General features: G+C 40.3%; 1 protein-coding gene and 1 pseudogene across 1 annotated transcript; both read left to right on the top strand.

Moving 5' to 3' along the window:
• The first annotated feature begins 20,140 nt into the window (after positions 1-20,140).
• Positions 20,141-20,897, top strand: LOC122668592 (annotated as a pseudogene).
• Positions 20,898-35,017: 14,120 nt separating this feature from the next.
• Positions 35,018-66,969, top strand: LOC122670029 (U1 small nuclear ribonucleoprotein A). Its single transcript, XM_043866969.1, has 5 exons — positions 35,018-35,173; positions 35,443-35,615; positions 35,881-35,974; positions 42,343-42,437; positions 66,672-66,969. Exons 1-5 carry the CDS (start codon positions 35,089-35,091, stop codon positions 66,963-66,965), a joined length of 741 nt encoding a protein of 246 aa, XP_043722904.1. The 5' UTR covers positions 35,018-35,088; the 3' UTR covers positions 66,966-66,969.
• The last annotated feature ends 3,185 nt before the right edge of the window (positions 66,970-70,154 follow it).

The following is a 70,154-nucleotide window of genomic DNA, read 5'->3' as shown; positions in this document are numbered from 1 at the left end:
GACAATAATAATTCATCTTATCAACGATTTTTTTCTTCTTCTTTTCATTCCTTCCAAACATAGTTTTAGAGGGCCAAAACTACTCATTCCCACTTAGAACAAGGGCCTCTTTGGTAAGTGGGGAATTTTTGCCCCATGAACATTTGGCAACCTTTTGAGCATCTTGGTTAACAAAGTTTGGGATAATTAAGAATTAGCATGACATAAATTGTATTAGCAAAGCATCTACGGTCCGCCTATACTAACCTTGTTTAAAGGGTCAATCATGTTGCTTCTCTTTGGCAGATGCTTCAGAAATTGATGAGTGACAAGGACCAACCAATGTGGATCTATGATAATAAGTTACTTGGCGACAAAGATACATGTACCCAATTCCATTTAGTTGAGGTAAGGTAGGGTCTAAAATTTTTAAATCGAGATCTAGATTGGTCTATAAGTATGACTATCAATAGACCAAGATTCAAGGTTTTGGTTTCGGACATGGTTTCAGACTTTCAGTCAGGCCCGAAATTGAAATGTGTCATTCAAAACTAAAATTTCAGCCAAAACTTTTTTTTTTGTAGTTTCGATGTTGGGTTTCGGAGGCCATATGGCCAAATTAGGTCATGAACCTTGTAAGACAACCTATTTTAGGCCTTTTAAACATAATAGAAACCTTAGATTTTTTAAAATCACACTCAAAATGGTAGTTTGACTTCAGATCCTAGGTTGGTAATCTACGTTGTATATATATACTAATATGGTTTATTCCACACAATTTTTAGTATTATAACACATATAATTCAAGTAAAACAACCTATATAACCATTAGGAATGAAAAACCATCAAATTATAAACCATTTCAAAAATCATACATTTAACGTTGTTTATTACAAATAATTAAATATATCAGAGTCAACAATACAAGCAACAAGTCACCCCTATGCACATCCTAGTGTCCTAGACTCCTAGTATTGAAACAAGTGCCAGATTGGATCAAATCCACTAGCAAGTTGTTGTTGCCAAACCAAATTAGCCTCTGATTGCATCACATAAAGTTAGCCATATTATAGTATAGCGGATGAACCACTCGAAGTCATCCACAAAAGCCGTATAAATCAAATCATTAACAGTTGAAGGTTCCCTAACCTAGGGTATAGATTTATGAACTGTGCAAAACTTGAGCAAGAGCCTCTTCTACTGGATGGTACCTAAGGAACTAGAGTTGACATGCATGGCTAGGATCCGGGAACCAAGGATGTCTCTAGTGCATGACTGACCCTCGTACTGAGAGACCGAGGGTAATGATGATGAAGAACTAACATGCCTAAACTGACCATACCCAGTATAGTGAATATAGTCTGAACTGATGCTCTCCATGTTATATCCATATGATGATGCGCGCCGCTGCTCCCCATACATACCACTCTCCTCCATACTCATGCCTCCGAGAGTGTTAGTCAAGCTCCTGACTTGATGTCTATTGACTCCATGCAATCATCCTCCTCTTTAGGTGGTGGTATGAATTGGCGACGCAACCCCTATAGGCCCTGCACATGTGGAGGCTCGTGCATCGTGGCCCTCATCCTTTGTGGCATGAGTAAACTGAGTCTTGCCTATGAAGCGTACCAGCTCCAGCTCCAGTTGGTATACCCACCTCTCATGCATCCCCCTTCACCCCTATCACCACCATCACTGGAATGCGACCACTCGGGGTCATTCTCATCATCCCGCCAGCCTGAGACTCGAAAGGTCAAGGTGTCTGTGAATGCACACGACCCCTCATGAGACATCATATACTCGTCTACAAGACTATCCATCTGACTAGCTATCTTAGGATTGGGCCCTACCCCCAACCTTATCTATGACAGGGCTACCTCAATCCCTTCACCCACTGGTATAGAGGATCTTCCTTATTTTTTGAGTCAGGCTGGAAAATATTGTCAAACTCGATTAGATCGTTATTACCCTCCATGCCTTGGCGTATGTGTTACAGCTTCAAACTCATCTTGTAATTGCACATACACCAACTACCCTAGTCTCTTTTTAACCCAATATTCTACCTTTTGGAGTGGATCATTGAGAATATACTCTAATTATGCTCGCATCTAGAGGAAGAACAAGTCTGAGAAAGCACTTTAATTATTACCTTTCTTGAGTTAGGTGAGTCTTTCCTATAGAGCACCCACCAGTCAGCTGCATCATAGGTATAGGAATTCAATAGAGATAAGACAACGAATAATAAAGTGGATCGACCATTGTCTTTGGATTCTCTAGTAGGCATTGCGGCTACACGATGAAACTCTCAGAAACTTGAAGTTCTTTATGTATACTCATTTCAAAGTTCAAACATGCCTTGCATTAGTACACAATAGAATAATTACATTCTTTATAAATTTTTAAATTAGTGACTACCAAGTCTCACCTAATTGTTGCACTTTGCCTATATATCAGCATTAGATTTCAACTTCGCCACCACATTTTTTGCTTATCCTAATAGTGATTCATCAATCCCAAGTGATGCTTGTAGTGATATTTGGATTGAGATAGTATGTTGATAATTACATAAATAACTTCTCAATGCTTATGAATATGTAAATGGAATATAAATTAACTTAAGTATATTTCACTAAGTATATAAAACTCACCAGCTCTATGCAATAGATGCATCAAGTACTTCTCCCATATGTCCTCAATGATTTTAAGGTACACCTTCCCAACACGAGGTATTGCAACTCTCATGTGTTCTTTCATTAGCTCCATAGTAGCATACATGTGTGGCAAGGTAGGCTTCTTCCTTCTTCTCTAAGTTTACCATCCTCAATACCCTTACTACTGGGTCCAATATAAGAAGGATCTTCTTCAAGTCCTATTGGAACTGGTCACTAGAGATGGTCGCATGTGCTGCCTTACCCCCTGTCGAACCCAACTCCCTCCAACTAAACCACTCCTCACTAGCAAACATGGACCTCGGGCCAACCTTCTTCAGCTGAAAGCTATGCAATGCAATGTAATTGGTGGCAAATTGAGTAATTCTAGGCCTCACCAAATCCCCCTCACACTTCTCCCACAATAACTGTAAAGAAAAACTATGGTTATAGATAAATGTGATCACTTGTCTTGCTCGTTTGACCATACCCGCTACCAGGGATCTCTTCCCCATATCCTTAAGTATGAGATCAATGCAATGAACTACACATAGTGTCTAAAAGAGGTGGATCCTACTGTTGGGCATGCTCATCAATCTCTCCCCTACCTTCTTAAAGTTACTTCTGTTGTCCATCACCACTTAGACAATGTTCTATAGCTCTACCTCCTCCATAAATTTCTTCAACAACTTGTATATATACATTACATTCTTTTTCTCCTTGGATGCATCCACTAACTTTAGGAAGACAGTCTTCCTATCACAATAGACCGTGAAGTTGATGGACTGTTTAGTGGGTCCAGCACAACCATCACACATCACAGCAACTTTATAGGTCTCCCATACCAACTTTAGTGTGTCAATCTACTCATCTAACTCCTTTTTTTTTCTAGGACAAATAGACATTAATTAATTCCCATGGAGTGGGGCCCTCCACTCTTGGGTCAACCCTCCTTGTTGTGTCAATAATGGCTTGGTAGTATGTTCTGGTCAACATTAACTAGGATGTTATGGTAGAATAAAAACTTAGAAATGATATCACCAATTTTCACTTTCATTTACCCCAAAGTTGCTTTATAGTTTTCTATCCACTATCTTGTTGCTTGTATACTAAAGGATCCTTTTGAAGAACCTCAATGAGATAATCATTTAGGGGTAGGATGCCCTCACACTCTATGATCTCCTAAAAGGCGAATCCTAGTACCTCTACTTCTTTCTTCTCTCCCCTATAGGTATTGCATAGGATCCAGCTGCTTAGAGCCAAAGCCACCTCTGCTCCTTTTCCCATCTCTACAACCCTAAGCCTCTTTGTCTGATTTAAGAGCTAGCTCTCTGCCCTAGTTTCCTGGAATATGTAGGATTAAGCGTTTGTCAATCCCCCAAAAGACACCATGTGAGGGAAGGTGTAACTTTAATTCCTTATTGCACACCAGTCAGTGCGCATCGCTCCCTCACCCGAGCCGGGATCTGGGCAGGGCATTTTGAGTCACTCCCAACAATCCCCCCCACCCAAATGCACCCCCAATAACAGAGCACCCATGGCACCGGAGAGACTAGAACTCGCGACCACCTGCTCTGATACCAATTATAACGGCATACCGGATTAGGATTCAGTATGCCGGATCAGCTGATTTTGCTGAAAATGGCTAAGTCCATGTTTGGACAAGTGTGGGGCCATTAGCTTAGGTTAGGTCCATGTAAAAACACCTCCTAGGGTCACTCTACATGTATGCATGCGTGAGTATGTGCATTACAAATGGACTTAAACTTTAACTACATCTTAATACAAAAAACATTGAACACATGCGTATAAAAACTCTTGTATTTGAGATGCTTGATCATGGTCTTTGAACATAGTCCTTCTCTCAGTCTTTTTCTTCACACCATACTTTGATACTTTGTCTAGGTTCAATAATGTTGTGAAAGCTCCCCCTTACTTGATTCTTATTTCTTTTAAGGTTTCTATACAGTGAAACACAAGTTAGTTCAACTAACTTATTTGTTATCATCAAAACCATATAAGGTGATGTGTGGATTTTACCCCAACAGAACAGTGTTACACCCGCACCCCAAATATACCCAAATACCCCAGGTCAATTTAGACCTTACCTAAAGGGCAATGCCACGATGGCACTGGCCAACACCTGTAACCTCAGACTTAAAATATTATAATAAAAATCCCCTTGAAGTCTTGGAAGTGTGGGCCAAAGCCCCATAATTTTCTTTGAAGTTTGGGCCCTGACAGTAGCACCGAAGTTACGATCGGATCCACTGCTGGTGAATCCGATCGATAATCCGCATGTGCTGTCATCTGCCTTTTTGGTTTATTTTTCTGTGGAACCCACATTCCCATGTCCCAGACACCATACTTAGACCCTTGGACTAAATGGACCCTCATCCTTACTATTAAATTATTAATTGGGCCATGAAAGTGGGCCCACAAGACTTAACTTAAAGAATTAATGAGTTTTATGTTTAACTCCAAACCAAACAAAGCCTAAGGACTAATAGGTCTTTTGAGACTTAAGGCTAACCCAAACATACCCTAACTATTTGTACCTAAGAACCTTAGTCAAACTAGCCCTAAGGCCCAACTTAAGTTAAAATAGATTTTGGGATTTAAGGACCTAGGCAAACAGGCCCTAAGGCCCATTTTAGTTATTTATGGGTATGAGCTCTTTTGCTCATTCCCATTTCTCCCTATTGCTGAAACCGTAGAAGAGAGAAAGAAAGGAAGAAGAAGAAGAAGAAAAGGGAAGGGAGAAGAGAGGCAGTTGCTGTCCTCTCCTCCTACACTTCATCCCCTCCCTCCCCTCTTTCTGTCCGGGGAAGGAAAGAAGAAAAGGAAAGGAAAGAAAGGAAGAAGGAGAAGAAGAAAAGAAAAGGAAAGGAAGAAGAAGAAGAAGGAGAGAAAGAAAAGAAGGTGAAAGGGGGCTCACCTAGCCCTAGGTTTTGGTTCTCCATTGGAGGTGAGCACTGTTAGTAAAAATGCGTTTAAAACTCCGTTTTAAACACGTTCTCATTTTTTACCGTTTTGAACACGTTTAGCATATGGTAAAAAATGGCAAACGGCAAGCATTCTCGTAAAGACCTTAGACTTAACTGACCATATCTCTCTCTCTCGAACTTTGATCTGCTTGATTCTTTTACCGACGTAAAGATGACTCGAAGGGCTATATTTTTCATGATATCACTTTCAACTCAAAGTCAATGCATGGATACCGGAATTAAAAGCATGTATTTGAAATAAAAATTCCTCAATTTATATGAGAATAGTGACGTTTTTTTGGTTCCATTTTTTGGAAATAGAAACGTTTAAAACCCGTACCGTCCGTTTTTCATTTTTTATCGTCCTCTGTTTTTTTTACCATTTTATTTGACCGTCCGTTTGTAATTTTTTATCGTTTGAAACCCGTACCGTAAAACTCCGTTTTATTACCGTTCCCTTTTTTGCTAACTATGGAGGTGAGTGATTTCCTTCTCTCCCTCTCCATTTCTCTAATTTCTAGTTTAGGTTTTGAATTTTGAAGCTTGCTTGGGTTCCACTTGGGACCCAATGCTCTTGTGTTGGAGCTTGTTCTTAGTCCCTATGGGTGTCATTGCACACCCTTAATCCTCCCAATAGTGTGCCATTCAACCCAAGCCATGAAAACCTACTTTTTTTCCTAAAATCCCAAATTTGAGTTGAGGATTTGGACATAGACCATAGATGGCTTAATGTGTTGTGCCATTAGGGAATTTGGGACCCTAATGAACCCTGGAAGTCATCCCTACAAGCCCTTAAAGCCATTGGGGGCATTGGGGATCAATTTGGGTGAAGTTCGGACTTGAAAAACCCATTCCTACTGCGAGCAGGCTAAGGATCGGACTCACCATAGTGCATCCTCCTGTGGATCCGCCCCCTCGGGTGTGCCTCGGGTGTGTCTCAGGGTTCAACCGGATGCACGGGTGGACTCACACAAACAGAATCCGTTCGTAGATCCGCCCGCAGTATACGGCATGACCACTATTCAGTATTTTATCATATCGACGCAATTCAAGTTGCGTTGTAAAATAGACTCAAAGGGATACATTTTCTATGAAGAAACCGTGAACCCAATCCAAATAAAAGACCCTCAAAAGTGGGCCCAAACCCAGCTGATATATTTTGATAGCAACTTAGGAACATGACTTTAATCTGGTGACCTCGCCTACATTGTGGCTGCTTGTCTAAGACTTAGTAAACCTTATTGGGGATTAATTACTACATAAAGTTCCCCCTAAATATATTAGTTAATTAACCTATCGGGGTGCCAAGGTCTACCCTTGATGCCCTCGAAACCCCTTGCTGTCCTAAGGGACTTGAGACCTCAACCTAGAAATGGAAAAATCCTAAGGAGAGACCAATCTATGGGATCTCCCAAGACCAATCAATGATATGAGACATTATGCCATTAGGAAGGTTTAGGACACCCTCCCCTAGTCCATGAGGCTGTTAGATCTCAAGAAGAAGGCTGGGAGTCAGACTGACTTAAAGATTTTATGTTTAGACTTACTTGTATAACACTTGGGGCTCCTCTTGGGACCCATCCATACTTTCTAACTTTATGTTGCACGTACCCCTAGGCTACCTAATCAGAGCGGGAGAGCATATATCAAGGCAATTCATACCAAACACATTGGACGATATCCGAATTATTGTGAGTGGGTTCTGGGTGATTTTATTGGGTTTGAATATTATAATATGCAAATCTTAAGCATGCTATTATATAAATATAAACATTGTGCGCATTGCATCTTTTATCTCATATATGAACTGTTATGAATGTGATAGTATGTTCACCATTATATTGGGCTACGGTGCCGGGTGCGCCGGTACCGGAACCCCACTTTATTTAATTATGAAAACGGTTATTTGTCATCCTGATCTGTATGTGCCGTGCCATACTGGTACCCGGGTACTAGATGGAATGGGACATTGATGCACCCGGAATACCTCTCGGGATGATAGGATTTGCACGTAGTGTACCTGCGGCTAGGATGCTTGTTCCCTTATGCTACGACCCTTGCCAACAGGGATTTACGTGTTGGATAGTCTGAGCACCTGTGGTCTGTGGAGGTGGGAGAGTCCAGGACAGGGGTAGTGATGACTATTAGGGTCTGCCATTGGTTGGTCATGATGGCTTCTACCGGCTTAGGTCCGCTCGTGATAATTGAGGATTCACTGGGGCGATAGGATATGTGACCCTCAGTGTCTCCCGGGTTATCACAGTAGCATATACTTAACCGATAGAATCTGTGTGCTAGGTGAAAAATAAATCTAACATTGGCATGCATCATTCTGCTTAATATTGATTGTGTGATGTATGTGCATTTTCCTTTGCTCTCTCACTAGCTAGTATAGCTAACCCCGTTGCGCAACCCCTTTTTAGTTGATATGCAGGAGGTACCACTCTTGATGAGCACCGTTGGATGCTAATCAAGTGGAGCCGGTGACTGTGACTTGGATGTAGATGTACACCCAAGATTGGTGCCCTTGGGGTAATTATTTATTATTTAAATTTTTATCTTCATTCTACAATCATGTATAAACTGTATGTTTATTTATACGGAGAGTAGTGAATGGTTACAGATATTGAAACTATACTATGTGTTATCATTAGAGAACTGATGCTCTGTAATTTCATATGATTTAATTTAATTCCGCTTCCGCTATCTCTGTATTTGAAACGGTTTATTCCATTTGGTACGTTCCTTTCTGTTGTCAAAAGGTGATGACAAGGTGGAATGTGGCTCGGGACACTGTATCTGTGATCTTGGTAGTTGTTGGGATGACACGTGTTGTCCCAGTCACCCCCTATTGTGGTAAAATATCTTACATCAGGATGGGAGCATGACAGAGTAGTATCAGAATAATGATGCTCTGCACGGACCACAGTCCAGTGTAACCTCTTGATTTACTCTCCACAATTAGGTTCTAAATTAAAAGTCTCAAGAACATAAATGATTGTGTGTGGACATAGAAAGAAGACTGATTGGAGTGAAAACAAAAACATAGAAGGTTAATAAGCAACATGGAATCAGTAGTTGAAACTTAGGCTGTGAAGTAATAGTTATGCAATTGGTTGTTGGGGTTTAAATAGGCAATAGACAGGTTTAAATGTACGCTATAATTCATAGACAATACTGAATTAAACATAACCAACCACAATAATCCACAATGATCTAAACAAGGGAGAATTAAGCAAACACATAGATATATATATATATATATATATATATATATATATATATATATATATATAACTAATTACAAATTTCCACTTGTTCTAAATCCTTCCTAAAGGCAACTAAGTCCTTCACAACTCAACATATGATTCCATCCTATCAAATCAAATTATGCAAATCCAATCATCAAATTGTTCCAAACTCCTGTTGGGCATGATTATGCCCATTCCAATCTAAAACACAAGATTTCACCTGTTCCAACTCAAACATCTGATTCTATCTGTCCAAGATCAGGGCATACAAATCCACCATAATTAAAATGTTCTCAAAAGTTTCCAAACCAACTAATCAAAAGAAAAGAAAGAAAAAGGAAGGAAAAAAAAATGCAAGGAAAATAAAAAGAAAATAGTTTCAACATCCACAAATATCCATCATAAGACAAGAAACCAAAAAGAACTGATCCGAGATAACTTCAAATTTGTTAAGAGAAAGCTGGGCTAGTCGTCTGCACCACCGCCATCACCGCGACCAAGAAAGGTGTTGATGTCATCTACCCCTCTCTCAATACCCTCTAAGCGCCAAGTCTGGTCGGAGAGTTGCTTCTTGACCTCATCGAAGCCATCCACCACTAGCAGGTTCAGCCGCCTGATGGCCATCAGAATGTCACTACCTCCCCCTAGTGCACCTGAAGATCCTGCTCTAAATGGCCCAGAGCCCATGAACTCCACATCATCATCGCTGTCATCCTCCTCATTTCTGGCCCCTCTACCATCCTCGTACTGAACTTGCTCCCCTGCATTGTCATAATCTTAATACAGATTCATCTTCTGTAGTGCTAAGATTGGCCCCGAATACGCTTGGACGTGCCTATCCTTGGCCTTGTTCGACCCTGAGTACCACTCGAGAGTGTGAGATGGAGATTTCGGTCTCAGCCCTGAGCAATCCTTGGGAGAGCGGCTTGGATCTTGCCTGTGCCTGAGTACCACTTAGGAGTATCACATGGAGATCTCGGCATCGGCCCTGAGCATCCTCATGAGAGTTGATTCTTAAATCTTGCCTGACCCCGAGTACTGCTTAAGTTTGTTAGATGGAGATTTCGGTATTGGCCCTGAGTGTACCTCAGGAGAGCTGATTCTTAAATCTTACCTGACCTTGAGCATCACTTAATTGAGTCGATCGAGTTTGAGCATCGGCCCCATGCGTCCCTTTGGGAGTGCTATTCTTGGAACTCATTAGTGATCGTATTGGAAGTACTGGGAGTGGTCCTGAGTGCTCTAGAGTGAGCCTATGGCACCCGTGTCACTTGGGAGTGTCATTCCTAGGACTTGTCAGTAACCCTACCGGAATGCTGGGAATGACTTGGTATATGGACCTAGTCCATGGACCTTGTCCTATAGGATCCCAAATGTACGCCTAAATTTCAGAGGGAACTTGGAAAGGACCTTAAACAAACTTCGCTTCTCATCTGGATGTAAATACTTATCTGGGTGACTGCCTGGAGGGTAGTATACCCTCTCATCATCTGAGGATGTATCCAGGAGAATCCCCAACTCTACTGCAGTGAAACCTATGGTAACTCCCTTCACATAGGAAGTCAACTTGAACTCCTCGTCTCCCTCTTTGACCAATACCAGGTTTGAACAGAATTCTCTAACCAAGGTGGGGTAATAGAGCTCTAGTTGGACTAGCATGCCATTCCACTTCAACCTATCAAATCTGGCACCTACCTTTTAATCCAAAAGCTCCTCCACTATTACATCTCTCTCTATAAGAATCTTCTTGTTGAATTGGTGCTCTTGAGAAATTCCCTCATCTTTTTCCGAGGTGAATCGATGCACATTGTAGGTAGTAGGGATGGAAGGCATAATAGATAGGTCCCTCTTTCTTTTGGGACCCATGACCAGTTACCTACACACAAGGCACCAACCAGAGAAAGATAATGAATGTAAGCCAAATTGGGTTAATGATGCATAATTGACAAATAGATTTAAAGAAGTAAAATGCCTAGATGATGCGGAGATCATTGGTGAAAAGAGTGATCAATGAGAAATAGAACATGGATATCATTAGAGATGTGTTTGAGGTAAAGGAAAAGAGACAAGATTGATATGCAAATGAAATCCATGTGAAACTCCTAATGCTTGGGTGTGAAGGGATGAGAACAATGTGAATTGACTACTTTACATCCGAAACAATGCCAAACAAGCAAGTGATTGAATAAGATACCCCAACAAGAAACAAGGAATGATTTATTTGAGGAAAAGGGGATAGACAACAAGAATTATGCAAGTAATCCCATAATATAAGAAATGTGCTTGAGAATACATCAAGAGAGTGAGTTGTTTGAATAAAATGAGAATGTACTTGAGGACTATCAAAGGAAAGGAATATGAAGAGACACAAGTAAAACCCTACAAATGAAAGAAGAAGACAATGGGAAAGTGAGATAAGGAGAGAACCTTACCTTTGGAAAGTAAGAGATTGATCTTAGGGCTTGAGAATGCAAGGGAACCACCCAAGGGAGTGCAAGAAGCCTAAAACGGAAGTCCCTGTAAAGCCTTTCTCCCCTACGGTTGTGTCCTTTCCCTTGGAGCCAAAAATGAGTTTTGAAACTCGTGGCTCTGTTTTGTTGAAATTCTGCGAACGGACGAACGAATAGATCCACTTATCGTGACTCCGCTCAGCATAAAACTTGAGAAGTTAACTTTTATAGTTGAGCAGGTTAATGAATGGATCCCCTCTCATGAGTTCGTCCGTAGATTCGTTCGATTTATTTTCTCTCGGCCTTTGAGTTCTCTGAGAATGGATGAACGAATGAATTCGCGTTCCGCATCCTTCCATTAGTCCGCTCTCCCTATTTTGCAGTGGAGCCACGAATGGACCCAGAGCACTGATTTCGTCTGTGAGTCCGCTCGATTTATTTTAGGCTTTTAAGCCTAGATTTTGAGACCTTTTGACCACACCTATGTATGATGATTTTATGCCTATACCCTAGATTGGACACCCCTTTTGCTTGGCTCATGCATAATTATTGCTTGCCTTGAATGTAAATTGTGGTGTCTACATTCTTAGGCCTACATTGACTGGGCCAGCCAATAAGAAATGGCAGGCATTAGTGTACGCTGTGACTCCCCTCCTATGCGAGAGAAGGAGAACTACCTTTGAGGATGAAAATCCTTAGACCCCATTAGTGAGTGAATCGGGAGTGATTTTTTAGGAAACCCTGAACCTATGTGGTATAGAAACCCTTATTGGGGTACATAGGATCCAACTCGTAGCCAGACGAGGAGATGAGATCAAAGGCTGATTTGGAATAACTTAGCCTGAGTGATCAATAAAGACCACGTGAGTGTGAAGGTCATTTATGACACCTCACGGACTAGCAATGAACTCTATTTGTACTTTACTTGGTTCATCCAAACCTTGTTTAGACTCATAGAGGAAATCCTAAGTTGTGAAGTGACACCCAAAATGACTTAGTATACCATGCCTAGAGCTAACCTGCCCTTGTGGATGTACTTAAGTGGCAAATATCTGCCCATAGGGATATGAATGTAATTATTAAACTTATACCTATGATTTTTGTGATAATAAAAATATAAATATATCCCTTGAACCCTTGTGTGTGGCTAGATTAGTTCTTCTGAGCCACAAGTGTGACATTGGTTTGACCTTATCATGGTAGCTAGTTTAAGCCCCAACCCTGGTCAACCAAACCCTAAGTTAATAGTTAATGAGTTTAATAATGAACAAATAGGTTAGTTATGGGACCTACTTAAAGAAATTGACTTGAACCTGGATTGGTAAAGGTTGCTTGGCTCTCAAAAGAGGACCAATATGGACTTTTCCCTGTGAGATGACTATATAGTAGGCTTGCTAGGTTATGAAAGCTGAAAACTGAAGGATGTAACAAGACCTTCTCCAACGACAGATATGAATGGAGTAATGGGTCACCAAATGCATTTCCACCGTACTAGAAGTGAACAATAGGAGATTCTATCAAGATTCTAAATCATTCTAAAGTTGGGTTAGGTAATGAGATAACCTGAAGTTAAAGCATTTAGAATATGAACCCTATGTTGGGGACTGGATAGATTCAGTCCTGTAACCCAAGAATGACCAGAGTAGTGAAGGTCAGAATGGTATCACCTGATCTGGAAGATCTAGGGAACTTTCTGTTCCTGATAGCTTAGTTTAGTGTGTAAAGCCTGATGTGACCTACTGGTATATTATGATCATCAGCCCTAAACCCAATGGAGCCTAGGGTTATTATGAACCACACCCCCTGTGGTAATGTGGCCCTAAAAGGAAAAGGAATTGTAGAACTTGACCTGTTGCGTCAAATAGGCCCTGCCTTATCTTGACCCGACCTTTGACTTAGTCCAAGTAGTGGGTAATAAGAGATGTTGTTATTCAACAAGCTCGCACCCTTGAGATCGGGTTGCCTCAAATTTCGAGGACAAAATTTATAATAAGGTTGGGGGGATATTACACCTGCACCCCAAATATACCCAAATACCCCGGGTCAATTTAGACCTTACCTAAAGGGCAATGCCACGGTGGCACTGGCCAACACCTGTAACCTCAGACTTAAAATATTATAATAAGAATACCCTCGAAGTCTTGGAAGTGTGGGCCAAAGCCCCATAATTTTTCTTGAACTTTGGACCCTGACAGCAGCACCGGAGTCCCGACCGGATCCACTGTTGGTGAATCCGATCGATAGTCCGCCCGTGCTGTCATCTACCTTTTTAGATTATTTTCCTGTGGGACCCACATTCCCGTATCCCAGACACCATACTTAGAGTCTTGGACTAAATGGACCCTCACCCTTACTATTAAATTATTAATTGGGCCATGAAAGTGGGCCCACAAGACTTAACTTAAAGAATTAATGAGTTTTATATTTAACTCAAAACCAAACAAAGCCTAAGGACTAATAGGTCTTTTGAGACTTATGGCTAAACCAAACATAACTTAACTATTTGGACCTAAGAACCTTAGCCAAACTAGCCCTAAGGCCCAACTTAAGTTAAAATAGATTTTGGGATTTAAGGACCTAGGCAAACAGGCCCTAAGGCCCATTTTAGTTATTTATAGGTATGAGCTCTTTAGCTCATTCCCATTTCTCCCTATTGTTGAAACTGTAGAAGAAGAAGAAGATGAAGAAGAAGAAGAAGAAGAAGAAGAGAAGGGAAGGGAGAAGAGAGGAAGCTGTTGTCCTCTCCTCCTACACGTCATCCCCTCCCTCCCCTCTTGCTGTCTGGAAAAGGAAAGAAAAGAAGAAGGAGAAGAAGAAAAGAAAAGGAAAGGAAGAAGAAGAAGAAGGAGAGGAAGAAAAGAAGGTGAAAGGGGGCTCACCTAGCCCTAGGTTTTGGTTCTCCATTGGAGGTGAGTGATTTCCATCTCTCCCTCTCCATTTCTCTAATTTCTAGTTTAGGTTTTGGATTTTGGAGTTTGGGTTTGGCTTGGGTTCAACTTGGGACCCAATGCTCTTGTGTTGGAGCTTGTTCTTACTCCCTTTTGGTGTCATTGCACACCCTTAATCCTCCCAATGGTGTGTCATTCAACCCAAGCCATGAAAACCTAGTTTTTTTTTTCCCCAAAAACCCAAATTTGGGTTGAGGATTTGAACATAGACCATAGATGGCTGAATGTATTGTTCCATTAGGGTATTCGGGACCCTAATGAACCTTGGAAGTCATCCCTACAAGCCCTTGAAGCCATTGGGGGCATTGGGGATCAATTTAGGTGAAGTTCGGACTTGAAAAACCCATTCCTGCTGCGAGCGGACTAAGGGCCAGACTCACCATTGTGCATCCTCCCATGAATCCGCCCCCTCGGGTGTGTCTCGGGTGTGTCTCAGGGTTTGACCGGATGCACGGGCGAACTCACACAAACAGAATCCGTTTGTGGATTCGCCCGCAGTATACGGCATGACTACTGTTTAGTATTTTGGCCATAACTTTGTCTATACATATCGTATCGATACGATTCAAGTTGCGTTGTAAAATAGACTCAAAGGGGTACATTTTCTATGAAAGAACCGTGAACCCAATCCAAATAAAAGATCCTAAAAAGTGGGCCCAAACCCAGTTGATATATTTTGACAGCAACTTAGGAACATGACTTTAATTCGATGACCTCGCCCACATTGTGGCTGCTTGTGTAAGACTTAGTAAACCTTATTAGAGGTTAATTACTACCTAAAGTGCCCCCTAAATGTATTAATTAATTGACCTATCGGGGTGCCAAGGTCTACCCTTGATACCTTCGAAACCCCTTGCTGTCCTAAGGGAGTTGAGACCTCAACCTAGAAATGAAAAAATCCTAAGGAGAGACCAATCTATAGGATCTCCCAAGACCAATGAATGATATGAGACATTATGCCATTGGGAAGGTTTAGGACACCCTCCCCTAGCCCATGAGACTGTTAGATCTCAAGAAGAAGGCTGGGAGTCAGATTGACTTAAAGATTTTATGTTTAGAATTACTTGTCTATAACACTTGGGGCTCCTCTTGGGACCCATCCATACTTTCTAACTTTATGTTTCACGTACCCCTAGGCTACCTAACCAGAGCGAGAGAGCATATATCAAGGCAGTTCATACCAAACACATCGAACGACATCCGAATTATTGTGAGTGGGTTCTGGGTGATTTTGTTGGGTTTGAATATTATAATATGCAAATCTTAAGCATGATATTATATAAATATAAGCATTGTGCGCATTGCATCTTTTATCTCATATGTGAGTTGTTATGAATGTGATAGTATGCTCACCATTGTATCGGACTACGATGTCGGGTGCGCCGGTATCGGAACCTCACTTTATTTAATTATGAAAACTGTTATATGCCATCCTGATCTGTATGTGTCGTGCCATGCTGGTACCCGGGTACTAGATGGAATGAGACGTTGATGCACCCGGAATACCTCTCGGGATGATAGGATTTGCATGTACTATACCTACGGCTAGGATGCTTGTTCCCTTATGCTACGACCCTTCCCAACAGGGGTTTATGTGTTGGATAGTCTGAACACCTGTGGTCTGTGGAGGTGGGAGAGGCTAGGACAGGGGTAGTGATGACTATCAGGGTGTGCCACTGGATGGTCATGATGGCCGGATTCTACCAGCATAGGTCCCTTCGTGCTAATTGAGGATTCATTGGGGCGATAGTATAAGTGTCCCTCAGTGTCTCCTGAGTTATCACAGTAGTATATACTTTACCGAAAGAATCTGTGTGCTAGGTGGAAAATGAATCTAACATTGGCATGCATCATTCTGCTTGATATTGATTGTGTGATGTACGTGCATTCCCCTTTGCTCTCTCTTTAGCTAGTGTAGCTAACCCCGTTGTGCAACCCCTTTTTAGTTGATATCCAGGAGGTACCACTCTTGATGAGCACCATTGGATGCTAATCAAGTGGAGCCGGTGGCTGTGACTTGGATGTAGATGTACACCCAAGATTGATGCTTTTGGGGCAATTATTTATTATTTAAATTTTTGTCTTCATTCCACAATCATCTATAAACTGTATGTTTATTTATAAGGAGAGTAGTGAATGGTTATAAATATTGAAACTGTACTATGTGTTATCATTAGAGAATCGATGCTCTATAATTTCATATGATTTAATTTAATTTCGCTTCCGCTATCTCTGTATTTGGAATGGTTTATTCCATTTGGTACGTTCCTTTCTGTTATCAAAAGGTGATGAGAGGGTGGACTGTGGCTCGGGACACTGTATCTATGATCCTGGTAGGTGTTGGGATGACACGTGTTGTCCCAGTCACCCCCTATTGTAGCAAAATATCTTACATCAGGATGGGGGCGTGACTAGCAGTCTCCACTCTACCAGTGTCCCAAAATCCTCATGCTTGTAAACATTGCCATAGTCATCAGAGATAGCCTATAGGTATTTATCTAACACTTCATCATCAAACTCATCTTGTGCCTTCCTCCCTTCAAGTGTTTAGCCATGGCCTGCTTGTATCTGATCCAGCTACTTAGATCCAAAGCCACCTCTGCTTCAAACCTAACCCTCTCCATTTGATGTAAGAGTTAGCTCTCTGCCCTAGCTTGCTGGAACAGTCTCCACTCTACCAGTGTCTCGAATCCTCATACTTGTAAACACTACCAGAGTCATCAGAAACAACCTATGGTATTTCTCAAACACTTCATCATCAAACTCATCTTGTGCCTTTTTGTTTTCAACATTAGTCTTCCTCCCTTCAAGTGTTTAGCCATGGCTTGGTGTACCTCATAAGGAATTTGGGTGCATTTGGCCACTTCCTTGCACCCAACAACTAAATGCCACTTTAGTCTAGTGGTCCCTTTAGAATTTAGTACCTTATTACAATATATACTTGCACTATGAATTTAGCACCTTATTATAATACTTGCACTATGAATTTTTCTTATTGTTTCCTATATTGGTTATCCATACCTCTAGGCTTTATCTCCACCTGCACCCTCATTGTGTTGCTTTCTTCTTATTTTTTACATTGTTACATAAAAATGCATGCATTATTAACTACTCTACATCATTTCAAACTCCTAAAACAATTATATAGTTATTTCCTATGCTAGAGCTAAAATGTTACATTTATATGTAAAGTGTTTTTTTATATAAAAACTATTGTGTGATGTGTGTTTGGATTTACTAATATATTTATATAATTTATGCTAATGTGCTAAGAGATTGATGGAACCCAAGCTGTTGAAGAGGTACAGTTGAGGAAAGAACAAACCTTGTTGATTTAATGAAGAACTGGTGAGGGTAGTCTTCCGTGACTTGAAGATCAATGAGCTGAAAGCAACATCAAATTGAAGGAATCTTTCAAGGTCAAGATTAGGATTTGATTTTTATTGGCATAAATTTGTAAACCTAATGTACTTGATAAAAAATATGTAAAAATCCCAAGATAGTGACATAAAAAAGGACCTAAATGAAAAAACCATGAAATTAGATGGTTTGACTTAAAGAATTGTCTAAATCTGTTGTCATCGATCTTTTATGAACAGAGATGGATGATGCGCTCAAATAGCAAATAAAAGTAATCTAATTCATAACTCATAGACAACCGAGGTTTAAAGTTCTATGTCCACGAACGACCATCACGATCTTTTGTGGCTAGTTTTAGTACATGTCCAATAGTGACATATTGACAGTGCATGTTCTCTTTGACAGAGAAATAAAATAGATTTCGCCAATTAATCGATTGTTCATTTTGTAGGTAGGATGTGTATTGTAGACAAATGTACTATGACCTAGTAGTGGAGGGGATATTATTGGCAAATTATTTAAGTGTATTGTTGCCATTTGTTCTCTAGAGAATATTGACTTCATCTAGTTGTTCTTGAATTGCTACCGATACATATTTCATTCTTCTAGTTTGACGTTTTTATATGTAGAGACAACATTAGTTGGATGGCTAGGACTGAATTTGGACGTCGATGTAAGGGCCTAAGTTTTGGGTAATTAAATAAATGGATTTTGTCAAATAAGAAAGAATGAGCCACTCTTAACATATGATGTCCAGTTGGTTGCTTCTACATTGATGATTAGGGTAGTGATTATGAACTGCAGTTGGTGTATTTTGTGACAACCCATCCAATGATATGGACCAAATGGGATGTGTTTTAACTTGATCAAATGATTGAAATGGTGCTCCACCATGTCAACTTTTCATAGAAATTTGTTTACATTGTTCAATCATTCTGTATAGAATGCTTCTCAACATTTTCATTGTTCTGTGGGAAGAAGTCTAGAGTAGATACTCTTCATTTGATATAGCAATTTTTCTACTATTTAAGTTTTTATTATGGTATCTCTTGCAATTTTCTATTTTTTATGTTTCCTTTGTTTAAGAACAATGAATAAATTTTCCTTATTTTAGCCTCCCCCTTTTACCCAAAAAAAAAAAAAAAAAGTCTCCCCCTTCTCTTTCTCTCACACTCTCTTCTAAGTGAATTTGAAGATCACCTTTAACATGCGAATCTTCCCCTGATTATACTTGAAATGTTTTTAGACAAATGTATCAATTTCTTCTTGGGATTCATCTTTGTCTAAAGGATTGAGAATCAATTTCAAGCTTTAAGATTTGCTCAACATATGGTGGTAGGCAAAAATTCAAGTCCTAATCAAATATGGTTATGAAATTTCATGAATGGAAAAGAGGGTTCAGGTGGAGGACAAGGGGAAATGTGAAAGTTTTGGAGTTCAAAATGTCTTTCATTTAATGGTTTTAATTAGAGTACTGAAAAAATCCCAATATTGCAAGCTTAATTGTCAAGACTTAAAAAACATTCCATCAGGGCCCTTGTTCACAAAATGAAGCCCCTCGAAGTCTTGACAACTATCGAATGAAAATATTTTTTTGTATTTTGTGATCAGGGAAGCAAATTTTTTCTCTTCCTTATAAAAGAACATCCCAATGCACGAGGCTCGCGCTACTACAGGGTTTGGGAGGGACAAATGTATATAGAAGAGGCTATTTCCAAGTTTTGAACCTACAACCAACGGGTTGTAAACAGATTTTTTCTCATCTATGTCAGTGCGAGAAATTCCATGACCTAACAGTAAGTTTGTCAATTTAATATACTAAAATGCTTATGGGACAATTCATGTTTGAGACTGTTTCTTGTCAAATTAGCTGACTATCTAATTCTTTGAAGATATCTACCTATGTTTTGTTATGTTGCTAATGTTTGCGAAGACCAAACTAGTGATTGTGATGGGTTCTTTCATTTTCTTGTTTCTTCTTGATAAAAACTGAAGATGTGCATTATGTCTTACATAATGTGAGAAGATATTAGAAGGCTAAAAAGTACTGTATGCTTGAAAAGAGAGCATAGAGGAATGGGGCATGTTATTTCAATCCCCCCCCCAACAAAAATGTCATTTTCTCCTTCAAGGTTTAAAATTCTGGGATGTAATTAGTGTAATTCATTATATAAAAAATAAATCTCTGGAGGCTGAAGCCAAATATCTTAACTGAAAATTTTCACATCGACTTAAAAGACTACACAATCATGTCGTCATCTTGCTTTATTCCTTTGATAGTTTGATAATTTTTCTTTTAACATTGTATTGAAATATTCCATTGTGACTAAGTGGTTATGGGTTCGAGCCTGGAAACAACTTCTTTACGAAAGTAGGGGTAAGGCTGCATACATTATGATCCTCCCCAGACCCCGTAGTGGCGGGAACCTCGTGCATTGAGTATGCCCTTTATTTTTTTTATTATTGAAATGCTCATGATAAACCTAAATTATATGACATGACTGATTAATAGCAACCATGAATATACAAGAACTACTCAATTGTATACCCCTCCCCCCCCCCCCCAACGAAAAGAATAGAAAAAAAGATTTAAATTGTGCTTTGTGGAAGATGCAAATATGAAGAGGGTATGCTTAACAACAGCCACAATAGTTAATGCTCGTAGAATGCTAGATATGCACAATGTTGTCACTTTCACTCTATTGATGTTCTTGATTTCTCTAATATTTTAGACTTCTTTATAGATTATAGATATGGACAATACTATGACCTTTTAAGACACTTTGATGTTGGTGGCTTTCCTTCCACTGCAAACTACCTTTTTCTTAGGGATTATGTTGATCATGGCAAGCAAAGCTTAGGGACTCTATGTTTGTTTCTAGCCTACAAAGTGACATATCCTAACAATTTCTTCATTTGAGGAAAGAATCTATGGGAATTAAGAGAATCTATGATTTCTATGATGAGTGTAAAAGAAGGTTTAATGTCCAACTATGGAAAAATTTTCACTGACTGCTTTAATTGTTTGCCTTTGGCAGTACTCATTGATAAAAGATACTTTGAATGTAGGGGGGTCTCTCTCTCTAAAATTGGATAATGTGAATTAAATAAATGACCTTTTGGAGCCTATTAAGAATCTAGATAATGGTCTACTTTGCTATTTGTTATGGTCTGATCTTGATCCCCATATTGAGGGGTGGGGTGAGAATGATCGAGGTGTGTCCTAAATGTTTGGAGCCGATAGGGTTATTGGATTTTTGGAGAGGAATAATCTTGATCTAATATGTTAAGGCCATTAGGTTAGTAAACTTCAACTCATCTTTTAAATTGGACTATTAGCAAAAGCCTTACATCCCAATAAGTAGGTTGAAGTCCATCAGTGTTATAATCTTCCCTCCCCCCACCCCTTTTGTTCATTTTCCTTTAACACTAGTTGGGCAGTCTCCCAATAAAACAATCATCATTTGATGGGCATATATATGGCACTGACATGTGTATGGGGCTATGGGCATCATTGGTAACAAGGGGTTGTCTCCCCCCTTCTTCAACAGGTTTACATTAACATTTAAAAAATTAATCTGCATGTAGTGGAGGATATGTATGAATTCTTTGAGAAACAAAAATTAGTCACAATAATTTTCAGCTTCAAACTATAGTGGAAATTCGATAATGCGGGTACTTTATTGAGTGTTGATGAAGCTATAGTGTGTTCTTTTCAAATCTTGAAACCAATGGATAACAAACTAGTCGAATACAAATTAGTTGAAGACAATTCTAATACATCAGGGTTGACTCTTAAGAAGATATATATTTTAATCCATTTCTCCTCTATAATTGATTAACTATTTCTTATGCCGCAAAATCTGAAGCTAAAATGGTTTTGTTTTCTCTCATATTGTTTTGTATGTTTTGACAGGCTCTCATGACTTTATCTAAGCAGCTACCCAAAAGTGGAAGGTTTTGACATGTGACACATTTGATGGCCTTTGCAAACTTGGTTCAATCCAAGGGGTGTCTGGGGAGCTTAGTTTTGCTATAGTTTGATTTTTATTTTTTATTTTTTGGTTCTTTGACGGTATTGGTCTAGACAAACCTTGCTACTCAATCATCATGAGAATAATATATGATCTATAAATTAACATGGAAAAATATCCTCTATACAGGAACTGAGAGGGGGCATCATAGTTTGTTTCACAAAGTCTTTCTTCAATTAACAATCTGTCATTGTAAAATTTGAATGCAGTTTGTACTAGTGTGAAGAAAGGGTTGACTAAAATTTTTTCATAAATTCATAAATCTATGATGTATTTTGCATGTAGGTTCAAAAAGTTATAAGTGATAGGGTGGTAAGTATAATTGAAAAATCATATTTTCATCATAAATGTCTGAGACAACTAAGTTGGATTTGATCTTTGACATGTTAAGGTATATAGTCTACATATTATAGTGGATGGGTCTTTTAGCCTAATGTAAATTTTAAGCCATGATATATGAAATTTTATTTTTAACTTTTGGTATGATAAAAAGGAAATAAAATAAAAAACATAATAAGATAGTAGTAAATATGAAAATAGTGAAATGTGTTTGTGTCTTTTTAGATTTTTTAATTGTTTATTTTTTTGAAAATGATACGACAAATCTGAATCATTCATTTTTATGTTTATTTAATCTAAACCACCTAGTCTCACTCGAGTTGGGAGAGTACATAGTAATGTTTAGAGTATTGATACACATGCATGGACATATACAATATGTTTGTCAATACAAAAGAAGGTGTTCGATTGAATTAGATTATGAAATTTGATATTTGTCTAATCTAGATCATAACCTCTCTTTCTAACGATCGAAATGGACACATCATTTGTCCAAGTGATAGAATGGATGTTTTGTCATATTTGAAAAAATAATAAACCTTTTGTTACAATAATAATTCATCTTATTAACAGTTTTATTTTTCTTCTTCTTCTTCTTGTTTTTTTCCTTCCAAACACAGCTTTAGAGGGCTGAAACTGCCTATTCCCACTTAGAGCAAAGGCTACCTTTATGGACAATGGGGACTTTTTCCTCCATGAACATTTGACATCCTTTTGAGCGGATTGGTTAACAAACCTTGGGATAATTAAGAATGAGCATGACACAAATTGTATTAGCAAAGCATCTACGGTCCACCAATACTGGCATAGTTTAAAGGATCGGTCATGTTGCTTCTTTTTTACAACAGCTTTAGGAATTGATGAGTGGCAAGGACCAAGCAATATGGGTCTATGATACTAAGTTACTTAGCAACAAAGATACATGTAACCAATCCCATTTAGTTGAGATAAGGCAGGTCTAAAATTCTTAAATCGGGATCTGGATTGATCAGTTCCGATTAGGACACTTGGGTATATGATATTAAGTACAACTATCAATAGACCAGTGTTCGAGGTTTTGGTCAAGCCCGAAACTTGGTACATTTTTTTGTTAGTTTCGATGATGGGTTTCAGGGGCCATATGTTCAAATTATGTCTTGAAACTTGTAAGACTGCCTATTTTAGGGCCTCAAAACATACTGGAACTCTCAATTTTTTAAAAACAAACCTAAAATGGTAGTTTAACTTCAGACCCTAGATTGATAGTTTATGTTGTGTATAAACATTGATATGGTCTATTCCATACAATATTTAGTATTAGAACACATATAATTCAACCAAGACAACTTAAATAAGCATTAAGAATGAAAAGATATCAAATTATAAACCATTTCATAAATCATACATCTAACATTGTTGTTACAAAGAGTCAAATATATAGGAGTTATTCACCAAAAAAAAAATATATAGGAGTTAACAATACAGGCAACAAGTCACCCACATGCCCATCCTAAAGTCCTGGACTCATAGTATTGAAATGAGTGTCGGGTTAGATCAAATCCACTAGTAAATTGCCACTGTCAAACCAAGTTAGCGGCTAATTGGACCACACAAGCTGGCTATGTCATAGTACGGTAGATGAATCACTCTAAATAGTCATTGACATAAGCCATATAAATTGAATCATCAACAAACTGGAGGTACCCTATCCTAGGGTATGGATCTCTGATTCATGTAGAACTCGAGTTAAAGCCTCTATTGTTAAATGGTGCCTGAGGAACTAGAACTAGTATGTGTGACTGGGGGACTAGAAATCTGAAGATGTTGTCCACAAAACCTGACCCAGTGCGGGATTGACCCTTATACTCAGAGACAGAGGGTAATGATGATGAAGAGCTAACCTGCCCAAACTGACCATACCCAATATAATGACTACGGTGCTCTATGTACTATATTCATATGACAGTGCACGCCACTACTCCTCATGCGTACCACTATCCATACTCATACCTCTGAGTGTCAGTCAAGCTCCTATCACCGATGTCCATGGACTCTATATTATCATCCTCCATCTTAGGTGGTGGTATGAATCATCAACACAGGCCTCTCAAGTAGCTTGCAACCTTGCACATGTGGGGGCATGTGCACTGTGGTCCTCATCCTGTGTAGCATGAGTAATCTGAGTCTTGCCTATGAAGCACAGGGGCTCTAGCTCCGACTCTTGCTGGTGCTGGTAATGGTACCTCTCGCGCATCCCCCCATAACCACCACCACTGGAATGTGACCACTCGGGGTTATACTAATCATCCCTACTAGCCTAAGACTCAAAAGGTCGAGGTGTCTGTGAATACACATGGCCCTCGTGAGACATCATATATTCGTCCACATTTGTACCCATATAACTAGCTATCTCAAGGTCGGGCCTACCCCAAACCTAATTCATGACAAAGTTACGTTGATCCATCACCCACTGGTATAGGGGATCCTCTTCATCATCTAAGTTAAGTTGGAAAATATTGGCAAACTATATTAGATCGTTATTACCCTCCATGCCTTGGCATATGTTCTGCATTTTAATTTCATTGCATATATACCAACTACTCTAATTGTTTTGTGACCCAATCGGTTCCTCCTCTTGGAGTGGATCAATGAGAATGTACATTAGTTGCGCTCACATTCGGAAGTAGAACAAGTCTAAGAAAGCACCTTAATTTTTATCTTTCTCAAGTTAGGTGAGTCTTCCCCATAGAACACCCACCAATCAGTTATATTAGAAATTTAGATTATGATTATTTATAGGTATATGCATTCAATAGAGACAAGATGGCAAATAATGTATGGACCTACTAGCATTTGTGGATTCTCTAGCAACCACTGCGGCTACACGACTGAAACTCCCTGCAACATCTCTGAAGTTTTTTGTGTATACTCATTTCAAAGTTCAAACATGCATTGCATTAGTACATAATGCTTTCTATAGTCGTATTTGCATTTTCTCTTATCTATACGAAGTCAATAATGCCTTTCCCACTATTTTCGACGCCCATCTAAGATACCCAAACTGGTTGGCGAATTGTTGTGGTGAAGGAAACTATCTCCTCCCACCCCCCACCCACCCCAAAAAAATAAAAGGTTTTCTAATAAGGGGTCTTAATTTTCGGTAGGAAATTGGTGTATCTAAGACAAATGTATTTAAGAACATTCCTTTAAAAATAGGCAAAAGAGTGCAAGGATGGAAGAATCAGCTTCTTTCACATGGGGATTGTGAAATTCTTATTAAATTAGTAGCATATTCGTTGTCTAGCAATGTCGCATCACATTTCTCACTCCCAGGCTCCTTGCATAATTCAATTAGGAAGAACATCAATGATTTTTTTTAGGGCCGAAAAGATGGGGAACCCAAAGTTCATTCGATCTATTGGACGCATCTTTGTCAGTCTAAGGAGAAGGGAGGATTGGGTTTCGAGACCCCATCTTACAAAACCAAGCTCTTCCATCCAAGGTAGCGTGGAGACTATATGAAAACCCAGATTCTTTATGGGTGAAGTTCATTAAAGCTATGTACTTCCCGAAATCAGTTTTCCTTCATGCATCTTGATAGGATGCAAGGTTCTTTTAGATGGCCTTTTATGGATATTGGTTCCGACAATAGTGTTGACATATCAGTGTAGAATTAAAATCCGCCCAGGATCGCAAATAGACTGATCAAGAACACATCCAATATGTGACAGATTCGTTCTAGGGAGCATACCTTCCTTCGGATCCATGGAGACGACGAAGAACGCAGTGGAATAGCACTTTAGTCTTCTCCGAAGCAAGGATCTTCTCCTCTAATCTCCCTTTTAGCACTGGCTCGATGGTAGAACCCCTTCAGTCTCCGTTTTAGTAGAGTGGTGTTACAATGTGTTGATTGAAGTTAGAGGAGGGACCTAGCTTCCCTTTTATACAGATTACCATAGATCCTCCCATTACAGATCTAACGGTGATCTGTGAGCCTACACTAGTCAGCCCATATTGGAAATCCTAAGATATTGCATATCTACCTTATTAGACCAACCCTTTAGAAATGGCAGTTGCCACAATTAATAGAACCCACTAAATAGGAATGAATATAGAATAAGAAATAAAATATTCTAACATTCTCCCGCTTGGGTTATATTAATTGTAACCAAGTTAAAACAAAATTTTTGTTTTGTTCAAAAAACATTTCTGAAAACATGCGCTCGCCTTTATGTTGGTCTAGAGATAATTCTCAAGGATCAATCCCTTCACATAGAGTCTCAAACACCGAATCATGGTGGTAACTACATCTTTTAAGCGACACAGGACCATCCATAGTCACGAATGCCCTTAACTCTACTGAAATGGATGCAATATGGTAGTGTAGCAACTGAATAACATTTTATATTTATGTGTTATCTCTTTTGTCAGTCCAATTCTCTTTCCTTAAGTGACCCAAGGACACAATAGAGAAAACTTCATGGTTCCAACGAACCTGTATGTCTTATGTTTAGCAACTCGAGTTTCACTTTATGTGATATAAGACATACCTTAAGGCTAAAAAACAAATGCCCCAGCCTTTGCTCAAGGTTATCACATACCCAAAGACTTTATAACAAATACATATACAACATGCCAATATGTAAAACACCCATGTGTCAACAAAACTACACTTTATTGAATAGAAAATTCATGCCACAGACAATTGATATATGAATACCAAAATTTATCAAAAGATAACGCACATATGCAAAATTTATTACACAATAGAGCAAAAATAAAATGACTCCCACTAAACAACCGCATCTAAAGATGCTCCCAAGCCCATACTGACAATGTGTCTCTCAAAAACATTAGGGTGAAGGCCTTTAGTTAGGGGATCAGTAACCATATCATCTATACCAATGTGCTCCACTGTAATGTCACCATCTTTGACCTTTTCCTTGATGGTCAAATATTTGATCTCCATGTGTTTAGACCTTGTGATACCTTTATTGTTGTTGATAACCAACACTGCAGAATTGCTATCACAATATAACTGGATAGGTCTATCCACAAAATCAAACACTGTCAATTCCCTTATGAGATTCCTTAGCCAAACTGTCTGAGTAGCTGCCCCATAACATGCTACAAACTCTACTTGCATAGTTGAAGAAGTAATCATTCTCTGCTTCGTGCTTTCCAAGACACTGCCCCTCCTGCCATTAAGAAAATATAACCTGATGTGGACTTCCTGTCATCCTGACAGCCAGCAAAGTCAGAATCTGAAAACCCTACTAGCTGCAGGTCTTGAACACGTCTGTAGATCAACATATAATCCCTTGTCCTCTTCAAGTACCTCAAAACCTTCTTGGCAGCAACCCAGTGGTCGTGACTAGGGTTGGACTGATATCTGCCTAGAAGTCCTGTTGCAAAAGCAAAATCTGATCTAGTACAAACTTGAGCATACATGATGCTTCCAAGTGCACTAGCATAGGATACCATCTTCATCTGTTCTCTCTCAGCATCATTTTTAGGGCACTGTGATAAGCTCAGTTTGTCTCCCTTGAGAATTGGAACATTCCCAGGTTTACAGTCCTGCATACTGAACCTCTTTAAGACACGATCAATGTAACCCCTCTGAGAAAGACCTAACAGGTGGCGTGCACGATCTCTGTGGATCTCAATGCCAAGAACAAAAGATGCTTCACCAAGGTCCTTCATGTCAAACTCCTTAGACAACAACTGCTTTGTCTCACATAGCAATCCAACGTCACTACTTGTAAGCAAAATGTCATCCACATAAAGTACCAGGAAGATAAATTTCCTCCCACTCACCTTGCAGTATATACACTAATCTACGTGGTTCTCAACAAAACTGAATGAAGTCACAACACTATCAAACTTTATGTACCACTATCTGGAGGCTTGCTTGAGGCCACAGATAGACTTCTTGAGTCTACACACAAGATGGTCTGAACCATCCAAAGAAAAACCTTCAGGCTGAGCCATATAGACCTCCTCATCAAGGCTTCCATTAAGAAAGGCAGTCTTCATGTCCATCTGGTGTAACTCCATGTCGAAATGAGCTACTAATGCCCTAATTACCCTGAAAGAATCCTTCGAAGAAACTGGTGAGAAAGTCTCATTATAGTCAACTCCCTCTTTCTGAGTAAATCCCTTGGCTACCAGTCTGGCTTTAAACCTCTCAATCTTACCTTCGGAATCCTTCTTGGTCTTGTACACCCATTTACATTTAATGGGCTTGAAGCCTTTAGGTAACTCAACAAGCTCCCAAACACCATTAAGTCTCATCGATTGCATCTCATCTTTCATTGCTTCCATCCATAAATCCGACTGAGGATCAGAAATAGCGTCTGAATAAGTAACTGGATCAACCATTGGACCAATGTCATAGTCATGCTCTCCCAGATAGACCACATAGTCGGGTGATATGGCTGACCTCCTCTCCCTGACGAATCTCCTAAGTGGAGCCTCCACAACCACCTCCTGAACCTGAGGAGCTTCAGCAGGAACATGATCAATGACAGGTTCTTGAACCTCAATAGGTACAACCTCTGGTGCAACAGGCTCTGCATCTATCTAAATAGGCAGAGGATAAAATACGGTCGTCCGAACCCCACTACTTTCCTGTACAGTCTGAGAACTAGTACTACTCTTCTCGGCCACATCGAACTCCAAAAACTTAGCTATCTGAGAATCCACAATTCTTATACCTCCACTGGGATTATAAAAACGATAACCCTTTGAATGATCTGGATAGAAACAAAAAAACAATGAGTTGTTCTTGATTCCAACTTGCTCAATGCTGGATTATACAACCTCACTTCTGTAGAACAACCCCAAACTCTAAGATGGTTCAAGCTAGGTTTACGCCCAGTCCACAACTCGAAAGGAGTCAATGGAACAGATTTGGAAGGGACATGGTTAAGGATATAAAGGGTTGTTCTCAAAGCTTCACCCCACAAAAACTCAGGTAAATTCGTCCTACTAACCATACTCCTTACCATATCCATAAGGGTGCAATTACTCCTTTCGGCCACCCCATTTTGCTAAGGACTCCCAGGCATAGTAAACTGACGTATTATCCCAGAATCCTCCAAGTACTTGGCAAACGGGCCCTTAAGCTGTCCAGCATCGCCATATCTATCATAATACTCTCCTCCCCGGTCAGATCTAACAATTTTTATGACTTTCCCTAACTGTTTCTCAACTTCAGTCCTGAAAATCTTGAATTTCTCAAGAGATTCAGACTTTTCCTTAATTAAGTACAAGTAACCATATCGGGAATAATTATCAATAAAAGTGATGAAATACTAATTTCTACACAGTGTGGCTGAGTAGGGTCCACTGATGTCAGTGTGAATGACCTCCAACAGGTCAGAACTACGGACTGCCAATTTCTTCTTTATCTTGGTCATTTTACCCCTACAACAGTCTACACAAGTCTCAGGCTCATCCTCAAGAGTAGGCAGGATATCAGACTTTATCAGCCTTTCTACTCTCTCTTTAGAGATGTGCCCAAGCCTTTTATGCCATAAAGTGTAAGACTGTTCCTTAGGCAAGGGTCTTTTGAAAATATTTTTTTTAACATTATAAGAGACATAGATTTCATTGGGAGATAGACACAATCTATACAATCCATTTGACATAGTGTAACAACCAACTTTATTCGAATTAAAAAGCATTGCAACCATATTATTCTTTATTTCAAAGGAGTAGCCACACATGTCCAAACTAGAAACAAAAATTAAATTCCATCTAAAAGAAGGTATATAAAAAGGGTCTTTTAACATCAAATTAAAACCACTATCTAGAATTAAAATGACATCTCCCACGAACTTTACGTCAACTTGTTCATTATCCCCACGAAGAGCTTTGACTCATCCTTATTTGGTTTTCTCCTGCTTCTAAATCCTTGTATGGTAAAAGCAACATGATTAGTTGCACCACTATGTAGCCACCACATACTTGATGGGGCTTCGGATAGGTTGGATTCACAAACAAAAGCCAAAGAATCAATACCTGTACTCTCTCGTTTGGCTAACCAAGCTTTGTATTTCGCACAGTCCTGCTTTATGTGACCTTTCTTCTTACAAAAGAAGCAACGGTCACCTCCTTTCTTGAAAGGGGCTTTCTTCGGACCCAAATTGTTGGTCTGACCGAACTCTTTGTTATTTCCCTGAGCATCCTTCTTGGTAGGATATTTGGACTTCTTACCTTTTGGGGTACTGGATTTAGAGGCAAACAAGGCTACATGGGCTTTGTCTTTCTTCAGTTTCTCTTCCTCAGCTACAGCTCTAGAAATCAAGTCATTAATGGGCCAGGTTTCATCAGCAGATCTATAGTTGGTCTTGATAATCCCAAATTCAGGTGGAAGGGTTTTCAAGGCTTGATAGACAATACAGGTGTCAGGAAGTGAAACATTCAGGGCTTTGAGTTTAGTTTGGTAATCAACCATCCTAATGATATAATCCCTAACTCCTCCAGAACCATTATAAGTCATGTTAAAGAGTTCCTGCATAAGGGTTCCTATTTCAGCATTAGATGAGACTCGGTACCTCAGTGCCACTGCAACCAACAACTCCTTAGCAGTGTAATTAGAAGGGAAACCACTTTTCAGATGCTCCTTAATAGTCCTCTTCAAGGACAACAAACAGAGACGATTACTCTTCGTCCATACAGCATGTACTGTCTTATCATCATCAGTACTTCTGTCATCTAAGTCTGCTGGCTTGTCCATATGAAGAGATATATGAACATCAGCCATCTCCATAGCAAACAAAAAATCCTCTTTCCATTTCTTGAAGTTTGTGCCCGTAAGAATCTCGATAGTAACCATATTGTTATTGACAGAAAAAGTGACTGAAAGAAAACAAACAATGTATATTATTAGCACAATGTGAGTAATGTGTAACTTAAAAAAAAAAAACCATATAAGTACACCTTCTGGAGAATTCACAAGCATCACCATGTAAACACCTTTGGGCAGAATTCATGATATGCAGTTGCAATACCCTCCTCACACACCAGCGACCATGAGAATATATTCTAATCCTCGATAATCTACCACCTTTGGGTGTATAGACATCTTGGATCAGTCAATCCTCAACCATATGCTGCATGTGTGACCCTCTAAGCACCAATACACAATCACCACCTTTGGGTGTATAACTCTGCATTAGAACTAGAGAAATCCCATTACCATATGAGACCGATATTCCATAAACCCAATCAAGAGTGCCACTTTGGCGGTCACCACTTAATCAAATCCATGAAACTCTCTCATACAGGGACATACTTTATGTTACTCACATAAACCATATTGTGTGTAATTTTAAACTATATGACAAGAGAATAAATTGTCCAAAAATTACAACATGTGCCAATCACATCATTTGAAAAGGTTTGAATTGCCAAAAAGCAATCAAACATAATTTACCAAAAATGCTAGATTATAAAAGTGAACATTCTAACAATATAGAATCATGCAGAAATCACATAATCATAGTAGAAAATTTCAGAATATTAAAAAAAATTCTAGAAACCATGCAAAAGGGTAGAAAAGTAATAAAAAACCACTATTTTGCAGTTTTTCATAAATCCTGAGGTATAAAATATATCCAAATTACATATCAAAAAGTAGGAAATTTTGAGACAAATCCAACGACACCTGAATCGCCCCAAACGGAGCTCCGACGCTCCCAGAAACGCCAGTCAAAGTTTGCATGTACAAAAACTGGCAAGGTTAAAGATTCCAAAATAAAAAAAGGAATATTCTAGAATCAAAACGGGATTCAATCAAGCAGTTCAACCGGCGGTTTGATTCGGTTCGGTCTAGCCGGTTCACCCACGCGAACCGGACCGGGCAACAGTCAATACACGGGTCAACGGGTCGACCCGATGGGTCACAAATCTGGTTAAGGGGTCAACCCGGAAGGGTCACCGGGTCGACCCGAATTGGCCTCGGGTTAACCCAAATGGGTCACGGGTTTGACCCAAATGGATCGCGGATCGGGCTTAACGGTCTGACCCATATGGGTCAGGGTCACTGGTACCGGGTTGACCCGCGGGTAAGGCCAAAATCCTTTTTTTTTTTTTTTTTTTTAAAAACCCAGCGAGCGAGTGAGATCACTTGCCAAAGTCCACCGGCGCGTGAGGGCACATCCAGCGGCGATCCACATACCAAAATGCTCGCGACGCCAAGACCTCCAACCCCATATGGTCGGTTTCATTTTTCGTCGGTCGAAAATTCTGACAGTGGCCGGAAAATGAACGGATTTGACAGGGAACCCCATAAATTTTTTTTTCGGCAGATTGATTCAAAACAATAATGAACAAAAGCCACAAATCAATCCATATAGGTTCATTAATCAAGTCTATAACCGCTCTGATACCACATGTAGGATTAAAATCCACCCAGGATCGCAAATAGACTGATCAAGAACACATCCAATATGTGACAGATTCGTTCTAGGGAGCGTACCTTCCTTCGGATCCATGGAGACGACGAAGAACGCAGCGGAATAGCACTTCAGTCTTCTCCGAAGCAAGGATCCTCTCCTCTAATCTCCCTTTTAGCACTGGCTCAATGGTAGAACCCCTTCAGTCTCCGTTTCAGCAAAGTGGTGTTACAATGTGTTGATTGAAGTTAGAGGAGGGACCTAGCTTCCCTTTTATACAGATTACCATAGATCCTCCCATTACAGATCTAACGGTGATCTGTGAGCCTACACTAGCCAGTCCATATTGGAAACCCTAAGATATTGCATATCTACCTTATTAGACCAACCCTTTAGAAATGGCAGTTGCCACAATTAATAGAACCCACTAAATAGGAATGAATATAGAATAAGAAATAACATATTCTAACAATCGGATTGCAATTGGATTTCATCCACTCTAAACTATAAGATCCAATTCCCACGACCACCTAATTGTGAGTTATTCAAAGTGAGGGAATTGATTGATCAAAGCAACAGAAGATGGAATGAGGAGTTATTAGATAGCTTTTTCCACCCTTTGGATAAAAAGGAGATTATGAAGATAAATTTGATCCTATTTCCTAGAGAGGACCAAAAAATTTGGGGGATTGTCCGAAATGGAGTGCACTCTATTAAAATGATGTACCGTATGCTGTCAAACTAGAGAGATCATCATTACACTTCTCAAGCATCATCATCCTGAGGCTATGAGTGTGACATTATCCCCACTAGTGTTTGGAAAACAATATGGAATTGTAAATCCTTACCAAAATCAAATCATTTCTTTGGCGAGTATGCGCACAAGGCCTAGCATGTGGGGAGGGTCTTCTTAAAAACCTCATTTAAAGGGACCCGAGTTGAAAGAGGTGTGGGACTGAAGTTGAATTAGCTAATCATTGTCTTTTTAGAGTGCTCATTTGATAAAGCGATATGGTTTGGGAGCAGTCTTTCCTTCATTGTTCCAAGTTCTAGTTCACCAAAGCTTGCTATGTGGCTTCAAAATTGGGACCAATTCCAAATTCCCAACAAAGAGAGGGGCTGAGGTTCTTAGCCTATGTTCCTTTATATGTTAGTATAGATGGATCGCAAGGAACAACTTAATTTATGGAAGGACTAGATTCCAGTTGAAGTGATTAACAAAGCACAAGGGGCATTCAAGGAGTTTTGGTTTTCATCTAAGGATCATTGGATGAAACATGATGCCCCAGGCCCCCAGCTGAACATCGAACTACCCAACTACCTTGCTAGTCTGCTCCTCCAATATGCTCTTGTAAGGTAAATTCTGATGCAACCTTACTAACAAACACCTCCAGTGGAGGCCTTGGGGTGATAATTAGAAAACACTTGGGAGTTCCTTTGTTTGCATCATCTGATCCAGTAGTATTCGAAGACATTCTGGTTGGGGAGGCATATGTGGTCAGATCAGGTATAGTTAGCGCTGTGGAAGGATGACTCTCACATACCATTGTAGAATCTAATAATGCATCCCTAATGGGATTATTATCAAATCCAACCTCCCCCCCCCCCCCCCAAATTCCATTGCTGGCATTGTAGCTAATTTCCAATATTTAGTGACTGAGTTTACAAGATGTAGATTCTCTTATGTATTTTAGGGAGGCCAATGGTGGTGTAGATGATTCCCCTAGCTTGGAAGTCCTTGTCATTGGTAGGGGTGTCAATTTTAGGCCCGGCCTGGCAGGCCTGATCGTTTAAAGCCCGAACCTGTCTGGCCCGATTAATAGACATGTCAGGCTCAAGCCCGACCCATTTATAATCGGTCATTCTTGGTGCAAGGGTTTAGCCCGACGGTCACCCAACCGACCTAACATAGACCTGCCTAAGCCCGAACCTTTTAGCCTTACCTAGCCCGACCCTTTAATGACTACATGAAATTCTCATTTTACCCCCAATGTCCATAAACTAAAGATAGGCAATGTAAAGACATGTTTTTTTATATAAAAAGGAGAAAAAAGATAGGTTAATACCGTTAATTGAACCTTACCTTCGGCCAAATGGTTAGGGGTTAGAGGATTTGTCACATAGACATGTTTTTAGTCACATACCGTTTATAGTTAAACACACATTTAGCCTGGTTAAAGCCCAATTAAGAAAGCCAGATTAAAGCCCTGGCCCGACCGATCGAATATAAACTGTACCATCCCCATCCAATGTAAGCCCAATTAGATAAACAGTCAGGAACAATGTAGACCTTCATAACGGTCAAACCCTGATTAGACTTGACCGATTGACACCCCTATAGTCATTGACATGTAAGACAGTTTGGCCATCATCCATTCCCTGGCTTCAGAAGGAAGCCGTCTGCTCCAATGTCTCATCCTTCAGTATTATTTATTCTTACCAAAATTTTTTAAAAAAATTAAGCGGTCAGTAATTGGCGAAATTTTGCAATCCAACGTCTCACCATGGCAATAGGATTCCAATCCAACGATGAGAAACCTAAAAGCCAGTTGTATGTTCTATTAAGTAGGTGACGCACGTAAGAAAGGCCGCGAGTCCACTAATTTCCTATGATCTGCCGCTGCGCAGGGCTACTGTCTTTTCTTCGTGCTAGTCATTGAACTTCTCTCATCGTTTTGGCGCAAAAAGTAGTGCGTTTGTATGCAAGTATATGCTTGCAGAGATGAGCACAGTCGAGATTCCTCCGAATATGACCATCTACATCAACAATCTCAACGAGAAAATCAAACTCGTAGGTACGGAACCCATCATTTCTCTCTCTCTCTCTTTCTCTCGCTCTCTCGCTCGCTCGCTCGCTGTTTCTATAAATTAGTCTTCAACTTCTCTTATTCCTGTTAGGTTTTGTTTTAGTCTTCTGTTTCTGATGCTTGACACTTTTTCTCGAAGCTTTATCTGGTTTGGGCCAGCAAGAATAAGGGTTTCTCTTAAACCCACTGCTCTCTGCGTTTGACTAGTTTTGGATTTTATTGTCTTCTATTGAATCTAACGAATTGCTCTAATCCAGAGCTGAAGAAGTCTTTATTCGCGGTTTTCTCACAGTTCGGGAAGATCTTGGAGGTTTTAGCATTCAAGACTCTGAAACATAAAGGCCAAGCTTGGGTCATCTTTGAAGAAGTTTCCTCGGCCACCAATGCCCTCCGGAAAATGCAGGGTTTTCCGTTCTATGACAAGCCAATGGTACGCCATTACTTAACTTCTTTCGCTGGTTTGTTAGTTTGGTGCTTCTTTGTTAGCGGGAATATCTGATGTCTGTATTAGGTCTGGTGTTTATTTCACCTGATGAACCGTAGCCATTCTTAGCTAAGAGGAATAGATTTTGTACGCACACGAATTGGAATCCCAAATATCTATACATGGAGATATAGTGTGCATGTTTAGCAGAGATATTGTGTATTGCTCCTACCCACTTTATTATTTGATGAATTATATTTTGTCAATACAGAGGATACAATATGCAAAGACAAAATCAGACGTGATAACAAAGGCTGATGGTACTTTTGTTCCTAGGGAAAGGCGAAAGAGGCACGATGATAGAGGTACTGCATTGCTCTTTTGGTTGTTATTTTCCCTTTTGATTCATTCTACGTTCTTCTTTTCAATACTGATTTTTGTATATTCAAATGGCTTTTTGTTGATTCATATGTGCTTTGTTAACTACAGATAGAACTGGTGGTGGTCTTGTTGTTTAATCCTCTTTCTTGGGACTGATAAATAAGGAAACTTGTGGTCCTGTAGCAATTTTTAGATTCGATCTATATTTCTCAATGTGCATGAATTTATTGATATTTGGAATGATATTATGCTAACTATAGGAGCATAATATCATTCAAAATAAAGGTGGTATCCAAAGCTGCAATAACTATAGAAGCATAAATCTAATGAGTCACACTATAAAACTTTGGGAGAATGTCATTGAAACCCGTTTGAGAAGAGAGACTCATATCTCGGTGAACCAATTTGGTTATATGCCAGGTAGATCCACGACAGATGCTATCTGCTTATTGAGGAGGCTTATGGAAAGATATAGAGGTAGCAAGAGGGATTTCCTTATGGTCTTTATTGACTTGGAAAAAGCTTATGATCGAGTCCCTAAAGATTTAATCCGGCATGTTCAAGTGAAGAAAGGAGTGTTGAGTAAATATGTGGATGCAATTAAAGATATGTATGAGGGCGTGGTGACTAGTATGAGATCTGTGGGAGGTCAGGGTAAAGAATTCTTAATCACGATTGGGTTACATCAGGGATCAGCCTTAATCCTTTATCTATTTGCGTTTATCATGGTCAACCTAACCAAGAGCATCTAGGTTGAGGTCCCGTGGTGTATGCTCTTCGCTGATGATATCGTTTTGGAGGATGAGACTAAAACGAGGATTAACGTTAAGTTAAAGTTGTGGAGATCAACCTTGGAAACAAGAGGCTTTAAGATTAGTAGAACAAAGACGGAGTATATGATGTGTAATTGTAGTCATACTATGATAGATATTGACATGGTGCGAGTTGAGGAAAGAGAGATACCGTAAAGTGACTATTTTAGATATCTGAGGTCAATCATAAGTAAAGAAGGTGACATAGGTGATGATGTTTCACAGAGAATTAAAGTGGGATGGATGAAGTGGAGGGGTGCGTCCGGAGTGTTGTGTGACCGACGTATTCCTTTGAAGCTTAAAAGAAAGTTCTATAGGATTGTTGTACGACCGGCTATGATGTATGGAGTAGAATGTTGGGCAGTTAAGAAGTGGCATATTGAGAAACTATGTGTAGCAGAGATGAGGATGTTAAGATGGATGTGCGGAAAAACTAGGAAGGATAAAGTAAGGAATGGACATTTTAGAGCGGACTTGGCAGTTGCCCTAATCAATGACAAACTCAGAGAGAGTCGTTTGAGGTGGTATGGTCATGTGGAACGGAGGCCTAGGGATGCCCCAGTAAGGAGGAGTGATTTGATCCCAATTGAAGGAGCTAAAAGAACTAGGGGCAGGCATAAAATGACCATAGGAGAAGTGAGGAAGGACATGCATAGTCTAGGTCTTGTACCAAGTATGACCTTAGATAGAGCCTATTGGAGGGCAAGGATCCATGTTGCAGACCTCATTTAGCTGAGATTCTCCTGACTGACTGGGTTGTGCCTCTTTCCTCTTACTTTATTCTTTCATTTCTCATTTTTGTTTTATTTTCCATCTTTCATTTGTCATTTTCCATTTTTCTTTTCTCATCTCATTTCCCATCCCTCTTTTCCCCATCTCTTCATTCCCCTTTTGTTTAGACCGCAGTTATCTCTACTTTGGTTTGTTTGGATCCATGTAGCCGACTTCATTAAGTTAGGATAAGGCTGAGTATGTTTTTGTTGTCGTTGTTGTATTATGCTAGTTTCCTTCCCAGTTGATTACCTGATCATTTGTTGATTACTCTAGTATGATTCCACTGTGTGTTACTTGCAATGATTAATGAGCGGAGGAGGATCTTGAAGAAGATTTTCCTCATAGAATCAGAACTCGATGGATGAAGTGGAGATGCGTCTTCAGTGTATTAGGGACTAATCTACCAGTCAAATTTAGAAGAAAATTTTAGAGGATGGAAATGACATCAGTTATGTGGAGCAATTTTGTAAGAATGCCCTTTGGGTTATGAGACCAGCTATGTGGACAATTTAATAGGTCAGGACGTCAGGTAGGAGACCAGTGTGCTTATGAAACTAAAACTTATAGAACTAAGGGTTGGCCTGTCAAGAAACACCTAGAATAGATGTAGATGAGATGTGAGATGTGGATATTGCGTGGAAAACTTGTAAGATCATTCACAAGGATCAACAATGGGGATGAATGGGGAGGGGGTAGGTAAGAACTCTAAAACCCTCCTAGATAGGATCCCAAGACAGACCCCACTCAAATAGCAAACCCCAAAATTGACTGAACTCTCAAACCTCTCAGATTAACACCAAACTCTAGGAAACAATAGATAATAGGGACCAATTGGGGGGGGGGGGTAGGTAAGAACTCTAAAACCCTCCTAGATAGGATCCCAAGACAGACCCCACTCAAATAGCAAACCCCAAAATTGACCGAACTCTCAAACCTCTCAGATTAACACTAAACTCTAGGAAACAATAATTAATAGGAAGGGTAAGAACCCCTCAAAAGATGGAATGATCCGATGAGCGGTTTGGGAGTAAGTTAGGAAACAGTGAAACTGAAATTAAATCCAATCCAACCAATGGATTGGTCTGAAATTTAGATCATCTGATTCAATAATCTAAATCAAACCCCCAAAGTATTAAAACAATCCAAAGGCTGGATTAAAATTAATTTGAAAATCCTAATCGGACATATCGGATAAACTGCAAAAGAGGAGATTTTCAAGTTACTCCAGAAGCAGGGCTTATGAAGCCCTCAAACCCTGGTGGAGTTTGCCTCCGAGGGTGTTCTCTTTTAGTTCCCAAAAGCTAGGTCAAATCTGATGCACAGAATGCCCTGCAGTAGTCAAATTCTTAGACTGAAAATAGGCTACAGAACAGGGGAACCGTATATACAGTTAGATCACAGATTGAAGGGATTTATTTGATCAGATTAAATCACTATTACCTGAAACTATATCAGTGATGAAACCCAGACAAAAAGTGATAAAAAAAACTTATAAACAGAAGTGAATCGATTGAGAGGAAAACAGTACATGGTATAGCACTAAACAGAATATATAGAAGAAAAAAAGAGGAAGAAGAATCAAGGCTTCCCACCTACGGATCAGTTTCTCACTGCTATGGCTTCTCACCCCCTAAACTGATTCACACAGCTCATGTGCAAGGCAAACTCCATAGCTTTCAATATCCAAATTGTGAATGGCTTTAGCAGCCTTACCATGTTTATATAGACTGAAATATAAACTCCTATTCTAACTAGGAAAACTGAAAGCAAACTCCTACTATGAATAGGAGTACTAAAAAGCTATTACAACTTTGCTGAATAAAAAAAAAAAAAACCTAATAACTTACTATTCCTACTTGAGCTAGGAATGAAAATGAGCTACTACTAAGCCTATTCCCGTATGCCTATCTTGTACCCACATTTTAGGCCCATTACAAAGAAAACACATGGAATCAAAGGTCCAATGCATACATAACCCAACCCAAGGCTTATGTCCACTAAAATAAGCCCTCTAGGTCACTTGTTTGCATCAACCAGAATGCATTAGTAGGTCCGAGGATGCAACTAATATATAGTGCTTGACAGACTATGTGGAGAAGTTTAGAAAGAATGCCAATTGGATTTATATTTTGGAGGTATTGAAAATCTCTGCTGAAGTCACAACAGGCTTTTGAAAGATAGAATTTAACTTTTCTATCTGGTGTCAAATGCAACTCTAGCTTAATGTTCTAGTGTAGTTTTTGGTTGAACTTCACTTAGGTATCTCCTTGTCTTGTTTCTATCTTGTTTTTTGTAAACTTTGGATAAAAATATGAGAGTGATAAGTCCTGGAATTGTTAAGAATCTTGACCTCTGATCGAAGGCACGCTGGTTTAAGTTCATTAAATTGATATGAAAGACGTAATATCAAGTACCCTTCCTCCTGTTTGATGGGGAGGATGGGTTCAGAATCTGGTGGTATAAGTGAATGTGTAGGCAAACAGATTTACCAATTGGTGTAAGGTTTTCATGCTGCTCTATTTAGTGGTTTGAGATGCTTGATAGGTGTGATCCCTCTTGCCTTATTTTCTTCATCATCATGATAGATGCTTTGAGCAGAATTCTAGAAATGCTATTACATTGGGGCTGCGAGAGGGCTTTGCTATCCCTAATATTTAATGGTCTTCCATCAACAATGTGCAGATGACATTGGTTTGTTTGAGGAATCTCGTATGCTATTCTGGTACTAGAAAGATGTTTGGTATTTTGAAGCAGTGATCTGTTTGGTCATAACTTTTTCTATGATGGATTCTGATGATTGGTATACCTTGGAGGTTTTTTTCAGTCATAATGTGACACTCTGAGAAGGGGTTATTAGAATCCAATCATTTCTTCTCCAAGGCATTAATGTGGGAACAAAAACACACACACCACTGGTTGCTGAATGATGCCTTCTTGGGACTTTATAATTACAATTTACAGCTGATAAATAATCCAAGTTGAGTGACTTTTCTTGGTGGAGGTAAAATTATGACAACTATGAGATCCAAGCATTAAGGTGGAATAAATGACATTGATGCTAATAAGGAAAGGTTTCAAAGTAAGACAGTTACAGAGGTATAGCCTTTGTTTAAGAAGTAAGTTAAGAAGACAATGTTTCCCCTCCTTTTCTTTTTATGGAATATCTTTATGTTGCAGGCTGTGATGGCTTGTATTATCTCAGTGATGCTTTGTGCTACTAGTAGTAGTAGTTAACTCTACCAAGCATAGGTAAAATTATACAATTTCTCTTATTTTTCATTTCTTAATTCACTGAAAACCATGTTTAATCACCACATCAGAAGCTTGATCTTGTTCTTCAGACCTTTGCACCTTAAAAGAATCTAGTTCCATTTGCAGGTACCCCCTTCAGTCACCATAGTGATGCATTCTGATATCCAACTCTTGGATTTCACACTGCTCACAGGCCCAAGGATAAGAGAAGTCGCAGGGAAGAAGAAGCAGAAAAATTAGAAATCATGGGGAGGGGAAAGAGGAGATTGTAGGGGAGAGAGAGGAGAGATAAGGGAGAGCATTTTTACCTTCCAAATTTTTTTTTTCTTCTATTCAATGTAATCAAATCATGGGGTCTGAACATCCTTCCATCATATTTATAAATCCTGATTGTTTCAGGAATACATAAAAGAAACAAAGTAAAACTATAAAGAAAACCTCCTCCTACCGAAGAGAAGTCTTAACTAACTCAAACAACTGAAAAAACTTCTTCTTAAACAGATAAGGATACCTCCTTCCAGCCACAGGCTGCTTTTGGAAGGGTCTATAACTGACCAAACTCTTAAAGAAAGAAACAATGCAGAAAAAGGAAAAACTCCTCTAATCGTTGGCTGACAGTCCTAATCTATCTTAGCAACTTAATTAATACAGCAGAAAACTAACCCAAAAGGCTGGACTTATAGCGTCCTAACCCAGCCTCACTATTACAATAAATAAATAGAGAAATAAACTCACATGACTTGGACCGAGGATAAGGTTCCTGAAAATCAGGAAACCTGGAACTGCAAGCTGTAAAACTTTTCCAAACTGGGCCCCACAAGTCCTGGTCTCCAGGATTAACCTTCCTTGAACCGCAGGGTTGATTTTAGACCTGAAACTGAACCCAAAATTGGTTCAAAGGTGAACCAAGACCAACTGCAGGAATTTTTATGCATTACATTGTCTTCCATATTACCAAAACCCCAAGTCCTAAATGTTAGGGGCCTTTTTTTTTGATAGGTTAACAGAATGAAATTCCTCAAATTTGCTAAAACTATAGAGTATAGTAAGATATTCAAGAGAAACACAAGTAAGATGCCCCCTATAAAATCACATCCCTGTCTGATAGCAAAACGAAACAAAAAATGAAGGCTAGTGGGCCAGTGGCCTTGTTATTTCTTGGATTGTTACAAATTGCAACTTTGAACATTTTTTTTTATTGTTAGAAGCCACAATGATAATGTTCTCAATTTCTCATACTTAGGTTTTTATATCCAAATTCATCCAAATCATGTTCAAATTCAAGTGATTGTCCCTCTGTACCACCTTTAGCATGGTTTTCTGGGAACAGACATACGTTTCACTAAATTACTTACAGGATTCCTGTGTGCAGTATATCTAGAAGTTTTGTTCTCTTTGTGCCCAAAATATTGTTTCATGTTAGCATTGTAATATTTTCTACTTACAGCAGTGTATTCTTTTAGTAATAATATTTTTCATTTTTTTCTGAAGATTTGTGTTGTCCTTTAATGCAGCTGAGAGAAAGAAAAAAGAACAGCATCATGATGCTAATCAAGCAGGGATGGGTTTAAATTCTGCTTATGCCGGTGCCTTTGGTGCAACACCTCCTGTAAGCATGTTCTATCTTTTAGATACAGAATCTACCTATGCGTACACCTACATTTTAATTCTTGCTTACATGATTGACCCATTCAACCATTCCATTGAAGGTAAATGTAAATTTTATTAGGTGTCTATATTGTGCAGTACAGCGACAAAATATTCTTCAATTGAGTTATAGCTGGGATAAGGATGTTGGGACGGATGAATGGTTAAGTGGAAGGAAACAATTAGGAATGAGTAACCCCTTCGAATAAAGTTGATTAGTGAATCTAGCCTTGTGCATGAGAAAATGAATGCACCACATTAGAGTGTCATGGTGAAACTAGAAGGGCAAGGAGAAGGCAGGAAATGAAACATTGAAGTGGTTAGGAAAGAAGTGACTGCTTAGTGCTTAGGCAAAGAAATTTATGGACCTATATAGAGTGACATGGTGGAACGGGATTTGTACCGCAAACCCAAGTTGTTGGGGGATAGGCGTAGTTGATAAATGGAGCCATAGAATACTGCTTGTATATACTTTTTCAAAATTCTTGATTTTTTCTCTAATAAAAAAGCTCCATCGTACATCTCCACAACTGCTTCAGTATGACAGTAGAATGGTTTTGAGAAAGATATGTTGGAGTAAGGACAGTTAATCCTTAACAGTGTATAATTAATCTGGAGTTGGGTAGTTCTCCCAACCTTCACCATTTTTGAAATGAAATGCAGTAGGCATGTTATTGCTTCCCTATAGACCGCTGGAGATCTATAGGACCTCCCCCATGATTGTGACTTTGACTGTTGACATGGATGCCATTGGGGTTCATTGACCTTGTATCACTTTTTGCCTCCTCCAAAGATCCAGCTGTCTCTGGAATTGGGTAACAAATAGCTCAATTTGCCCTTGCTCCTAACTACAGCTTACCATATTTCAAGTGTATAAAGTTGATCTTTTCAGTGCTTCACATTTTTCAATTGGTCACATGCCTTTATCTTTTTTACTTGTTTTTCTTTCTTCAAATTCTCAATTCTCTGATGAAAATTGGAAAATATGGCTGCACCAAATGAGGGGGCTCCCTCACTCTTATCTGTCAAGCAAAACTGAAAAGGGGTCCTAAGAGAATCGCTCCTGCCAGATCTTGCTATGGTCAAGCATCTTGCCCTCCTATATTACCCCCTATAGCTGTGAGTGACCCTAAGTGATCCAAAGGATGTTCATTTCATAATGCATATATGCTTGAAAGAGCCAACTGCACTTGGGGGCTGTGAACATCTCTAGATTAATGTAAGGCTAGATTACAATTAACCTAACCCCAATGATACCCACAATACAATATAACCCAGGCAGCAATCAAGCCCCTTAACTGTATGTCAGCTCTAGGTTTAATTACCCAGAAATTGAGGGGATAACAGAATTCCAATATTAAGCCTTCTAATGGACGTTAAACTCGGGTCGAGTTTAGGTCTAGATAGGGTAGATTAACCATCCAAGTTTGAGCTAATTCTGGTGGCCTGATATGAAGATGTGCACACGTCACAAAAATAGAAGGTAGAGATTGAAATTAGAAGGTAACAGGTTTCAGACAAACCAGCCAATGGATCTCTGCCAAACTGATAGGAAAGGAAGTTATGTGAGGGGACTACAGCTTCCAAATACCAGCAGCAGTAGATGAATAGGTGCTCCAATAAGTTGAACTCAAGTTGCAGCAGGAACTTGAGGAAACTTGCTAACCAATAGCACTGAGGGGGGAAACTTCAATATTTCTCGGACCTTTTGTCTGTTGATCCAGAAATACAGGTCGAGTGTACCTTCTGTTGTGAGGTATTAGACCTCCAAGTATCACCAGAAGAAGCTCCCTGGTTGTAGGGAAAATGATGTGATCCCAATATTCGGAAACCCTATTGGATTTGCTTATGGGCCCACACGAGTAATAGGAAGCTCAAATAAGGGCTTAGTGGCAGAAACAGTAAATAAGTGAAGATTATTAGAGCAATGGCAGAATTATAATTTAGTGAAACTTCAACTTAGATAGGGCTTGGGAGTGTAACATTGTGAAAAGGGTAAGCTAGGAATTAAGATAAATTAATGGACCAAGCAGAATTATCGTAAAAAAGGGGAAAAGTTGGGAAGAAGAAAAAAGAATTAAACAAACCCACGAATGAGGTTGCCTTCAACCTCATGACAACCCAGGGCAGCAGAAACCCTCTTTGGATTCAGTTGATCAAACTCATTACAGAGGTTTCAGTTCAATCTGAGATTATGGGCATAGATTCATAACACATAGACCTCTTAGGGATGGATGGGCAATAGCAATATCAGAAATCAAGTTTTATTTCAAGGAAATATGACTGAAACTACTTCTGGCGGTAAGTTTAGATTCAGATTTGAAAGTGGTTCTGAAACCCAATATTCCAGCGAGCTTTGGAGCTTGGGTACAGCAGGATGGATCGCCCTAAGGTAAGGCCTCAGCCCTTAAAATCTAAGTAGAAAAGAAGAAGGATCAAGGGAGATTGATCCAAATTTGTGGGGCTGTCAGTGTTACCCAGAAAACAGAGTAACAATGTATGTTTAATAGAAACAGAAATAAAAAAGAGGAAAGGGAAGAAGAAGAAGAAGAATAATAGGAGAAGAAATAAGGAGAAGAGAGATGTCAACTGGGATGGGAGAGAGAATACTAGAGAGGAGATAGAGAGATGCAGACACAGCTCTTGGCAGCCAGCGATGAACTCAAATTTTCAATCAACAATCAAATCCAACTCAAATCATTGATTTACATGCCCTTATATAGATTAAGGCAGCACAAATCCTAATCCTATTATAAAACTGATATCATAACTTGACTCTAATTCTATCAAACAGAAGACAAATTCAAATAAACTTGGACTCTTACCTTCCTACGATTCTTATAACAGGAATAATATAAGAAAAGAAAAATTTTCAGAGAATCCTCAAATAACCCTTCACATAACTTATTGAGGAGGCTCATGACAAGATACAGAGATAGAAAAAGGATCTCCATGAGTTCTTTATTGACTTGGGAAAATCCTATGACTGAGTCCCTAGAGATTTAATCTGGCATGTTCTAGTGAAGAGGGGTGTCGAGTAAATATGTGGATGTAATTAAAGATATGTATGAGGGCGTGGTGACTAGTGTGACATCTGTGGGAGGTTAGGGCAAGGAATTCCCAATTGCGATTGGGTTACATCAGGGATCAGCCTTAAGCTCTTACCTATTTGCGCTTATCATGGATGACCTAACCAAGAGCATTCAAGACGAGGTCCCGTGGTGTATGCTCTTTACCGATGATATTGTTTTGGTAGATGAGACAAAAGCGAGGATTAATGCTAAGTTAGAGCTATGGAGAGCAACCTTGGAAACAAGAGGCTTTAAGATTAGTAGAATGAAGACGGAGTATATGATGAGTAATTTTAGTCAAACTATGATGGACACTGACATGGTACAGTTAGATTTTAGGTTGAGAAGGTAAGAAGAGAGAAGGAAGAAGTTGGAGGAGGAAGAAGATAGCAAGAGAAGATTTGGGTTGTAATCAATTGTGTTGGAGAGGCTTCTCCATACACCTATATTAATTCAATCATAACAAATAGAGAATTACATCCACCTCCCTAGGGAGGTACAAGGGAAATAAAAAAGAAAAACAATATTACATAATAGGGTAACTAGTAATGGGACTAGTTCCTAAACTACCCTATTACACGACTTCTAACACTCCCCCTTAAGCTGGAGAATATATATCATGCATTCCCAGTTTGCTTAGGAAAGAACTAAACTGAGGAGAGCCAAGAGCCTTGGTGAAGATATCTGCCAACTGATCACCAGTCTTTACAAAAGGAGTACAAATACAGGCAGAGTCTATCTTCTCCTTGATGAAATGCCTATCAACCTTAATGTGCTTAGTCCGGTCATGTTGAACAGGTTTGTGAGCAGTCCTGATGGCAGCCTTGTTGTCACAGTAGAGTCTCATGGGTCCTTTAGTGTCAAGTCCCAGTTCCTGAAAGTCTTTTTAGCCAAATGAGCTCACACACTCCATGTGCTATAGCTCTAAATTCTGCCTTGGCACTAGATCTGGACACAACATGTTGTTTCTTACTCCTCCATGTGACTAAGTTACCTCCCACAAAGGTACAATAGCCGGAGGTAGATCTCCTGTCTGTAATGGAACCAGCCTAATCGGCATCTGTGAAACCTTCCACTCTCAAGTGGTTATGCTTTGGATACAACAGTCCTTTCCCTAGAGAGGACTTCAAATACCTTAGAATGCGATACACAACATCCAAATGGCCACTCTTGGGAGCATGCATGAATTGGCTGACAACTCCCACTGCATAAGAGATATCTGGCCGAGTCATAGAGAGATAGATAAGCTTCCCCACTAGCCTTTGATACTTCCCGCATCAACAAGAGAAGGACCACAGTCCTCTCCTAGTTTGTGATTCTCAATAGGAGAGTTTCTTGGTTTGCGCCTAACATCCCTGTCTCTGTCAACAAGTCAAGAATAAACCTCCTCGACATATGTTGATTCCTTTCTTGGTCTTTGATACTTCTATTCCTAAGAAGTACTTCAAGGGACCCAGATCTTTGATCTCAAATTGCTGTGCCAAGTAGCTCTTCAATTTACCTATCTCAGCTGTATCATCTCCTGTGACCACGATATCATCAATATAGCCAATGAGAGCTGTGATAGTACCATTACTCCGCTTGGTAAAGAGAGTATGATCAGCTTGGCTTTGGGAATATCCATTCTTCAGAATAGCCTGTCGGAAGCGCTCAAACCATGCCTTTGGTGATTGTTTGAGACCATATAGGGTCTTCTTAAGGAGACACACTTTCCCTTCAGCTGAAGGCATCTTGAAGCCTGATGGAGTTTGCATGTACACTTCCTCTTCCAAATCACCATGAAGGAAGGCATTCTTCACATCCAACTGATATAAAGGCCAATCTTTATTGGCAACCAAAGATAAAAGAACTCTTATTGAGTTATGCTTGGCCACAGGGGCAAATGTCTCCTGGTAGTCAAATTCATAGACTTGACTATACCCCTTGGCCACCAACCTTGCTTTGTATCTTTCAATACTGCCATCAGATTTATACTTGATTGTGTAGACCCATTTGCATCCAACTGGGACACGTCCCTTGGGAAGGTCTACAAGTTGCCAAGTACCATTCTTCTCAAGTGCCATAATCTCCTCAGACATGGCTTGTCTCCACTTTGGGTCAGACATAGCATCAATGACATTCTTGGGAATGGAAGCAGTAGAGAGAGCAGTAATAAAGGCAAGGCCTGTAGGAGAAATTGCATCATAAGAAACAAACTGGGATATAGGATTAGTTCAAGTTCTTTTCCCTTTCTTAATAGCAATAGGAAGGTCCAAATCAGATGGAGGAGAAGAAATGTCACCTGATTGAAAAGAATGAATCTCAGGATGTGGATTTGGATCTAAAGAGGACTCTTGGTAGGTCTTCTTTCTTGTATTATGCAAGCCTTCACCTTTTTTGTATGTAATGTGGTAATCCTTCTCCTTACCAGAACCACTTTCAACAACCAAATCTGTATTCCCCCCTGATCAACCTCAACCACATCTACAGTCCTGTGTTTTCCAATGTCAAGCATAAAAGGAGATGTAGGTAGAGGAGAAAGGAAGAAATCATCAGTAGCCTGTTCACTCCCACAATTCTCCCCCTAAAGAGGATGCTGAGAAGGGACAGACTCAAGAAAGGTAACATCCTTGGAAATGATACATCAGCAGAAGAAGGATGATAACACTTGTACCCCTTGGTAGTAGAAGAGTACCCAAGGAAGAGACACTTGAGAGCTTTGGGGTCAAGTTTAGTGCGAGCAGATTTGTTAACATGCACATAACAAACACAGCCAAAGACTCTAGGAGGAAGAGAAAAAACAGAGGCCTTGGGAGATACGATGTCCAAGGGAGATTTGAAATTAAGAAGCTTGGTAGGCATACGATTGATGAGAAAGGAGGCAGTTAGAAGAGCCGCAGACCAGAAGGTCTTGGGGACATGCATGCCAAACAAGAGACTACGGGTGACCTCTAGGAGGTGGCGATTTTTCCTCTCAGCAGCCCCATTTTGTTGGGGCGTGTCAACACACGCTAGCTGATGGATAATGCCATGAGTAGTAAAGAAGGTTTGAAGGCCACCAAACATGTACTCTCCTCCTTTATTAGATCGCACAATTTTGATGCGGGTCTCAAATTGAGTAAGAATCAGTTGGTAAATATTCTGGAAGGCATCACAAACATCACTCTTATGCTTCAAAAGTACAGTCCATGTGGCACGGGAAAAATCATCAACAAATGACCCAAAGTAACGATAGCCAAATAAAGAAGTAGTAGGGGAAGGACCCCAAACATCATTAGGCACAATATGAAAAGGAGCAACAGTTCTATTACCATGATAAGGATATGAAGACCGACAATGTTTGGCAAACATACATGGTTTACATTGAAAAACATGAGAAGAGGCAATAGAAGAAAATAAGTGAGGCAATTGTTTCTTCATTACAACAAAAGATGGATGGCCAAGACGACGATGAGTCAATGACCCAAGACTGGGTGGCAGTAGAAGCTGAGGTGGAGACCTGCAAAGCTGAGGATGATGAGGATCCAGCCATACTAGATGTAGAAGATGTGCTCAACTGTGACACAACCCTGCGAACCACTGCATCCATGAAGGTGGAGTCATCCTGTGGGGCATCAGCATCAGTTGCCGCCGTGGAATGAGCTCGAGCTCCCCTTCTACGGGCACCACGACCACCTGTACCAGGAGGACTACCATGGAGAGACCAACACCTATCCTTGGTGTGTCCAGTCGTCCCACAATGATCACATTTAAATCTGTCTCGCCCAACTCCACTGGCACCAACTGTCTCCACGATCGGCTTCCTCACGATTAGGCCCGGCCTCTACCACCTCCACGGGTGTCTCGAACACAACTGGAATTGAGGGCTGACCTCTCAGATGATGCTGGTGGTGGTGCCATAGTAAGCCGCCTGGTCTCTTCACTCTGTAAGTAACTACAAACCTCACTAAGAGAGGAAAGGGGAGACCGGCCTAACAGCTGGAGTCTAACTGGCTTATAGTCAGGGTTCAGACCACCAAGTAAAGAGAAGACACGCTCCTTTTCAAGAGTCAGATACACTTTTGCTTCCTCCTCTGGGTTGGTCAAATGAAGGTCCCTGTAGTGATCATACTCCTCCACAAGACTAAGGAACGCACTGTAGTACTCAGAAATAGTACTGTCACCCTGTTTCAATGAGTGAATTTTTTGATGGAGCTGATAGACCTTAGCGGTGTCACCTACTCTGTCAAAGGCCAGACAGACACTATCCCAAATAGCTTTGGCAGTTTCCTTCCTTATAAACCTTCTCCCAATCTCGGGCTTCATGGAGAAGATCAACCGTGTCATAACTGTATAATTTTCAGTCTCCCATTTATCAAAAGTAGGTGAACCAGTTGTGGGAGTCTTGATAGCACCTGTGATATATCCAAGTTTTCCCCTACTCCTAAGGGAAAGTCTCACAGAATGTGACCAATCTAGGTAATTAGTACCATCAAGCTTCACAAAAGAAATCTGTTGGTGAGTACTCTCATAAGCCAACTGAGGGACAACAGTAGGGGGCTGTGAATCAGCAGTACCAAGCACAGATGTATCCGAATCAGGCATGATGGAAGGGATTTAACAATAAACAAGAACACCAAAGACAAATGGGGAGCGCACACTCAACCCAAACAGGCAAGAAGTCCAATAAGCAGCCTAGGATAGCACACTGCCGAAGCAGTCCTAGCAGCAAATCTCTAAGAGGACTTAAATCAAGCACTTCTAGTGCATTTCAACATCAGTCCAGCAGGCAGTCCCTGATAATACTGTACCACAAAGCTTGCAAGGAGTAGTATCAACTTCAAACAAGAGGAAAGGCCTCACAAAGGTTGTGCATACACATCCCTCAACCAAGAGAGCATCAAACTTCAGCTCAAATGCAAGAAAAAAAGGCTAAACGCTCTCGGGTTTACTTGGGCAGAACAGAGGATCCCACAAAAGAAACAAATCTGCTCATATGGCTTCTTCAATCAGCAAGGAAGAACATAGCCATCATAATAGGTGTCCTAGGGCGATGCAAATGAACCAGACCAAGACATAAAAACAATCCAAGAAAAGGGAAGAAAAAACCTACAACCTGAACCTGGCGGAACTTGTAGCAGCAGTTGTGTGAGATCCAAATCTTCAAAAGAGCTTCAAAACAGCTCAAGTAGATCCTTCAATCATCAAAAGAGGCTAGAATGAGCCTATTCCATACTATTTAAGCAAAGCTGTACATAGGAATCTCCTCTTTGGAATCCTTAGATACAAAGGATTTCAAAGAGAAGAGAAAGAATGGAAACAGGGACTGAAAACGACTCTCAAACCTTGAGCCTGCTCTGATACCAAGTTAGATTTTAGGTTGAGAAGGTAAGAAGAGAGAAGGAAGAAGTTGGAGGAGGAGGAAGAAGATAGCAAGAGAATATTTGGGTTGTAATCAATTGTGTTGGAGAGGCTTCTCCATACACCTATATTAATTCAATCATAACAAATAGAGAATTACATCCAAAGTGACGCAAAGTGACCATTTTAGATATTTGGGGTCAATCTTAAATAAAGAAGGTGACATAGAGGATGATGTTACACAATGAATTAAGGTGGGATGGATAAAGTGGAGAGGTGCGTCAAGAGTGTTGTGTGACCGACGTATCCCTTTAAAGCTTAATGGAAAGTTCTATTGGACTGTTGTTCGACCGGCAATGATGTTTGGGGCAGAATGTTGGGCTATTAAGAAGTGTCATATTAAGAAGCTATGTGTAGCAGAGATGAGGATGTTAAGATGGATGTGCAGAAAAACTAGGAAGGATAAAGCAAGGAATGAGCGTATTAGAGCTGACGCAGTAGAAGGATTGGTGGGCTAGATATTGTTCTAGCACTACTGACCCTCAAATCCACAAGGTAGAAGATGAGGATGAAAATGACAAATTTTTTCAATAGATTTCCAGATGAAGATTACAAACCCTAAAGAGACCTTATATAATAGGTCAAAGCACAATTCAAAATTAAAAAAAAAGCGCCTAAATTGAAAATTCAAAAATTGCATCCAAATTTTGAAGTCCTGGACAGCCTAGAAAACGGAGGGTTTTTCGAGCGGATGCCTTGGCTGAACCGGGCTATGCCCTATTCACTTGTAGAACTCTACGTGCCATTTCCAAAAAGATATTTTAATGGTGAATTGGACGAGAAATGACAGTTGCGCCGCCTGGATGTTGGCCCTGGGAGTTTTAGTATTTACTGCCAGATCGGGTCACTTTCTGTCTGGTCAGAGAATCCAGGAACTGGGCTGATCCCTCCTCCACATCAGAGTTGCCCCAATCAATGACAAGCTCCAAGAGAGTCGTTTGAGGTGGTATTGTCATGTTCAAAGGAGGCCTATGGATGCTCCAGTAAGGTGGAGTGATATGATCCCGATTGAAGGAGCTAAAAAAGCTAGGGGCAGGCCTAAAATGACCATAGGAGAAGTTATGAGGAAGGACATGCATAGTCTAGGACTTGTACCAAATATTACCTTGGATAGAGCCTATTGGGGCAAGGATCCATGTGGCAGATCCCATTTAGCTGAGATTCTCCTCCTGCTGGGCTATACCTCTTTCCTCTTTCCTCTTTCTTTTTTTCACTTTTCTTCTATTTTCCATCTTTCATTTGTCATTTTCTAATTTTCATGTCTCATCACACTTCGCATCCCTCTTTTCCCCATCTCTTCATTCCCTTTCAGTGTTCCCTACTTTGTTTTACTTGGATCCATGTAGCCGACCCGATTAAGTTGGGATATGGCTGAGTTTGTTGTTGTTGATAACTGCATCAGATAACCAGACTCTAACCGACAGTAATGAAAATAGAAACAATCGAACTGCAGGTACTGTTGTCTCTTTGATCAGTAGCTATCGCAGTAGCAGCAACTTGGACTTCAATAGAGAATTTCAGAAGATGATTTCAGCAGCTCCTGCGAACCTCGGTTGATCTTTTTTTTGGGTGAATAAAAGAATTCATTACCAACGAAAGAAAAGAAAACAAGGGGCCCCCAAGGGGGGAAATTACAAAAGCCCACGGCTAAGCAAAGCTTCAGCTAGTGGGAACTGGAGCAGTAAAAGAAACATTAGGGAGACCCCTGGAGACAACAATAAGTTTGTTCCTTGAGGTGTCAGTACAAAAAGAGGGAGGGGTTGACAATAATTTGGGGGAGATTTCAAAGGAAATGGAATCCCAAATCTGTTGAAAGGAACGAGAATTGGAGGTCCATTTCATGATATTACGTTCCATCCAAATATGGTTGAGGGCAGCACAAAAAGCCATCTTCCCCACAGTGTCATAGATAGAGGATCCACAGAAAGTCATATCAACCCAAATCCATTCTCTAGAGAAAGGGAGGATTTTTCTTTGGGCAGGCCAGCACTTGGACAGAATACCTTTCCAGATGGCCCTAGAGGTGGGGCAACCAAAGAACAGGTGAGCCGAGTCTTCTATATTGCTCCAACAAAGGTAGCAGGCATTGGAAACTTGGATCTAACGTCTGCGGAGAAAAGCTTGTGTAGGAAGACAGTTGGTGAAGACTCTCCAGGTAGTAAAGCAATGGCGAGGAATGTGATGCTTGAACCAGAGGAGGTTTGATGCAGAATGATCACCAAATAGGGTTTATTTCTTTAGAAATAGGCCTAGGGTTGGGTTATATACATGTTGGGCCTTTGTTCCCAAGGGTTTTTTTATGTATTAGGCCACTTTAATGAGCCTAAACTAGGGGCATATAGGTTGCATACGGGATTAGCCCAATACTTAGTTTATTTTCCTATTTTTAGATTGAACCGGTTTAGAATTGGTTGCATCCAATTGGTTCAATTGGTCCAATTTAAGTGAAGTGTTCCTATTGGTCAATAGGTCCTTATATCCTATTGGCTAACATGGGATCTACTTTAAATTAGTTGTTTTTAAGTTAGATTCTCTTATTTTAAGTTAGTAGGGGGAAGTTAGGATATTTTATTGTTTTAAATTAGTAATTTGATTGTAATTAGATCTCTTCCACGATTTTAAGTGAAGAGGAGATTAGATTGTATTAGGATTTGGCTTAGGCCTTTAATTATAAATAAAGCAACCGTGGGAGGCTCCCCCACATTGAGATTTGAAATTAAAATACAGAATTCGTGGCTGTCTTGCTGCTGCTCCTTGCTCTTCAAGAGTGTGTGCATCCTTGTGGGTTATCAAGGTGGAAGGGTGGGTGGAATCCTGCGACTCCTTACGCCGTGACGGCTGGGAGGGTTTCTCTTCGAAGGTGATTTCATCCTTCATCCCTTAACTTGCTGCCGGTGGAATCCTATAGTAAGTTGAGATTTAAATTTCTGTTTTTAGTTTCCTTCCCTCCCCCATTCGATCCCTCTTGTTTTTCCATTTGAATTTCCAAAACCCTAGATCATCTAGGCATTATCCAGCCAAACTCTAAAATCCCTCTTATCCTTTAAACCCTAAAAAACCCTAATTTTCTGTTGGGACATATTCAGCTATCAGAAAACCTCCCTGCTGCAGCCGAACCTTCCCCCTAGTCCCTCTAACACTCGACCTTAAGCCCTGCCCCTGAATCCTACTGTAAACCCTAGTTTTGGCTATTTTCTTAATTTAAAAAACCCGAAACCCTAACCCTAAATCTGCAGAATTTTGAAACCTAACCAAATCCAGATATTTTTATATCATAATGACCCTCTAAACCTGCAAATTAAAACCCTATAAACCCCATTCCCAAATTCCCATCCTAAACCCTAATTTTGCCCTAAAACAGCCCCTAATCAGCCCTAAACAGCAGGCTTACCCTAAGCTTGGTTCTACTTGGTTCCTAGTGGGATTAATTCCTATTCTAGGACTACATTATTTTGGTATCAGAGCCATGGAACAGCATGGTAATCAAGTAGTAAGTCCATCAGCAGATCCTATGGCTGCTATGTTGGAATTGTTCCAGAAATTTGTTGCTGAACAAAGGGCTGCATATGAAGCCATCCTGGATAGGTTGCAACGATTGGGAGAACAAAGAGTAACCCCTGCCAGAGATTACAGGGATAGACTCAGAGGTTCCAGAGAAGACACAGACAGGTATAGAGAACACATATTTTCATTGCCAAAGGAAGTTGAAAATAAATCTGAAGTGGCAGATAATTGTGATGAAAAGAAAGAGACAGCCCCTATAGCTTCAAAGATGGACAGTCAACATGTAGAAGACCCTATTGAAGTGGTCAATGTCGAAGAAATCAAGGAAGACAAAGCGGAAACAGCAGAAGATGAAAAGGTGGATAATGCCTAGATGATCTAGGGTTTTGGAAATTCAAATAGAAAAACAAGAGGGATCGAATGGGGGAGGGAAGGAAACTAAAAACAGAAATTTAAATCTCAACTTACTATAGGATTCCACCGGCAGCAAGTTAAGGGATGAAGGATGAAATCACCTTCGAAGAGAGACCCTCCCAGCCGTCACGGTGTAAGGAGTCGCAGGATTCCACCCACCCTTCCACCTTGATAACCCACAAGGATGCACACACTCTTGAAGAGCAAGGAGCAGCGACAAGACAGCCACGAATTCTGTATTTTAATTTCAAATCTCAATGTGGGGAGCCTCCCACGGTTGCTTTATTTATAATTAAAGGCCTAAGCCAAATCCTAATACAATCTAATCTCCTCTTCACTTAAAATCGTGGAAGAGATCTAATTACAATCAAATTACTAATTTAAAACAATAAAATATCCTAACTACCCCTACTAACTTAAAATAAGAGAATCTAACTTAAAAACAACTAATTTAAAGTAGATCCCATGTTAGCCAATAGGATATAAGGACCTATTGACCAATAGGAACACTTCACTTAAATTGGACCAATTGAACCAATTGGATGCAACCAATTCTAAACCGGTTCAATCTAAAAATAGGAAAATAAACTAAGTATTGGGCTAATCCCGTATGCAACCTATATGCCCCTAGTTTAGGCTCATTAAAGTGGCCTAATACATAAAAAACCCTTGGGAACAAAGGCCCAACATGTATATAACCCAACCCTAGGCCTATTTCTAAAGAAATAAGCCCTATTTGGTGATCATTCTGCATCAAGGTTCCTCCAAAGAGCCGTCGAGCCTTTGAACCGGATGAGATTCCAAGCTGCCTTGGAAGAGAATTTCAGCAATCTGTTTGCTGTCCAAGAGACACGATCGCCCCTAGAAGGCAATCTTCTTTGGATGGACTGAAGATCATTCCAAATAAGAGAAAGAGGCAGGGAAGAGGTATGGGGGGAGCCCAATCATCCTGATGGAGAATGTCCGCAACAAGAGCCAGCCTATGAAGACCTGAAGCATAGATCGTCCTTGGGGTGACAAGATGTAATAATATTCCCTTAGGGTGCCAGTGATCCAACCAAAGGGAAGTGGAGAGACCGTCACCAATGTGGGAGTGGATGGAATGAAGAACAAGGTGGCTGGACTCAAGGATCTTACACCAGACCCAAGAAGCATCAGTAGAGACAAAAGCAGTCCAAATGGAGTCTTGACGGAGGAGACCCGAATTAACCCAATCGACCCAAATGCTCTTCTTTTTTTAGGCTATCTTCCAGATCAGCTTGATAATACCGGCCATTTTGACATCTTTGATTCTTCTTATGCCCAGACCACCCTCCTTTTTTGGGAGGCACATTGAAGCCCATCTAATGGGATGGAGGAATCTTGAGGATTCAGCTCCCTTCCAAAGGAAGGAGGCTAATAGAGATTCCAAGGACTTGATGGTTGCTTATGGAGCCCATAAATACCAGATCAGTAGATATAAGAAGCCTCTAAGACAGATCTAATAAGCACTAACCTGCCTGCATAAGAGAGAAGCTTGCCTTTCCACAACTGGAGTCTTTTCCTTATAAGGTCTAACATGGGGGTGCAATGATGAGTAGAGAGCCTGGCCGGAATCAAAGGAAGCCCCAGGTACTTGACAGGCAGGTGCCCCTCTTGGAACCCTGATTTCACAAGGAACTCCACTTTGTCTAGCTCTGGAATACCAGCAAAGAAGATAAGGAACTTGGTAGGGTTGATGCGAAGACCCGATAGCTCATGAAATTGCTGCAGACAAAGCAAGATACACTCAAGGGAGGCGATGGAGGCCTTGGAAAAAATCATCAAGTCATCAGCGAACGCAAGATGGGTAAAGCTCTAAAGCTTTGCACTTGGGCATAGGAGCAATGAGCTGCTGATCAGTACTGATCTGAATTTGCCTAGTGAGAACTTCCAAGGCCAAGGTGAACAAGGGGATAGAGGGCATCCCTGACGAATCCCCACAGTAGCTCCAAAATAACCCGCAGGACTGCCATTAATAAAGACTGAGAACTTTGGGGAGGAGATGCAATAGCTAATCCATTGAACAAAAGGCATAGGGAATCCCATCTTAAGCATAACTTGAGATATGTAGTCCCACCTTAGAGAATCAAAAGCCTTGTGAATGTATATCTTCAAAAGAATAGATAGGGAATGATTCTTCCTGTCAAACCCTCTGACTATATCATTGCAAAGAAAAATATTGTCAGAGATGTTCCTGCCTGGTATAAAAGCAGATTGGTTGTCGCTGACCAACAAGTCCACAATACTCTTGAGTCTACTAGCTAGGATCTTAGTAATAAACTTGTAGAGAATATTGCATAAGGCTATGGGCCTGAAGTCATTCATAGTCGAAGCACCTTCCTTTTTCAGGATAAGGCAAAGAAAAGTATGGTTGACTCCTTTGATCTGGCTGGGGTTGAAGAAGAAGCTTTTAATGGCAGCAATGAGATCCACCTTGATGATATCCCAGGTAGCAAGAAAGAATCCCATGCTGAACCCATCCGGCCCTGGAGCACCCGACACCTTTAGGGAGTGAATAGCTTCCAAAATCTCAACTTCTTTGGGGATAGAGCTCAAGACATCAATGTGATTTGAAGGAATGAACTTGTTTAGCAAGTGGCTTTGCAGAGAAACATTTCCCTCCATGGGAGTATTGAAAATACCTTTAAAGTGCTGAACAGCCAAGTCCTTTATGTCCTTAACAGTAGTGGCAAGAGAGCCATCATTGGAGGTGAGCTGAGTGATGGAGTTTGCATTGACATTGGCCTTAACTGAACGGTGGAAAAAAGCATAATTGGAATCACCCAAGACAAGCCATTTGATTCTAGATTTCTTCTTGAGGAAGCTCTCTTCCCCAGAGAGCAAGGAGGAGAGCTCAACAGTAATATGCTTCTCGGCTTCGGCAAGAGTGGTATTGTGAAAGTCAGCCTGCAGCTGAATTTGAATAGAGGCAAGTCTCTCTTTGCAATCAGCAACTTGAAGAGAGATATCACCAAAGATGTTCTTATTCCAAATCTTGAGGGCTTCCTTGACATTGCGGAGCTTTCTAGAGAAAGCAATAAGGTGAGTTGTGAAGGCAAACACAGGTTTGGACCAAGCCTCCAAAACCATGGGCAAGAAGGAGGGGTGAGAGGGCCACATGTCGAAGTACTTGAAGGGTTTGGGGCCAAAGGAAGTGTAAGGCTGAATGGCAAGGGCTATTGGGGAATGGTCAGATATGTCTGGGTTATCAAAGGGTGGCATGGGAGGAGGGAAAGGAAGTAAGCCAAGCTTCATTGACTAAAACTCTGTTAAGCTTGCAAGAGATGCGATGGATGCCAGCCCTTTTGTTGCTCCAAGTAAGAGGGAAGCCTTCCGTCGAAGGTCATTAACCTGAATGTCATCAATACAATCATTAAAATTGTCCATAGCCTCCAAATCAAGCTAATTACCACCCTGTTTTTCAGAACTAAATTTGATGACATTGAAGTCACCTCCCAACCCCCAAGGGAGGGACCCAATGTTGCTGGCAATGGAGTGCAAATCAGCCCAAAGAAGGGTCCTTTGAATGGAACAGTTGTGAGCATAGATAACAGAGAAGAAAAAAGAAGCATGGCCAAGGCAGTCAGAAAAATAGAGATGGATGAATTGGGAGGAAGAGGAAAGGAGGGAGATAGATATTTTGCGAGGATCCCAGAGGATCCAAATACGCCCATTTGGGTGGGAGGAATAGTTAGAAAGCAAAGACCAGCCAGGGGCAATAAACTTAAGGATTTTATCAGAATTTTGCTCCTTGATGTGAGTTTCAAGGAGACAGCAGAAAGCAGAGCGAGAGGAACGAAGCCGGGAGCGAACGGAAGCTTGCTTCGAGGCAGAATTTAAGCCTCGAGTATTCCAAAGGAAGCCTTGGATCATTGAGAAGGAGGGAGGAGGGGCATCAGGGACTCCAAGAGTCAAGTCATAATAGACCGGGATCTGGTTTTACGCTGGTGCCAACGCTTGTAGGAGCAGTGGCAAGAGGTGCCCAAAGTTTGTTTGCAGGAAACCCGATGGCCCAGAGAAGCAGGAGTGTCGGGTGAAGGGAAGAGCCATCTGGGTTAAGGGGCGAGACTGGGTTTGGATGAGAACCCGACCCGCAGAAAGCATTAGATGAAGAGTCATTTGGCCTAGGAACCGACAGGCCCAAGTTAATATGGTCCAGGTCTGATGAGGCTACACCCAAGAGAACCAAAGTGGGATTGGAAGAACCGCCAAAAGGTGTGGGACCCAATGGAGACTTGTCTAAAAAGCCTGACGAGGAGTTTAACTCCAAAATACCTTGAAGAGACGAAGCCCGAGAAAGAGTTGCAGCAGCAACCGAAGAAGGCAAAGGGAGGTTTCCCAAAGTGACCAGCGATGACAGAGGAGCAGTCGCAGAGGAAGTACCATCGCAAGAGCTTGAAATGGGAAGATCAGAAGCTAGATCTTCCGACATCCAGGACCTGCTACGAGGCAAGACATCAAATTGAAGCTTTTCGGGGCAGGCGAAGGTCTCCGTATCGTCAACGTCAGCCAAAAGGCTGAACCTGTTCTGAGTCAGAGAAAGTTGCCTGGAAGCCCTATTCGAATCCTTGCATCCATCTGCCAGCAACGTTGGAGCACTGAGAAGATTCCGGTGGCTAGATCTGGTTCTTCTCCTACCACGGGATCTACGCCTGTGATGAGAAGGGTTTGGATGAGGTAGAAGCTCCACACCGGCAGTCGAAGGAAGAGCAGCGTCAGACGTCGTCACAGAAGCAGGAGGGGTAGGATCTGCAGGGGTCACGGCCGAGGGAGAACAGTGCTTGGAGTCATGCCCAAAGGTTTTGCAGACAGAGCAGTGTGGTGGCTTCCAATCGTAATGGATTTCTTGCTCAAAGGAGTAATCATCTCCTTCTTTGATCGTGACGAAGGTGGGAAGAGCATCTTGTGTAGAAACTTCCACACAGAGCCTAGCAAAAGCCAGCCTATCCTTGCGCCGGTCCTCACATCGGTGAACAGGGGCTTGCCCAAGACAGAGGCCAAGGAGCTCAGATCATCCGTACACCAGTAATGGAGAGGCAGGCCAGGCAGGGTAATCCAGAGGGGAATCGATGAAAGGTCCAATCGCCGGAGCTGCAGGTGACGATGCCCCTGCCGGAGAAATATTGGTTTCTTACCAACCAGCCAGGTGCCAGCTTCTAAAGCACGTACCTTGTCTGAGGCGGAGGAGAACTTGAATAAAAAGAAGCAGTTATCCAAGAGTGAAACATCCAAAGTTCCCTGAGGTCTGTACTACTTGGAGAGAGATGCTTTGACAATAGGGAATGGCGGACGGGAGCCCAGAAAGTTACCGACCAAGCTATTCTCCCAAAGCTTAGCTTCAAATTCCAGAACCTCTGACGTGCAGAGGGCCACCTTGGTCAAGCCATCCAAAGCAGGGGCAACGAAATGAAGGAGAAGTCCATTAGAAGAGGAAGCAGAGATAGGGTTGAAGAGGGATGTCCAAGGAGTAGGTGAGATGGGTTGGGAATCAGGGGAGGAGGGTCGAGGGGAGGGAGGAGGAGAAACAAGGTTGTGAGATGTAGATGGCATCCCAACGAGAGAGGCAGCAGAAAGTAGGGTCGATCAGGCCGGCCAGGAGGGCCGGCTAGAACTCAGGCGAGCTTCAAGCAGGGACATGAGTCGTGCCTGTTCCTTTCAACCTCGGTTGATCTATCGATCTCTTTCTCTTCTCCTATTCTGATTTAGTTTCCTGTGGTCGATCTTAGTTGTGCACAGGAAACTAAATCAGAATAGGAGAAGAGAGAGAGATTGATTGGAGAGGAAAAGGAAGAAGAAGTAGGATCGAAGGAGGGGCCTCTCACCCATGGTCTCTCACCATAGCTCTCTCAGCCAAGCAATAAGCTTAATTTCTTTCTTCAAATCGTTGGGGCAATAGGGGCCCCTCTTCTTTATTTGTAATCAACTCACCGATAGTTACAAAATTAGCAACTCCCATTGGTGTGGGGAGATTGTTTGGCTGCCAATACAACTGAAAAAAGAAACTAACTCCTAATTAGTAACTTGCTGGAAAATAGAAACTCAAACAATCTAGCTATTGACTCAATAGCCATACAAGAGAATAGAAAGTACTGAAACAGAAACTAAGAAAGGAAATAGCAACTAAACAAAATACCAACTAAAGATATGATATTGGCAGAATATAATATTCCACTCCAACAGTCCATATGGGGGGCCCATATCACTGTTCATGCAAACAGTACCAAATGAACAGTAAATTTTACTGTATTCAATTTTGGTCCTTCTGTATTGTTCAAGTGAATAGTAAGTTTTACTGAATTCAAATTTGGTCCCTTTTTTCTTCATGCATTGATCTACATTAACTCTCCCCATCTTAAAAAAAACTCGATCTCAAGTTTTGGAAAATTGAGGGACCAACTGTGTGTGATGGATATCAAGTTTTCTACCCAAACAAGTACTCTGGAAGCTCACGATAAGTGGAGATGTAATCCTCAAGGCGTGGCTCTTACTCTTCAAAGAACTTGGATGGAATTACATACTTGACATGCTCAGTCATACCCTCAAGGTTGAGAGTAAAGGCTGCACCCACGTGGTCTTCTGCAACTGCATCAGTGCATCATCACCTTTCTTAACCTCCACTTCAAGCGCATCAGAGTCTTTTCACTGCCTTCCTCTCTAACACTTATTGAAGGAGCCATACACAAAACATTAATGCCAACGTTGTCATCCTCTTCAGTGTTATCAATCGGCAGCTCTCCCACATCATCGCCGAAGAAAGGGGCTCAACATAGGTCGTCTCCGGATTGGCCTCTATGGCTGCCACAATATGGTTTGTTGGTCGTTGAGGGCAAAACTGGGCTAAGTGACCATATGTGTGGCAATGGTAGCACTTCACATCACCTCCATTAATCATAGGAGCCTTACCCTTATCTATTGTAGCTTGTGGAGCCTGGGTAGGGAAATCCATTGGTTTGCTCTCCGTACAGTTCTTCTTACCCTCACTGGATCGAGGAGTAAACCGCCAAGGGGCCTGCTTTAACTAAGTCTTCCTCGTCAAGGGCCTTCTCAAAATAGTCATTCAAACTGTGGAGGTCAATCACTCCCATCTTGTCCCATATATCAGCCCTCAATCCCAATTTGAAACGGGATAAGAGCTGATCATCTTCTTCGTTGATTCCAGTGTGTGCCAATAAGTTGGTTGAACTTATCCATATACTCTTTGACGGTCATGGAGCCTTGGCGAATAGTGTTGAGCTGATCATGTAACCTTCGCTGGAAGGTAGAGGGTAAATACTTTTCCTTCAACAATGCTTTCATCTCCGCCCACGTGGTAGGCACTTTACGACGACGGTACAACTTGTCTTCTTACATATGCCACCACTCTCTTGCTGCCCCTATCAGCTTGATATGGGCCAGCTTCATTTTTTGCTCCTCTGTTAAGGTGAACCAATCCAAATAGTTGTCCAGTGCATATAACCAGTCACTGAATACTGTGGGATCAACCTTCCCCTTATACTCCAATTCAAGCTTTACTTTATGCTTGTCGTCTTGTTGTCGTGTGCTATAATCAGTGGCATCATCATCATGCGTGACTGGTGTACGTAGTGCCTTTTGTGCTCACCGAGGAGGCATTCGAGGAGGTCTATTGACAGTGAATTACTGCTGTCCACTTGTCTGTCCGGTGAACTCCTTTAGCTCTTTGACTTCTTGCTTCATAGTAGATAATTTTTCTGTTTACTGTCTTACAGCTAGAGCAAGTGCATCAATAGAATTTAATGGAGCTTGGTGGGAAATGTTGGTACTTCCCTCAGCCATAGCTCTGATACCAAGTTAATGTAAGGCTAGATTACAATTAACCTAACCTCGATGATACCCACAATACAATATAACCCAGGCAGCAATCAAAGCCCCTTAACCATAGGTCAGCTCTAGGTTTAATTACCCAGAAATTAAGGGGATAATAGAATTCCAATATTCAGCCTTCTGATGGACCTTAAACTCAGATCGGGTTTAGGTCTAGGTAGGATAGATAGATTAATCTTCCAAGTTTGAGCTAATTCTGGTGGTCTGCCCTGATTGAAGGAAGATGTGCACAGGTCGCAAAAGTAGAAGGTCGAGATTGAAAGGCAGCAATCAAAGCCCCTTAACCATAGGTCAGCTCTAGGTTTAATTACCCAGAAATTAAGGGGATAACAGAATTCCAATATTCAGCCTTCTGATGGACCTTAAACTCAGATCGGGTTTAGGTCTAGGTAGGTTAGATAGATTAATCTTCCAAGTTTGAGCTAATTCTGGTGGCCTGCCCTGATTGAAGGAAGATGTGTACAGGTCACAAAAGTAGAAGGTCGAGATTGAGATTAGAAGGTAAGAGGTTTCAGACAAACCGGCCAATGGATCTCTGTCGAACTGATAGGGAAGGAAGGTATAGGTGAGTGGACTTCAGCCTCCAGATACCAGCAGCAGTAGGTGAACAGGTGCTCCAGAGTTGCAGCAGGAGGTTGGGGAAACTGGCCAGCATATAGTACTGAGGGGGTAACTTCAATATCTCTTGGACCTGTGGTCCATTGATCCATAAATACAGGTCGAGTGTACCTTCTGTTTTGAGGTATTAGATCTCCCAAGTATCACCAGAAGAATCTCCCTGGTTGCATGGATAACAAGACTCGAACGGACAGTAATGAAAATAGAAACAATATAACCGCAGGTACTGTTGTGTCTCTAATCGGTAGCTATCACAGTAGCACCAACTTGGATTTCAATAGAGAATTTCAGAAGACGATTTTACCTCAGTTGATCTTAGTTGTGCACAGAAATCTAAATCAGAATAGGGGAAGAGGAAAAGGAAGGAGGATAGAAGGAGGGGCCTCTCACCCATGGTCTCTCTCAATAGCTCTCTCACAGAGCAGCTGACTCTCAGCAACTGATTCTCTCAGCCAACCAATAAGCTTAATTTCTTTTCTTCAAATCGTTGGGGGCAATAGGGGCCCCTCTTCTTTATTTATAACAGTTCTAAATCTCAGCGAGATCTCGAATATCTTGAGAATCTCGAGCTCCTAGAGACGAGATTACATAAGAAACTTAAAACCTGCAGTGTTTCAAAAATTTCGACGAAATCTCAAAAATCTCGGTGAAATTTCGGATATCTCGACCTGCTTGAGAAGAAACTACTCGTGTTTCTTCTCGAACACTATGATGTGGCATTCAGATGTCACGCAGATGGGAAGACAATGCATGTCGGTTCCATTGGACTATGAGTGGATTTGCTCCAGCATGTTATAGTTCATATCAATAGACAGTCGTAGACTCACAATATTGTATTGTTGGGACATGGAAGACTATGGTGTCGATGACATATGTATTGTTCACTGTACTTGGGTGTCTATTAATATGCATTATTCACTGTACTTATAGTTTTTACTTTAAGTCCTTAACTATTTCTTAAATAATTATTCAATAGTGTGTCTTCATCCATTATTGCATAATTTACTTGTTTTATTTGCCCATTATGTTTCATAGCACTGAAACAATGTGTATAGGCAAATATTACATACGGATTCGATATTTACTGCCAACCAAGGGTGCAAATCCAATGGGCAAAATTGTGTGTGTTTTTTTTTAACAATTTGAAGATTGAAATACGTTTATTGAGCCTAAAACAAGATTCTCTTAAAGTTTCGGAGCCAACCATGGCCATTTGGCCACTGAAACATCAAATCAAAAAAAAAAAAAAGCATTGTCTCGCCGAGATCTCGATCTGGTCAAGACACCTCCTCAAGACGAGTTTTTGAACCTTGATTATAATCAACTCATCAGTAGTTACAAAATTAGCAACTCCCATTGGTGTGGTGAGATTTGTTGGCTGCCAATACAACTGAAACAAAGAAACTAACTCCTAAATATGACTTGCTGGAAAATAGAAACTCAAACAATCGAGCTGTTGACTCAATAGCCATACAAGAAAATAGGAAGTCCTGAACTAGAAACTAAGGAAATAGCAACTAAACAAAATAACAAATAAATATATGATTTTGGCAGAATATAATATTCCACTCCAGTTGTCTATATGGGGGGCCCATATCACTGTTCACATGAACAATACCATGTGAACAATAACTCGGGTACTGTGAACAGTAAATGTTACTGAATTCAATTTTGGTCATTTTCTACTTCATGCGTCAATCTACATCATAGATACAGTTTACCAGCTTTCAAAATGTCCTCCATCCAAATGAGTGACAATATTGATGAAGCGCAATGGGACTTGCCTGGGCTTCTGTTATCCTTCCTGAGATATCTCCTGTGAAAATGGAAAATGCACAATATACTTGTTTACTCATTGTATACCATTTATCTGAGGCAGACCTCTGAAATCAATGGTTTATTGAGGGATTTTGATGCAATTGCCTTAGCCTGGCTGGACCGATATGACCTACTTTGTAGGCCCAAACCAAAGATTGGTCCTAAACCGGTTTTCTAGAATGGCAAAGGCTGGTGGTTTATTTAGGATGCAATATTTATTTTAGTTTATTTTTATTTGAAATGGGTACATTACGTAGGAGCTTCTTAGGTAGTTTCCTTTCCTTAACTGTAGTTTATTTTGGTAGTTTCCTCTTTGGGTTGTTTCTATTTTAGTTAGGTTTCCATTCCTATGCAAGACTATTTTCTATTTATTCATTGTAATTGTAGATTCGTAGTAGAATTCAGACATGAAGATTTGAAGTTTAGAAGAATTGAATGTTGAAAGTTGAAGCTTGTGCATGCGTCTCTTCTCTTCTCTCTTTTCCCCTGCAACTCTGATTCCCCCAGTTCCCCTCTTCTCCTAACCGGCCCTCCACCAGATTTACCTAGTTCTAAAGTTCATGGAGAGCTCCCATCCTCTTACCAAAAACAAGTTATCATATTTCTTGATGATAGAGATCAGCAACAGCCAGTTATCATACCCATTCAAGAAAGGAAAGAGGTGGAATGGTCAAGTCATAATTCAAATGGTATTTCAATAATGAGCTAGAGCCTACATGGGAGCTGCCCTTTGTCTTGATGGATAATTTTTTTGGGGGGATAGGCAGACTCCAAGTAGAGTTGGAACTCATGACATCTTAATTCTGAGGTGTTAGTCCTTGTCAACTGAGTTTCCTCCTTGGGGTTGCTTGATAGAGAAGTTGTTGTCCTGAAATGCCCACGTCAAAATTGTTTATCCACTCAATCATAATTCCCATCATGTATTGGATTTTACTTCATGATAGCTATTTTGCCCCTACATTTGACGGTTTAACTAATTTGGTCTGGCACATGGCAGATTCCATTTGCCCTGAATCTTTTACATGTGGATTGAGTTGAATTCTCAGATGCCTGAAATTTTACATGTTGATAGATGGTGGGGCTTCTCTGTCAACAAATTCTGGCAGTGGTTTTTACCACTGTTTTTCTGTTTTTGATATTAACGCTGTGTCATTTAGTTCCTACACTCACATCCCTGTTTTTATTCCCTTCAGCTATTTACAAAAAATCCCCTAACTCCACTAGGTCGAGAATTTGGGTGACTAAATAAAATTCTGTTACATTATATTTTTCTTTCATTTTTGTTTAATTGTTGATAATTTCAATTCTTTGGTACACTCAAAACACTCCAGATTATATAGGTTGCACTACATCAAAAACAAAAAAGAAGTATTGAGATGCAAATGTACTGTTCCCTTTCAGTAATTTAAGCTTATGAGCCCCCCACTTATTTGTATTTACATTTATTATAAAAGTTGTGTATAATCTTTTCCGTTCTATTCCATTGGGTGGTGCTGAGACATTGATTTTTCTCTTATTTAATGGTGCAGCTATCACAATTACCATACATGGGAGGGGCAAAGTCTGTTCTTCCAGAGGCACCTGCTCCACCAAATAACATTTTGTTCGTTCAAAATCTCCCCGCTGATACGTCTCCCATGATGCTGCAAATGCTGTTCTGCCAGTATGCCGGATTTAAGGAGGTTAGAATGGTAGAAGCAAAGCCAGGGATTGCTTTTGTTGAGTTTGGAGATGAGATGCAATCATCAGTTGCAATGCAGGGTCTACAGGCTTTTAAGATAACCCAACAAAATCCCATGCTCATTACTTACGCAAAGAAATAGAACCCCCCCACCCCCACCACCACCACCACCCCCCCCCCCCCTAAACCACCCTCAGTGCCTTGCCCTTGAGAGATGGTTTGACTTTCTGCTAGTCCTTCTTAAGAACAAGCCTTCCTACATCGAGTTTTCACCAACCAGAATACTTACTGCTCTAATGCTATTAGTCTTAAGAGAGATTGTATGTTTCCTTGTTTTTTAGAAGTCTATTTCTGGGTTGATTGTTTAAATGAGAATCCTGATTGGGAAATGTCCATGTACCATTCATTGGTTGTCACTCATCAATTTTTCCTCGTGCCTAACCTGTGTTGAGCAGGTTACCAGACCAACTTAATCAGCAGAAAAGGTATTGATAGTGCTTATGTAGCCCCATATAGTGGCATAAATACCCTTCCTTGGATGCTTTTTTCCACTGTTTCATATCGCTTGGTTAGCCAATCACCACTGCTGTCTATATTTAAGGGTTTTTGCTAGAATGGTTCCTCTCTGGCATGTGGCTTTCTGTACTAACAGAAACTTACAACAGGGTTTTAAAATGCAGAATCGGTCATCCAAATTAGCATCAGTAGACGCAGAAAGAGATCCTATCTCTGATTCACCCTGTTTCTGAATCGCATTGTCTTTTTTTCTTAGGTAAGTAAGCTGCTTGTTCTTTGCTGGATTGGATCGGAATTAGCCAGAATCGGTCCTCAACAACCTAGAATCGGTTCTCAAATCCAAAAACAGGGAATTTCTAAGGTTTTTGGGTGTGAATATACCATATCAGATTGGTCAGAATTGGTCAAGGCCGATTTGGATCTGTATCAGCCGATTAACTAATCCAATTCGCAATTTTTATAACCTTGATTCACACGTGAAATCAGAAAATAAAAGACAAACAGAAAACGGCATAGATGTGTTGTCTTTTAAACTCCAAGAAGAGTGATTTAATTGGAAATTTATGGAAAGTACGTCCCATTATGGGTTCTTGAATCATGATAAAAAAATAATCATGATATCATTTGTATTATATTTATGATATTTATGAAAGGGATCTTTAAGTTTTTCGTTTATATTGGCATCTTACATGTCAAGTTAATAGGGGAGTGAAACAATTTATTTAATGAGAAGAGGAGAGGAGAGTACAAAAAGACAGGCGTGCTTCCTTTTCCAATATATTAACTTCCCTTTTTCCATAGTTATATATGGAAACGGTTACCAAAGTTGGTGTGAAAGAGTTGCAATTTTATGTTTTGCTTTTTGTTTCACATGTATACTTCAATAGTATGCAAACCAAACCTTGTTCTCAAAAAGCATGCAAAAAGTAAAAGAATCTTAAAAAAATGACATATAATGATAAATCACTTTCAAATTATTTTAGAAATCTAAAATCTTTTTTAAAAGATTGATTTAAAGAACTTTTGGGAAGAAGTGAAGGTACAATCAAAAGAAAACTACTATTTTAGAGGCTTTCTTATCCACTTTTTAGTTGTCCATTTGAATATTTACAAATTTTTTTTGGTAACCTGAATATTTACAATTTAACATCTTACATATATGACTTGTACAATCTCTCATCCCAATATGATTTGTGCAATTGCTTTTTAAAATTTTCAAGAAACAAAAACTCTGTAAGCTCTTCTCATAGATGATGTGTTTGAAGAAAATAACATAATTGAGTCAAGGGATGCAGAATTCTTTAAGAATGTATTTCTTCTTAAGTCTAATTTATTAGAATAGTAAAGTAAGGTTGATAGTAGTGTATCATCTTTTGGACAAGAAGGGTCAAAAGAAATTGAGACTATACCTAGTGATTCAAGTTAATTACGGAAAAGTAAGAGGCAAAGGAAAGCTACTTTTTCAAAGGGTGATTGGGTTGTGTACCTTTTAGACAAAGATCCTTTATCGTATAAAGAAGTGGTTATATCTTTAGATGCCGTGTTTTGGAAAGAGACCATCAAAAGTGAATTAGATTCCATTCTAGCCAATCACACATGGATATTAGTTGACTTACCTAAAGGTTTCAAAGTATTGGACACTAAGTGGATATTTCAAAAGAAATTGAAACCAGATGGATCACTAGATAAGTTTAAAACTCGTTTAGTAGTAAAAGGCTTTAGACAAAAGAAAAATATAGATTACTTTGACACATTTACTCCGGTAGTAAGCATAACTACTACACTTGTAATGATGGCTATTGCGTCTATGCATAATTTGGTTTTACACCAAATGGACGTGAAAATAGCATTTTTAAATGGTGATTTGGTAGAAGGAATATACATCAAACAACCGGAAGGTTATATTTTGCCTGGACAAGAACACAAGGTGTGCAAGTTGGTTAGATCGCTTTACGGATTAAAACAAGCTCCAAAATAGTGGCATGAAAAACCTGACTCGATACTTATATCGAATGGTTTTCTCATAAATGATGCTGATAGGTGTTTGTATAGCAAGTTCTATAAAGGTAAATGTGTGTTCATCATACTTTATGTAGATGACATGTTGATAATGGGAACAAGTTTAGACGTTGTAAAGCAAACTAAAGGTTTCTAAATGTCTAAGTTTGATACAAAGGACACGGGGGAGGCTGATGTAATTCTTGGAATTAAGATCATCAGAAAAGAAAAGGAGATTATATTATCTCAATTCCATTATGTCGAAAACATACTAAAGAAGAATGATTATTATGATTTATCACCGGTTAAAACACCTTTGGACATTAATTGTTTTTTACAAAAGAATTTGGGAGAACCTGTCTCCCAAAAGAAATATTCACAAATTATTGGTTTAATTACATATCTATGAACTGCACTAGACCAGATATCGACTTAACGGTTGAAAAATTGAGTCAATATACTCATAATCCAAGTATAGAGCATTGACATGCCATGACAAGATTATTGCGATATTTAAGGGGATCGATAGACCATAGTCTTTACTATAGCGGAAAACCAGCTGTGTTAAAGGGCTATTGTGATGCTAACTGGATTTTGGATACCAAAGAAACGTTAGTAACTAGTGGATATGTTTTCACACTAGGAGGTGGAGCGATTTCGTGGAAATCAGTAAAGCAATCTTGTGGAACAGGATCCACCATGGAAGCTGAGTTTATAGCTTTGAAAAAGGCGGGAACTGAAGCAGAGTGGCTCAAAACTTTGATGACAGATATTCCATTATGGCCAAAACCGTTGTCTTCGATATCACTTCATTGTG

The sequence above is a fragment of the Telopea speciosissima genome, chromosome 7 (genome assembly GCF_018873765.1).
Source record: "Telopea speciosissima isolate NSW1024214 ecotype Mountain lineage chromosome 7, Tspe_v1, whole genome shotgun sequence".
NCBI classification, from domain to species: Eukaryota; Viridiplantae; Streptophyta; class Magnoliopsida; order Proteales; family Proteaceae; genus Telopea; species Telopea speciosissima.
The sequence above is the reverse complement of the archived record's forward strand: the minus strand, read 5'-3'. Positions and strand labels throughout refer to the sequence as shown.

Coding starts and splice junctions, on each gene's coding strand:
- LOC122670029 (XM_043866969.1), top strand. CDS start 35,089: ATGCTTGCAGAGATGAGCACAGTCGAGATTCCTCCGAATATGACCATC. Junction 35,174..35,442: donor CGAGAAAATCAAACTCGTAG/GTACGGAACCCA, acceptor GCTCTAATCCAG/AGCTGAAGAAGTCTTTATTC. Junction 42,438..66,671: donor CCTTTGGTGCAACACCTCCT/GTAAGCATGTTC, acceptor TTAATGGTGCAG/CTATCACAATTACCATACAT.